Here is a 72089-nt window from a genome sequence, read left to right as displayed (position 1 = left end):
TTACTTGCGGGAGTTCATTGGCATTTTCCCGCATGTGAGTTCTGACCAATAGATAAGTAGTTTAGGAACTATGTCCAACAACATCTGGCCAATAAGTGATGTGGATTTTGTCACATGACTGCATTTTGGCTCTTTTCAACTGGTTCAGACAAAGCAATCAGTGTGGTGTGAAAACTACCAAAAGATGCAGAAAATACTACAATGTATCATATGTTGCCCTTGGTCCAGACCAAATGAAGCGAACTACAGATGTGAAAGCACCCATAAAAGGTCATATTTTGGTTTTTAGGGTCTCCAACAACAGGCTGATATGCATGCGATATGATATGCATGTCTTATAATATGTATTTATTGTTACCTAATTATACCAACAACTCCCATATGATTTGTTCAGCGATTCATTTGTTCCTAAATCTCTCCTTAGCACGATGCTAATCTGCAAGGATTGGCCAGTTGAGCTAGTCTGTTGTGATTAGTCGACTGGGTTCAATGAGATACAGAAAAAAATACCCACCACGACTATGAAGTAGCACACAGAGTATGTGAGAGCCCAATGTAGGGATGCTATAAAGCAATGCAGTTAAACACCAGCATATTCTCTATTCTTGACTCTATCCCCAAGTAATAACAATGACACACAATCAGTATTAATCTGAACAGTGGCAAAAGTTCAACTATTTTGAAAATTAACCACGCCGCACGGGTGTAGGAACACCTGATGGTGGTCATAGCAAAGGTAAATGGTAATGAGTTTAGAAACGTATTTAAATTGGTAAAGGAAGAAGCGCGCGTTACATTTTCAGCATGGTTTTAGACCCAATATGTGAATAGCCTCATAAAGATTTAACCTGAGAGATAGAGTACAAGCACTGATCTATAGTAGATACAAGATTACAAGCCGTGTGGAGCGATTACAAGATACATCACTCAAATAAACACATATTTTGCAAACTACAGAAAATTAAGTAACAATTTTAATTATACTCACATGTTATGATCCGGAGGAAGAAGAAACTGGTCTATTTGAACTGTAAAAGTTACTGACAAAGTTCTCTGTCAAAGTCTGACAAAGTCAGACAAAACTGACAGGAACAAAACAGCACATGGTTGCTATACTGTGGTATTGTTGTGAAAATGAACTTTAACCCTTTGTTCCCCATAGCGGAATCTCCATCTGTTGATGATCATCTTTGCGTCATGATCAGTCCAGTAATCCCCTGTGCTCTACTAGTGTTTCAAGGGAAAGTTGCGTTCACATTTTACAGATCTGGCAGTACATATTTGGTGATGAACTCACCAAGAAGAAACTCAATACAGAGGAACATAACATAGCCTACTGCCAGCTGCCAGTGTTTTTGCAGAGCAACACAAACAGCATGCAGAAGTATACATCCTTGGCTATGCACAAGGCATGAGCCGTGGGTCATGTTGATCGTTTAGTGCAGAAGTATAAACCAGCCTTAAGTGTGACAGCGTTTATGGTCATTGTCGTTACTCTGAACACGTTCAGCAGACAAACGTCAAGGTCACCAGTGTAGAAAGGGTCAATAAATCATCGCAGATGGTGCACTTTCTATTTGAGCACACAAATGCGTATCGTTGATTCCTGTTTTCTTTTTCTCCGCCAAAAACACCATGGCGTTCCATTGCAAACATCATTTCAGTGACCCAAAACAAAAACAACATCACAACTCTGGGGATCCTAAAGTGGCAAACAAATCTTCATCTAAACACTGAACAAACAAATGTGATTACAAAGACAATACAACCTAGTCAGGAAATACTGACAGCAAATGCTTTTTGAAAGAACCGTATAGAATGACATGTATAAACTGGTGAATTATGTACCAAAAGAAATTATGTATGTATAACTGTATGACCACAAATCATTAAAATCCAAATAGCTTTCTTAAATCAGAAACTAGCATTACAGTCAATGATGTCTTTTGTTGGTACATGTAGACATATTTTAGAGTATTTTAATGCCACCTAAACACCTTGTGAGAATATTATGTGTTTTTGAGTCGCCAACGCAGAAAAGTCATGTAAGGACTGCAACAGCTGTTGTGTAAACGCCGGGGGGAGCAGCAAACTGACTCACATGCCACAGAGGGTACTATCTGTCAGCTTTCATCTTTGTAGCATGAGTTCATTTCTCTGCCCACCTCTTACTGCGCACTCAGCAAAAAAAGTAACAGTGGCATTTATTGGCAAGTTTTCTTTCACTCCATTCCCCCAAAAGCTCTGGGGCAAATTGTTCACAGCATTTCAGTGCAAGATTGCAGCTTTGAAATGCATTCAAAACATATTTTGTGAGTACTGTATATTGCAGTTATTACTGGATTTGCATAATTCCTTTAGAGAATCAGGCGCTAAAACAATGCACGCACAGAGCTACATTTCTTGCATAGAAAAAACCCATGAAAAAACTGTACAACAGAACGTATATCACTTTAACTGGGTGCTCAGCCCAAAATGCAAAAAAAGTGCAAAAAAATATATTCAAAAGGTGGCAACACCAAAGCTCCAAAAATGCTAATGTATTAATTAATTTATTATTCTTTTTTTAAATACTACACCACATTGTTATTTTAAATGTGGGAATTTTTTACAATGCAAATTCACATACAAAACGTCAACTTTTAAACATCCTCATCCAGCTAAAAAGTTCAAAATTTGAGGCACTTTTTTGTGCAAGACGGCTAATGTAATCTATACTCTATGTTGCAGTGCCTGTATGGTTTATGTTATGTAGGTAAAATGAGTAGACCTTCAAAAATGTGCAATATTGAACAGATGCACTATTCGACATCATGATCCTATAAGTCTTATTGCGCAGCATTTCTCAGTTGTGAGACATTCTATCTCCACTCTAAAATACTTCAATCACAATCTCACGGAAATTCGTAACTTTTTGATTTAGTGGCTAATTCGTATGAATTCGTACGATCGAATTCATACAATTTGATACGATTTGCTCATCCCCCAATGACGGTTGGGGTTAGGGGTGGGGTTAGGTGCCACGCCTCCTTTTTTAAATCGTACATTTTCGTACGACTGAACTCGTACGAATTGGTACGAATTAGCCACTAAACTGACAAAACGTAAAATACTTAATTTCCTTGTGAGATCAGGCTGGAAGTGTTCATGTGGGGGGTTCGGGATCTTAACAAATTGCTTATACAACCTAAAGCTTTTTGAACTTTCACTCTAGGTACATTGTCCCCAAGGTTTTAAATGAGAAGTTTGACATTTGTCATTTTCTTTAATAATTCTTTAATGATTAATTAGGTGTTTGGGTAAAGTTTTTTTTTTGCTAAATATTTTGTTGTATATTTGGTTGTATTATTTTGTTGTATTTCCATGTTGTATTCTGTTTTTATTTGTGATGCAATATTAGGATTTCTTTTTGTGTTTTCGCTTTAAATATTTAAGTTGTATAATTTATAAATGTGTATTTTTTTGTTTTTTCTTGTCGTGAGACAGTAGGAGATCATGTTATCCGTAAGTGTATACAAAGGAGCACATTACTGTGATACTGTGTGAACACTGTCTGATGAAGAGCCGTGTGCTTGAAACGTTACGTCCTTTGTGTCAGCCTTTTTAATTTTAATCAATTTGCCTTTTTGGAGTTTTGGTGTTGCCGTATTTTGAAGTTATAGAAAAAAAAACATTAATTTTTATTTAATTAAGCTTTTAAATGTTTATATATGTTTTAGTTTTTGGTGGTGAGATAAGCATAAAAAGCACATAATATTGGCAATCAGAGATAAAGGTCAACATCATCCGCATAATGAGATTAAATGTCAAATCTGGTGTAGATAGATCATAAATTTTTACCAAAACCTACATAAAAATACATATGTCATCCAGCATGTGATTAAATTGTACACTTTGGTGACAACTTAGTCTCAGTCCACGAACTACATCTCACAACCAAACACATGTGAGAAATGATATGGAAACAACGCGAGGTCACGTTGTATATCTTTTGTTATTAACTACATAATGAGAAAGAAGCTTCAGGGGTAGAAAACGTACTTATTTTAGTCACCTGGGTTTAAAGGGAATTTCTTGTCAAACAGGTATGTGTGCTGCTGTCAAATTTCCACTTGTTTTTTCTCCATTTATTGGGTCCAAATAGACCAAAAAGAAGTTTTTAACTTCTCCCCAACCTCCTGCTGGCCTGTACTCATACTAATGGGTGCTGCTCTCTCATTGACTACAAGTAATCACCGATGTTATTCTCAATAAGAAAAAAATTTACACGGCATGATTTTGAATCGCCAACAGCTCTGGATATTTAGCATGCCAAATATCTTACAAGTGATGGCAACTCATCTGGGATTCTCTCAGATGGCGTCTTTGATAGGTCACACTATGTGATTGTTACTCATGTGAACGAGCACAGATTTGTCTGTGATTTCAGGCATTTGTCAGCGATTTCTCTGAGTCAAAATTGGGGCAAAAATCACGCAGTCTGAACTCGGCACCACTGAAATATTTATTGATCAGAGAAATCTCATAACCACCTGCCTAATCTGCTGCTGGTCCTCCACATGCTGCCAAGCAAAGCATAGACTGACCAAAGCATGAACTCTACTAGACCACTGAAGTTGCCTTTTGGTATCTGGCACAAAGAGGCCGTACAACTAAAAAAAGAACCAAACAATCTTAATAATATTTACAACAAATCCCCTCTAATCTAATCTAATAAACAAAAGAATTAAAAATAAATCTTTAACATTACCGACATCTTATCTAATCTACTAAGACTAACAAAAATAAATAAATAAATAAAAAAGTACAGGTTGGCACACAGCCTTATCTGGTGTATCTCTAGACAGTGTTTAACCTATGTGTTGAAATGTATGTCACGTGACATACCAGCCTTTCTAACAACAACGAGAAATCAGGAGGATAGAGAAGGAAGGGTAAGAACAGACAGTAACAACAATTACAAAGTGTAAATCAAATAAAGACAATACAATATCAAGCAATATCAGCAAACGGGAATATCAAGCTATCAAAATACTAACAAAGCACAAATGCAAACAATATACAGCAAGCTGAAATACTAACAACCAAAGACAGACTAAACAGAAACCAAAGCCTGACAAACTGCTGGATTGAAGGCCTTTTAAAGGATAGGTGGCATGCAGGGATTGGCTGGGACTTTAGCAGAGTTGTGAAGCAGAAACCAATCAGGAAGCAGCACTTATATTGGTGCAGGACAAGCGAAACAGCCGATCAGGAACAGCAATAAGCAGAGCAATGTTTTTTGGAAAAACCACTGGGGAAGTTGTGGTATAATGGTAGAAAGTCAAACTTATCCCAAATGTTGCAGGTATAATTCCAAGTAGCGACAGGAATTGTGGATTTGGAAGCGAACAATAAAAAGGACTCTCTTTCACATTCAGCACCCATGGTCCCCTGGCACAGCAGCAAATGGGTGTACCTGATTTGCCACATGTGAAAATATCCATCAGTGCATGCGGTTCATGGTTTCCCAGCAGATCATTGCCCAAAGCATCACACTCTCTCCGACAGCTTGTCGTTATCCCACAGTGCATCTTGGTGCCAACACTCACCCAGGTAAATGCTGCAGCACATCCGCAATGTAAAAGCAAAAATGACTCACCAAACAAAACAACTTTTTTCCCACTGCTCCTGTTCCAATACTTGGGTGCTTATTGTAAAGGTTTTCTAAAGTACACTCCAAAAAATTATGATGCTGCACTGAAAAAATGCTTTTCTTACTTAGATTTTTTGTCTGGTTTCTAGTCTAAATATTTCACAATTATTAAATCAGGAAGAATGTTCTAGACAATCAAAACATATTGTCTTGTTTTAAGAAATAATATGCCAAAATTAAGTGAGTTTTTCCTTAAAACTAGCAAAATAATCTGCCAATGGGGTAAGCGAAAGATTCTTATGTCAAAAGGAAAAACAAGATTATTTTGCTTACCCCATTGGCAGATTATTTTGCTTGTTTTTAAAAAAACTCACTTAATTTTGGCATTTTAATGCTGAAAACAAGACAATATGTTTTGCTTGTCTAGAAAATTCTTCTTGATTTAATAATTGTGAGATATTTAGACAAGAAACAAGACAAAACATCTAAGTAAGAAAAGCATTTTTTTGCAGTGTGTTTGTCTAAACTACATTTTAAAGAGCTGAGTTTTTCAACTTAATTGTTTTATGTTCAATCCACTTAAATTGGTTGTTAACTTAGGTCCCGTTTGTCTGACTGTTTATCAAGGATCTACCGCTGGATCTCTTCACACTATATTTGTTAAACGTGATATTTAATTAATCTTGTCTCTGTCTAAAGACATTTTCCCCGACTTTGGTCACTTAAATCTATTACTTGTTCTCAGGTAAAGTGTTTTTGCTGAGTGCAAAGATTAGTACATGTATTTATTATTATAACTGATTCTCCACACTTGACTGATTGCTTGCATTTATTTCCTATAATATATCAACACAATCTTACAGCAATTTGTAACTTTTTGATTTAGTGGCTAATTCTTATGAATTCGTACGATCTAATTCGTAAAATTTAGTACAACTTGCTCATCCCCCAATGACGGTTGGGTTTAGGGGTGGGGTTAGGTGCCACGCCTTCTTTTTAAAATCGTACAATGGTTATGGTTGCATTTAGAGGTAGGGAATAGGTATGAATTATATTTTCCAATAAAAATTATTCCAGGATCAACCTAGATGTAGACCTAGGTCCAGGATCGCGTCATACTTAGCAGTCCTCGGTCTCTTAGGTCCTCAAATAAAATTTTACTTCAAATTCCTCGGTCACGACTTAAATTGAAAGGGGATAGAGCCTTTGCAGTCGCTGCTCCTCGTTTGTGGAACCAGCTGCCACCGGATATTACAAGTGCTTCTTCGCTCTCTATTTTTAAGTCTAGACTTAAGACACATTTTTATTCTATTGCATTCCCAGGGTTTTAATATTTATTGTGGTTGTTGCTGTAATACTTCTATTCCTATTATTACTTTTATTGTTATTTTTTACTCTTTTAGAGTGTGTGCTATGGTTTTGTTCAGCACTTTGGTCAGTGCCAAACTGAAGTAAATGTGCTTTATAAATAAACTTGACTTATTTACTTAGCCAAATCATGACGTGCTTGACATCTAACAACAGCTTTTTTTCTGAGAGTGTATTTTTAATTATATTAAAACATATATTTAAACCACCCCTCACAATTTAAATGAAATTTTAAATCAGATTTGACAAATTCATTCAGATTTACTTGATCACATGAGACGTTTTTTTATTCAAATGTCTAGTCTGATTACAAATAGATTTTTGGGGGTCTCCGTTAAAACACTGCCAGTGTTTCTGCTTAATTCAAGTGTCTAAATTGTTAAAAGAAACACTTTGGCACAATCAATGGCAAAGGTCTTTCTCAAACTGCAATTGATTGTGACACGTGTTTTTTTCACCCCATAAATCTTGAGTGTTTGAAAATATGTTAAAGCGAGTGGCTCAGGGAAAAGACTCAGGGTTCACTACAGCCAAAGCAGGATGACTAGAATATTATTATAAGTTCATCATTTTTCTACCAACAGCTCTGATTTCTCTTGTGGGTTAGCACAATTGACCAAGACTTTTTAATTGAAGTTGATTATACAGCTTCTTTTTTACCTTTTGAATGCTTAACTATGGCTGGATGACAATAAAATGACCTCTCCGAGAGCTCACCTGTGCGAGGTGACGCGAGGCCGTCATCAGTATTCAAGACAGCACCTCGCTTAGAAACCATTAGCATCATCATGGATCTTCACTCTAATGAGGCTCCAGGTTTTCATGTCTTAATTGGATTGCTTCAACACAGTCCCCTATTGATGCCAGTCCCGCGCAGTTTATCATGGTAAGTAATGAGCGGATAATTCTCTGGCCATATCTAATCTTTGGCCTCATCGATGAATCGGGTGAAAAGTGCTTTTTCATTCCTGACCCCAGCCGGGCAGTGGACGAGCCCCTGTACAAAGACACAGATTGCACAGTTTGAGTACATTCCTGTATTTTTCATGGGATAAGACATTACATCTATTTTGAACATTAAAATATCTTTTAGCTTATTATACTGAGAGTATGTTTGAAGTCAGAATTATCAACCCTCCTGAATTAATCACCCCCTGTATATTTTTTCCCCAATTTCTGTGTAATTTCTAAACAAAATACTTTTAAAACTCATTTCTAATAATTAATTCTTTTATCTTTTCCCTGATGACAGTACATACTATTTTACTAGATATTTTTTAAGATACTAGTTTTCAGCTTAAATTGACATTTAAAGATTTAACTAGGTTATAGGCAAGTTAGGTAATTAGGCAAATCATTGCATAATGATGGTTTGCTCTATAGACAGTCAAAACAATATATTGCTTGAAGGAGCAAATAATATTGGCCTTAAAATTGTTTAAAAAAATCAATAAAAACTGCTTTTATTTCAGCTGAAATAAAACAAATATGACTTTTCAGAGAAAAAGAATATATAGAAAATACTATGAAAAAGTCCTTGCTCTGTTAACATCATTTGGTGAATATTTTTGAAAAAGAAAAAAATTCACAAGAGGGCAAATCATTTTAATTTTAACATTAAATACTGTTCACAGTTAAGCCACGGTCAGATCACACGTTTTTTTTTATTGTCGGTTACAAATGTCACTATGTCAGATAATTTTTTTCTTGATGAAATCTTGACTTGTGGGTAACAAATGTGCCAGACTACACGTTCCTTCTCGATCAGTCATCCTGTGATGTTTACGATTAGCGTTCTTTCACAAAGCAGTCACAAGTGTTGCTACATGTATTACAATATTTGTTATATCAACAACATTTTTTTTTTCCATACTGGTGTTTAGTAGCTGTGTGAAGGACACTGAGCACCTTCTATACACTGATACACTTTTCTGCTTGTGGGAAAAGTTCATTGTTCATTATGCAACTTTCTCATCACTACCTGCATATGGCTGTGTTAACGTGTATCTATGTAACAAAAGATCTGTAGATGTCGGTAAAATAAAATACAGACATATTAAATCCACAAATTAATGTAATACAGTAGTTTACTATGAAAACTTAATATAACTTTTACGGTTTGTACCGTATTTTTCAACCACAGAATGCCTTTTTTACCATACATTTTACAGATTTATTTATTACAGTGTAGAGAAGTATATAGTTATTGAGCAAATTCATCAAAAATATTAGTAAAAAAACTAATCCAAATGACAATTTTCTACCTCAATTAACTTACATTAAAGGGGGCCTATCATGCTCCTTTTCACAAGATTAGTCTGTGATGTCCCTTGTGTGTGTATATTAGAAGTTTCAGCTCAAAATATCCCGCAAGTAATGCTTTATTACTCCTTACATCTTCCCCTTTAGGCTTTGATCCTAATCGTGGCATTTTGGTGACTGTCACTTTAAATTCAAATGAGGTTGTGCCCTTTTTAAAAGAGGGCAGAGCTACAAATGCTTATGGCTGTTTCTCAATATGCGTTCTTCAGCGGTCTTGCGTCCTCGTGTTCTTGTGAAACGTCATCATCAGCTGCCTAAGTTCAGTTCCAATACTCATGACCGCAAGTACGGAGGACGGGTGAAACTTCCCGGATGTGTTCTTGATGAGACCATCAGGAAGAACGCAGCATCTCAATTCTCAAATGACGCGTTCTCTGCGCTCGCGGTCTCCTGAGTTCGTTCTTCCGAGGACACCTGGCAAGACCGGTCTCCACAAGAACACAAGTCCGTTCTCTGCGTTCTTGGAATTGAGAAACAGCCAATGTGTCAGCATAGTGGCAGATACAAAAACAAAACCAACGTCATATGCTAATGAGGGAGAGATCATCACCAATGGGCGGGGCTTTCCCAGCTTTGATGACATGTACAATAGGAGAATGTCCATCAAGGTGTTTTTATGACGTGTGATTCTAAAAAAAATATATATTAATTCATTTTTACCATTAAAAGCTGGTTATATTCACAGACTGCGGCCACACCTATGTTTAAATTAGATTTTTTGCATAATAGTTCCCATTTAATCAACATTACATTTGATCTGTAACATTAGATCTCTTAAAAAATATCATTTGATCACTATTTTTATCAACTACATTTATTTGTCTAGTTCTTAGACCACCTCTAACATCTCAATATTGCTTACTGAGAAAATTGTGTTTTATTAATTCATCAAGAAGAAACAGAATCAAATATTAGCCAAAGTTTTTAATTCCACGCAGCATTTTCTAGCATCACATTTCAATTTAAATTAATAATACAACCCATAAATAAAAAAGACCTAATCATTTATTCTTTCTCAAGTGGCTATAAATTGTTATGAACTTCTTTCTGTTGAACACACAAGAAGATATTTAGAAGAATGATTATTAAAGGCACCCATCGACTTCCATGGTAGAAAAAAAATACAATCAATAGATGTCAACAACCAGCATTATTCAAAATTTCTTCTATTGTGTTTAACAGAATAAAAAAAAAACATATTGACCTTATTCTCCGCAGACGAGCGGGCGCTGCCATTTGAACCTTTTTGGCACGAGACTTCCGGTCTCATTCACTTCCATTCATTTTTAGACATTAAAAACTGCTCGTTTTGCTGTTTGATGTTGCAAACTGATATTTCCTTCATATATTATTCTACTTGGTCTGTATAGTCATGCAAACATTTGTTTGTAGAGCAAGTAGTTTGACCGTTTTTTGCCGTTTATTATTCCTTGTCATTTCTCCCATAGGCAACTGAAACGGAAGTTCTAAGACAATCGCGAAAACAGGCGCACTTCCGCATTTTACAATAAGGTCAATAGGTTTTGAATAGATGAGAAGCAGAATTTTCACTTTTGGAAGAACTATTCCTTTAAAATTAAACTACATGCAGGCAAAAATTCATTGATATAAAAATTAGCTTGGTTTAAAATAGGTTAATACTACTATTTAGCTTAACCAGCAAGAAGATCTGCAAAAAATACTTGTCAACCAGTTTTATTTCGCTGGTTAACAGCATTACTGTGTTAGTCCACTATATAAAGCAGAACTATAACATTCATGCTGGTCTTGTCAGCAGGGTTGACTGTGAATCCGGGCAGTGTGTGTGCCACAATTTACTCGCGACGCAACAAATCACTGGCAAATAATCAGGAGAATAGAGCAATGCGAGGATACAGTGTTTTATCAGCGGAAGAGGAGATGATTGGCTTTTCGGAGGCCGAATAAGTGCAGCTGGGGCTCTTTCAGTTGTCTCTCTGATATCTCAGGCCTTGAAGGAAATTGATACTTACACTTGGAAACTAAACTGTCAAATATAATTTATCTATGGTCATTTGTTTTATTATCTCTAAAAAGGACACCGCTAAGTAAGTGAAGTCAGCCCAAACTGGAAGAGCAGCTGTGGAGAAGAGTCATGCGCTGAGAGGAGAAGCCTGGAATACTTATTATCTGCAAGAAAATGGAAGGAAAAAAAAGAGCAGTTTTACAAGGTAATCTGGTTTTGAAAGAAAAGAAAAGCTTCCATGTTCATTTATAAACCAAGCAACACTATTTTAATGATCTGTAGTCAGCCCCAAAGACACAAACTGCTCATCCCATTTACCTAAACCCATATATTTCTTTAACACATGCTTTGTATGCTTAACAGGAAATCAATTGTTCCATTTAAAACATTTGATCACTGGATTTTTAAGAGTTCTGGAATTACATTACACACCCTTCTAAGTAAACAATAAAGGATTTTCCCCAAAGCAATGCTTTTATGTCTGGAACACAATAGATTTAAAGATAAATTTGTGCTTAATAGAGATATTAAGATTGTATTTTAAGGTTGAAATTAATAATGTGTTTTAATGCAGGTTGTGATTAAAATTTTTGCATAATTTAGCAAAAACAATTAGCAGAATAATGCACATCAATCACTTTTCTGATGCACATTATTGTGTTTTCACTGCAGTTTGTGCATTGTTTTACATTGGTTGTTATAGTTATTACACTAATACCAAAGCCATAAACCCAAACCCATTTGTTGCTTGGCAAAAACTAAGCCTAATTTGTCTTCCACATCATCACACATTTGCATAATAAGCTGATATTTAATACTGAAGCAGTTTTAACTTGTGCATAACTTATGCAGAATTTAATGTATGCAAAAAAAAAAAAAAGCATGAAGACAATCAATCACTTTGCTGATCGCACATTAGTGCACATTTTCTGTTTGCACTGCAATTTATACACGTTGTTTTACATGGTTAAATATGGTAAACAAAAACTAATACCAAAGTTATAATAATAATAATGAAACCATAATTTTACAATTCAATCACTATATAAGACTAAAACTATTACAAAATGACAAAAACACAACAAACCGACAAAGAAAATTAAAACTGAACATGTAAATGTAAAAATAAAAACATATGTAAACGATTCATAAAAACAGTATCTTAATGATGTTAAACTATTTTTTATAAATGTTTTTAGAATATCTAAATATTTTATACAATTCTTCAAATGTTGGTTCAAATAATGAATTTTGATAATGAATTTTCAAGTAATGATTTTTCTAAATAAATGTTCCATTAACAATCCAGATAATTGCACATATCCCCACAATATATAAAAAACAAAATCAATGTACTTATTTGATTAATTAAATAATTTTTTTATATACAAAAATTATTTTATATAAATGTTTTCTGATAATGTGCATTCATAATGTATTTTGTCTTTCTGGCAGATTTGAGTAAAATCTAGCTAAAATTAGAGAAAGTAATAAAGGTAAAGTATTACAAAATGTTTTAATATATCATCCTAGATATCTGTGCATATATATATGAACAGCTAAACAGCTAAAAGTCCCCAATAGTACCCAGGTTAGTAAAGTCCAATAAAGGAGGTTAAGCTTTTTCATGTATGTCTCCTAAACTCTAGAATAGCCATCCTGATAATGTCACAGCCACACTCTCTTAGTTAAGAAACTAGATTAAAAACATATTGTTTTAGTAAAGCATACACACAATGCATTACATGCAGGTGAGTGGGTTTGACTAATCACCTCTAGAACACGCTCCTCCTGCCTTAATGCAGCAGGCATTTTGTTAGAAATATTTAAATGCTTTATATGGTTGTTTCTATGCTTGTTTATATAACTGCTATATTTTGATTCATAGCATTCATTTTTACATTGATATTAAACATCTCTTGTTCAAATAAATTATGAACAGCAGCTTTGCTAATTATTTTCTTTGTTCTCTATTTCCATTTGGGAATACTCATCCGAGGTCTCTAGGGATCCAAGACCTGTGAAGAGATGATGATGCCAAGCATCAAGGACCTCAAGGACAACACAAATGAAGAGATGATGCCAACCATAGAGGATTTTGAGGACAACACATACAATACAAAGAGATGATGTTAACCATTAAGGACCACAAGGACAACACACAAAAAGATGATGCCAACCATCAATGACTTCGAGGACAACACATACACTTAATACACATCATTAAACATGTAAACATACACTACCTCACAAATATCTTGTCGTCAATCCCAGCCGTAAGAGCAACAATAATAACTTCTAGTTGATCATTTGGAAAAGAGGCAAAAGGTAGATTTTTCCAACGAATCATCTGTTGAACTGCATCCCAGTCATCACAAATAATGCAGAAGACCTATTGGAACCCACATGGACCCACGATTCTTAAAGAAATCAGTCAAGTTTGGTGAAGTAAAAGTGGATGGGGACATCAAGACATTTGTGCTGCCCATTACATTAAAAACTAGAGGAGAGGGCAAATTCTTCAGAAGGACAGATATCCTTCTCATACTTTAGCCTCCACATCAAAGTTCCTGAAAGCAAAGAAGGTCAAGATGCTTCAGGATTGACCAGCTCAGTCACCAGACATAAACATTATTGAGCATGTCTGGGGTAAGATAAAGGAGGAAGCATTGAAGATGAATCCAAAGAATCTTGTTGAATTCTGAGAGCATATATGCATTTCTCAAAAATAATTTGCGTTTCATAATAAAAGTGCAGAGGATTGTTACTCAGACCTTTTCCTCAAACAAGAAAATGACTTGACTTTGTCTACCAAGAAAAAGTCCCTAAAAGATTTGAAGGAAAACCCAGATAACTGAACACACTGTATCAAAATAATGCTAGATGGATAAGAGCTTCAAAAACGTTCAGCTCAGAGGAAGTGAAATCATTAAAAGAGCATATACTGTATGCATTTTTTTCAAAAAATAATCCCAGCTTTACATTTTTTAGCGATAAGCAGTTTGTGCTGCACATTAAAAGTGCAGAGCAGCTGGTAGGAACGGCTCTGTCTTTGTTCTTGCCAACCACGATGCTAAAGCACAGCTCCCCTCTGAGCTGCTGAGGAGCTGCTCTGAGAGACAAAGGCCCCAGGCAGTGGATGACACTTCACTGCATCTCATTAACAAGGACTTGGCAATGCAGAAAGAAAAAGTTCTCAGTCATGCACCATCTCAGCCACTTAAAGGTGTGTGGGACATTTTCGTACCTCCTCAGAAAGCGAGAGGTGTGACGTCAGAATGGGCCACCGTGTGAATTATCCAGTGACTCACCGCAGAGAGTCTGAATTCAAGCAACATCCATAAATCTTTTCAACTAATCGGTGATTAATTGATGTCTAGAGGGAAAACATGCGGCTTGAAAATCTAACAAGGATTCTTTAATCAGTGGAAAACCATCAAACACAAACTTTGGTCAGCATAAATATTTAAAGGTAATTTGGTGCTGGCAAAGATCAGCTGGTTGAACACAGAGGTCTTCCTGCTTAAGCTAATGATAATAACAACAATAATAATAATATTAATAATAATAATAATGCATACCTTAAATTATGCTTACATTATAAAAAAAAACATTTTTGAAACAAGGCTTGATTGAGAATTTATTGGATCGTTAAATTGTCTTTGCTATTTTTTTACTACAGTGTGAGTGCTTTGAGAATTATTATTATTATTATGAGTGATCGGAACGAAACTCACTGGGCATGTTCGACTCATGGTCCTAGAGGTCTGTAAGAATTTTGAAAGAAATCGACCACTAGGGGGCGATTTTGTGTTTTTTGAGGGTGTAATTGATTGGTTATTACACACAGTTTTGCGCAACCACACAATATACATATCATATAATAGGCCTGCTCATACCAAACAGTTTGACACTAAAACCACTGCTGTCACTCACACCGTTCGTTAAATATGCATCAATTAATGAAAAACCTACTTTTGCAAACTATTCCCTTGTTTTTCACTCAATCGCAACGAAACAAGTGTTGTTAGAATCTCTGGACTGAGTAGATCAATAATTATTAAAAAAAGTTAAATTTTTCACTTCTGATAGCTGTAACAGGCTCACAGGCTCAAGGGGCGTGCCTACGTGAACCTACATGCCTGTAAACCAATAAGGAAAAACCCAAACATCACAGAAATTGGTAAGCACATGTGACATATGAATGTGAAGAAACATGCAAAATTTTGTGGAGATTGGGCAATAGGTGGCGCTATAATAGTGGAAATGGTCCTAAAAACATGCTAAATTGGCTTAAAAATGCAGTAAATGTGCTTCATTTACACACTTTAACAATTTTAGTCTAAGCTTTCCACTGAAATGATTTACATGTTAAACTTTTTGTCCATCTTGGATGTTTTAAAGGTCTCAAAAATACATATTTTCAATATTCTATCATTTTAGCCACTATAACACAGACTTTTAACTGTCATCTACCATTTCTAACCACTAGATGTCACCACAAGACCACTTATTTATTGTTCATAACATTTGCATACCTTTGTTTTTAACATTTTTTTTTAGTTTAAAGTCAGGGAAATTGCATTTAGGATCTCTCTGAATCACATTTTGACATGATGTAAACAGTGTTGTGCATTAAAAATCTAATTTAGTCCCATTTAACCTCTTCATAATAATTCTAATTGGCAAAACTGGTTCTATGATAAAACACCTTGTTTTAAAACATATCTAAAGAAAATCACAACTGTGTCCACTAGATGGCAGTAACACACCACTGAAAGTTTATAGTTTATTTTACTGCTCTGTAGCAAAGAATGTAAAGTAATAGGCCATAGCATGAAACTCGTAGACATTGGCCTCATGGTGGCGCTATACATTGTAAATTCACAGGCTTCCTGACTGCTATATAACCTTACCGTGCTAAACTGCTTGACCCCCGTCAATCGCCGCTTGCGGCTATATTTATTATTATTATTATTATTATTCTTATTATTATTATTATTATTATTATTATTATTATTATTATTATTATTGCTATTCTTTTTCTTCTTAATATTATTGTAAATTTTATTATTGAGTAGATTTTTGGACAGTCTACATTTTAACATTTGTCACATTTAAACCACTGCAGAAATGTTCTAACCAACAGGCTCATGTCATATACAGTGGGCTACAGATACATTTCTTAATAAATATATCCTACTGTAAATTAAAAGGATCATATTTTAAATTAATATGCTCAAAGTTCAATGCAAAGGGAAATGTTGGCTTTTACAGAGTTAGCTTAGCAAAGCCTACAGCAAACAAACTTTGGGAACTACAAAAAAATTCATCCGGGCTGATGAGATCACAAGGGTCTCTGATTATGTGCATTCACCTCACACACCCTGCGCAGTGAAGGGGTGTCGCCAGAAACACTGTAATGTTAAAGCAGAGAAAGCTAAAATGCTACAAATTTTTAAAATTGTGGACCCTGGACAGAATGTTTAAAGTCATAATATTGACATAACTGAGTACTAATTAACCATTTTTTAATTTTCCAATAAATCCCTCATATGCTTCTGTATCTCTTAAAGTTGTTTGTAAAATATTCAATTCTTGTGCCACTTTATGGAAAATGAGAACTGATTAACCTTCCTACGTCTAAGTGTCTGTTCTCAATGCACCTCTTGTAGAATGAAAAACAGTTGATCTAATACTGACTAATTGATTAAGACTGGGATGTTGCTCTTCTGAAGTCACATGAAATGTTTTGACATATTTTAGTACATTTTCTAGACTTGGAACATCTCAGGACTCTTACTGTTAATGAAAAAACAAGCGAGTTCTGGGATGTCACCTAAAATATCTATAATTTGTCTCAGATGATTGGAATGACAAGGGTGAGTAATTAAAAATATCATTTTATTTTTGGGGGAACTAACCCCAAAATATAATATATACATATACATATATTGTATATGTATATATTGATGGAATGATCTGCAGTGTGGCTGGGTATATGAATAAGCTTTTTTTCTGATCTTTTGAACGCTCCAGGTCCCATTTGCTATTCTACAGTTTATGTACCAGAAGTAAATTGGTCTCTTTAGTCTTCACAAAGTATTTGAAAACAAATGCTAAATATTTTAAAAGTCCCTCCTGCACAGAATATCAAAAAAAGAATAGTTAATATATTTTGAGCATAGCAGAACCGCTCAGGTGCAGTCTTTCAGGTGCTGCCCTTTTTTTTCTTTCTCTCTGTATACTGCCATGCTTTTGAATGACAGTCTTCATTAGCAGCATTTGGAGCTTCATGGGACCTCATGTGTTGAAGAGCTCTTTTGGCACTGTGTGCTTTTCCCCAGTTGGTCCCCTATGGTTTATCTAATCACGCAGACGCAGACAGACTGGTGGAGGCGATGCCCCCTGTGCCACTCTCGCTGCGGGCAAGGTCAGGCAGGAGGAGGCGCTGCCAGGCAGCCTGCAATTTCCCCAAGACTTTAATCTTGGCACTGATTCAATTGCCCATCCTCCTTGTTTTTTTCCACCCATTAACAGGTTTATTTGGATGTTCCCTTTTTGTAGGCTTTGTAAAATGAATGTGGACATTATTATTCATTATCCAACATTATTTGCCCATTGAGTGATGAAATTAAACTCTCCCAATAGCTTTTTTTTAGATTTCACTCGTTGGGCGTTTGCTTTTATCTTGAATTCCCATCCTTACATCAGGCTTTTTCTCAACAAATAAAAAGTTGCCTCAGGAAACGTCACTGTGGGAATTGTCAGCCAATTTACATTTAATTTGATTGGAATCTTGATCAATAGAACAACCCATATAGTCTCTTTGTTTTGTTTTGTTTTTTTTAAATCTCAAAGGCAACAATTCAGACCAATGTTAAAGCTGGAGCTAATCTCTGTTTTTCAGTGATTCTTCCAGCAAGTTACATCATTAAACCAATAGATGACGGTAAGTGAATGCTTTTATAAATCAGTTACTGATTGTTGATTATATCAACTGATTCATTCAAAAATATTGATTCATTCAGTCATCTGTCTTTTTGGCCTTGTTTAAACCTGGTATCCAGATGCATTATGGTCAATCATATCGCTATCATTCAACACTATATCCAGTTGTAAGCAGGGACGTTTTGAGCTTCTCCACTTTTATAGGTAGGTATGCATTCAAATAGCCACATACTGACTTGATGCTTAAACACTATGGCATGTGTTGATAAAACAAGCTAGATAGACAGTAGGCAAAAACTATAAAGGCAAAAATATGAATCCACAATGTCCTTCTACCATTTATTTTATTTAGTTGTAATAGAACTCACAGCACTTAACATAATTTAGATTTATCAGAGCAGAAAGAAAAGCTGTTGCTCTTCATTTAGTTTTCCATGACCTCCTTTCACATTCATAAATAAATGCCACAAGCATAATTTGCATTATTAGATGTTTGTTTTTTTTGCGTTATAATTAGGAAAAAAAAAATACATACACCTAATTATAGACCCTTAATACAAATGGAAAGTTGTCAAAATCACAGAACAGAAATTAATAGAAATGTGTCTCCATTGCCGACTTGCTGTACTATTAATGAAAAGCAGTGTTTGGACACCATTTTAGCTTTCTCTGCTATAACATAACAGCGCCTCTGACCACGCCGCTTCACTGCGCAGGGTGTGTGCTTGTTTGTAAATATGCTTAACCTAAAGTGTTTGTGATCTCACTAGCCCAAATGTTTATTTTTATAGTTCCCAAACTTCGTTTCCTGTAGGCTTTGCTAAGCTAAATCTGTAAAAGCCAGCGTCTCCCTTTACATTGAACTTTGAGCATATTACATTCAGAGATGTTGTTTATGTTCACACAGCTACAATACACATCAACTAAAAAAAAAAAAAAAATGATATTGTTGTGTAACATCCCTTTAAACTCTGAATGTGTTGTTGAAATGTATTTACCAAACATGATTTTAATTTTACCAATTGAAATCTTAAATTTGGAATGAATATGGAAAAAACCCCTCTCATTTCACATGAAAATTTTTGCAATATAAAAAAAAATTCAGTTCAAAAACACACACATTAGCTTTAACTAACAATCCAAATTTAAAATAAATTCACCATAGTGATGCTTCTTTATGAATGTGTGTTGGCTTTAGGATGGTTACCGCTCTTTATCCTCATCCCACCTCTCTCTCTCTCTCACTGTCTCTCTCTCTCATTCTCTTTCTCTAATTTGTCACAGGCAGAAATCAAAGTGCTGGGGGCTTTTATACAGTCTGTCTTTCATCTGACAATTGGCAATGTCTAGAGGTAGGCACGTGTGGACAAAAATGCAAAGCCTCAAAATGAGCGATCCTGCTGTTTTTCCCTCATCTGCTGCCCTAAACACCACCAAATTTCACTATCTCTGTCTCCCCGCAGTATTGTACTCACTTCTTGCTGTTTCTCAAGTGTTTCACTTATCACACCTATTCCAGACTTTCTGTTTCCTGGCTGAATGTTGGGAGATAATATGAATTGCTAAAATGGTAAGCAAAGGAAATTGTAGCAGCATACAGTAATTTAGAGTGAGATACACAGTATACCTGAGAAAATTCATTATTGCAGGTCTACTATTTTTGCTGCTTTTATACAGTATTTTTACTTATAGAGCAGTAGATTTAATTATTGTTATCCTTATAGATAACAATGTACTGCATGTATTCACATACTGCTTAATAACAAACAAGCAACACATATTGCTTAATGTGACCACTTAAAGGTGCTGTGTGTAAGTTTTTTAATGCATAAAAATGCCATGATATGTTTGCAGATATTTAAGAAACGTGCTAAGTGAACATTCTTGCTTATCTGAAAAACAATGGTAGTCAGATATTCTGCTTTGAAAATGTGCATTACGTGCCGGAACGTCTGTCTTTGTTTGGTCATTTAGCCTTCTCAATGCTAGTATAGCTAATTAAATTTCAGCACCCTAGGTTGCCGTGGTGGAAAATCGCGTATTTCATTAATTTATTTTTCAGAAAGGCTCTTAAAGTATGCGTCCACGACTGAAATGCGACCTCTGGTGGACAGTAGCAGACTCTGAAATGAGACGCATATTCAGAGTTCTACATGAGATTGTTAATTATGGAATAATATAAATACTACGAACGTAAACATGAGGTGAGCAGGTTACATTGTCCTAGCAACATGCTATGTCCTAGCAACATGCTATGTGACAAGATTTGCATTGATATGCAATGTGGCTGTTTGCGACATACAAAACATGTCAGAAATTTAAATACAGCCATTCAGAAACACAAAATAGTGCACTTACTGCACTCCAACAAAATGGTATGGTTTATAATCAAATCAATACATATTAAACATTATCAAATGTGCCGAATCACTGATATATGTTGGCTTGCACTGAAGTTCCATTTCAAATAGTCGATTTTGTTTTCAAGGTCTGAGGTGAACTATCTACTGCTGCATTTAGTATTATGGCAATAAATTTAATTTAAAATGACATTCAAACTCACATTATTAGCATTTAACACTGAATAAAGCACATGAGGTGTACCTGAGGTGATCATTGTCAAATATTTCTGTTGTTCAGCTTTAAGAAATAGAAGCCGTTTCTGAAATAGAAACTTCAGGTCTTGGTTAGGACAAAAACTCTTTTTAATATGGAAAAGATTCCTTCTATCGTGTGCTGTTGCTTTTATTTAGAACATGACTTAAATAAGCCTTTAAGCTCGACAGTCAGGCACACTGGTGTTGGTGTTTTGTCAATCCGGCAACCTGCATTTGCATTTGTTTTTAACAAGGTGTACAATCTCTAGTTAACAACCACTGGGTGTTGAACTTACATATACTGCACCTCTTATGTGATTCATCTCTGTTTCTTCCAATAAATGAAAATGGATTGTTATGCTTTAGTGAAAGCCGTTTTGATGGCCGTTCTCATGGCAAAGCCTCAAAGGAAAAGAAAACTTCTTTCATTGTGTTGTTTCAAACCTAATGACCAACTTTCTTCTGTAAATCACAAAAGGAGATGTTGTGTGTATCCTTTTCTGTTACTTTGAATAAAAAATGGACAGAGTGTCAAGTGTTAAAAAGGTGCATGAAAAAAGTATTTAAAACTATTGATTTTCAAATTATTAGCCCCTTTAAGCTAATATTTTCCCGGTAGTCAACAGAACAAACCATCACTACAATAACTTGCCTAATTACCCTAAACTGCCTAGTTATCTTAATTAACTTATTAAAGACTTAAAATGTCACTTTAATCTGTATAGAAGTGTTTAAAAATATCTAGTAAAATATTATTTACTGTCATCATGGCAAAGATAAAATAAATCAGTTATTAGAAATGAGTTATTTAAAACTATTATGTTTAGAAATGTGTTGAAAAAAATCTTCTCTCCGTTAAACAGAAATTGGGGAAAAAATAAACAATGGGGCTAATAATTCAGCGGGTTTAATAATTCTAACTTCAATTGTATATTTAGGTTTAATGTATTATTCTAATATGATCTTAAAGAGATATGACCTCAAAATACAATAAATAAATTGCTGTTTATTTACTCAGGCCAGTCAAGATCGGATGTTTTTCCTTCAGCAAAAAATATGGAAGATTTTTTTGCAGAAACTGATCCTTGATGATTCAAGTGAATTGCAAGCATGCAAGTGTACAGCTATCACCACGTTGAGAGTAAAAAAAAAACATATTGGATAAACTAAATGAATACATGTGGCTACTGATGATACATTGATTAAAGTCAATATGAGGTCTGTATGAAAAAGTATGATTATGTTTGATTCCCAATGTTTGATGTACAGTCATTAGATATCTCATGCACCAGATGTTGTAAATTAGGTTAATTAAGTTAATAATGTTCAGTTTTTGAACTCCCTGATCATTTTGCTTCATAAAACCTCAAAATATTTGGTCTAAAACCAAAACAGTCTACAACAGGTAGACCTAGAATTCATCTAGAATACCCCCGCACCATTTATTTATATTTTTGAGTTGCAATATGGGATCTTTATCTTTCCTCCAACAATGTTTGATGCTAAAAAAAAGATTGAAAAAGTGACTTTTATTGAATTTAAAGTGATATTTTGCCTGGGTTGGTGTTGCAATTATGGTACAAAAACCTGGAAATAAACTGCCAGTACTATTTCTGTTGCTTTACTGACTTAACTCTCTCTAGATTATTTCTAATGCAATTATGCAAATATTTAGACACCCCTCTGTGGCTGCATAGTTATGTGATCTTTTTTTTTATAAGAGAAGATCAGAGTGAAATGCCATTTGGTTTCTAGTGAAAGCTAGATAATGTCATGTTTTTTAGTCAGAAATACGTAGTGTAGCAGTATTGAGAAGTGTGAAATTAAATTTAAACTGAAAAATAAGCTATGCAAAAGTTTGGGCACCATCTCTTCTGTGTGCATTTCAAAACCTGTAGTCACATAATGCTAATTGATTACAACACAAAATTGATTTAATTGAGTCAGTAAACCTTAACAATCCTAACACAGGTTTAACCAACCATGAAAGATGATATTTAAGATAGCTGATTGCTAGTTTTGCTTCTCCTTTTTGTCAACCAGAAAAAAGCAACATGGGAACCTCAAACGGACTTTCTAATGACCTAAAAACTAGAATAATTCACCAACATGAATTAGAGGAAGGATGCATAAAAGCTTTTAAAAAGGTTTAAAGTCTTTATCTTCACAGTCAGAAATATAGTATGAAAATGGAAGGCCACAGTTCTTGTGAAGGAAAGATGTGCTAGACCAAGAAAAATATCTGAAAGGCAAAGATGAAGAATGGAAAACAGACAAGCAACAGGCCACCTCCAAAGAGCTCCAGGAACTTCTTGCTGCTAATAATGTCATTATAGATCATGTCACAATCCAGCAAACTCTTCACAAAGAACAGCTCAATAGAAGGTGATGCAGAAGAAGACTTTTCTGCATTCTGTAAACAAGAAGAGTCATTTGAGGTAAGCAAATGCTAAGCTAGACAAGCCTGAATAATTTTAGAAAAATATCCTGTGGAGAACCATAGGCACTTTGCATGATGGGAAAAAGAACATTCCAGGAGAAGTATCTGCTCCCTACTGTAAAATATGGTGAAGGGTCCATCATGCTATGCAGATGTGTGGAAAGCACAGGTACTGGAAACCTTGTCAGAGTTAAAGGTCGCATGGATTGGACATAGTATCAGCAGATTGTAAAGAACAATGTTCAGGAATCATTCAAGAGGCAGAAGTTATGGCAGGGTTGGATGTTTCAGCAGGACAGTGGCGCAAAGCACAGTTCTAGATCTACCAAGAAATTCATGCTCAGATACGATACACAGTGATCTAGAATGGTCATCTCAGCCCCTAGACTTGAACATCATCGAAAATCTATGGATTGATTTGAAAAGGGCTGTTCACGATCGGCTCCCATTAAACATAACAAGATAAATTTTGCTAGGAAAAACTGCCCAAAATGCCTCCAGCAAGAATTCAGAGACTTATCGTTGACTATATGAAGCGTCTGCAGGTTGTTATTTTAGCAAGAAATGGCTGCACAAAAGACTGATGTCATTATTCTATTGGGGTGCCCAAATTTTTCGTTCTGACTTAAATTGTATTGCATCTGTTGATTAAATAAATGTCATATCAGAACTAAAATGTTGCTTTATCCTTAGGGTATACAATATATCCAAATGAAATTGCCGATTTGAAAGGTCAGCAGGATATGGCTTGCAATTATGAAAATTATCAGGGGTGCCCAAACTTGCATAAAACTGTATATTTGTTATACTACAGTTGAATTTTCAAAGTCAATCTGTTCTGTTGTGCCTGATAATCAATGTATAATTAGCACATCAACTGTCAGGAAACATGGTTATTAAATTGGTTACTTGTAACAAAGGTGTAGATTCGAACTTGACATTGGTGGGGACATACATAGTGTGCATGCATTGAACAGCACAAATTCTGTTTCACACTTTTAAAAACATGATTAAATTACTGAATAATATAAAATAAACACTTAATAATACAAATATCAATCCCGTCCCATGCTGCAAAAGTCAATTTATATGGTTTTACTGCAGTCGGTCTTTGAGGAATGAATGTAGAGAAATTTAGAGAGGTGTGTGGCACATGGAGGCCAAAATCAAAACTGAGTTTTAATTAATTGCACTGCCTTGGTTAATAGTATTATGGTGAACTAGTAGCAAACTTTTCTTGGTGCACTTGTAAGTTAAGAGTTGACGAGGATAATTTAAAGTCGATTAAATTATTGATAGGGACATTTCAGTAATTGCTGGATATTGGTGGGGACACGTCCCCTCCATCCATGCCAATTCTACACCCTTGACCTGTAAATGTTAATGTTATTTTAAAGGGTCACGAAACACCAAAACACATTTTTTGAGCTGTTGACAGTAGTATATGTGTCCCACACTGCTAAAAACACTATTAGGACACCTATATTTCACTAAAAAGTGTAAATTGGTTGTTTTTGCGTTATTTCAAGCAAATTCGTACTTCCGGTTTGAAACGAATTTTTGAAGCTGCGTCACGGTCATGACATAATAGCGTTGTATTCCAGCGTGCAGACTGGGCATCTGTGCCAGAGTGTGTCTTATTACGTCTTACAGTGTGATGCATTAATGCATGAGTAAGGCTTGGTTCAAACCAATCAGTGCGCTCTATTGTGCAACTTCATTAATATTCATTAGTGTCACCGTGTTTACACGACAGAGACGTCACGTTGTGTTGGCAAAACAAGCGTGAAGTGTTGCTTTTATAGTTTGCTGCCGTTAAGTTTTGTTTTCATTTTCTCTCTGTGAGAGCTCATCTGGAGTCACGTGTGGATTAACAGTGTATGGAACGCTCGACAACAATAACTTACGTGTCTAAGGAGGATTATTGTTTACCTGAGAGCTGTTCTCATCTGCAAACGCTGAGATCCGGATTCGCTTGTAGTCTTCTCTTCAGACGCGGCTCTAGTTGCTGGTGATTGTGCTGTCTCTACAGATTTGGTAAGTGAGCGACTAGTGCTCTTTGTTTATTCAGTTTGTTCGTATCGAACTAAGTTAACCATTGCACCGACTGTAAACATGTTAGCACCACAACCAAACTTTAACCTCGTGTAGGGTTTTTACTGCATTTTGTGACCGGAATAACACACGCGGCTTTCTGACGCTACCTGCCGTGTGCGTCTAAGTTTCCGGGAAATGCAGAGTTTTTTTTCTCTCATTTGCCGTGCGGTATCAAACATTGCATGAAAAATACACGCTTAGAGCAGATCCTCGAATCAAATAACTTGTTTGTCGCGAGAGACATGATTGAATTCCCTGAATCAAAGAGCCAAACTGCAGTTACAATCCAACATTTAATAATTTGGCAAATAATTCGACTACAGATGTCCATGTAGGTTAAACACCATCACTTTTTCCTATGCGTGTATTTTGACTCTGAAACTCGTGCATTCCCAAATAGACACTCCCACACCCTCCCACTTTAGTTACTCCGACACTCCCCCCTAAACAGAGCTGGACACGCCCACTTTTCTTCTGACTTTTTCCAAAGTAGAGGTGTGAAAACACCCTGCTGAAACGAGGGGGTTTCATGGCCCTTTAACTATCAAAATTTATCGTTGGCATTGACTTACAATCTATGATTCCCCAAGGTCAATGAATCGTCATATTTTAATAATCAGCTCAATGAAATGTTAGAGATTTTATAGCTAGAGTGATTCTTGTCAGTGACTTGCTGTGAGTTTGTGCATTGTTTAAGTGGTTAACCTTTTGTTTTAAATAAAGACATAAAACTTTACCTTTAAGTTTGCTGGTGGTTCAAGACTACAACTTCTTTAAAGTCAATTGTGCTAACTCAGGCTGTAAAAAGAGACGTTTGATGGTGAAAGAGCGAAAAAATGAGCTAGAGATAGAGGGAGAAACAGCGTAGGGCTCCTCTAATAAGTTTTGTGATACTCCCAAGTGCTTTTATCTTTGATGTTGCACCAGGGCAAGATTTGGCAGGAGTTAAGCGTAATCCATGAGACTACAGGAGATGTACTCACAGACAGGGTGGAGCTCCGCGTTTGACAACTTTCTTTATTGGGTAGCGGGAAAAAAAAAAAAAAACAGAAACCTTTTGGTACTGAGGAGACTTATGCAAGACTTCCATGAGGCATATTAACAACGAACAATAATACAGCTTTGGTAAAAAAATGAAGAGAGCACCAGGAAGTTATTGTCAATTATGTGAATTTGCTATTAATAGGTACATGTTTTGAGTAAACTGACTGACTACTGATAACTTGACACCCTATATATGTATTATATAATAATGATCATGTTATTTTTTTAATGCTGGATTGCTAGAAGAGATTCAGCTGTGATCGGAAGTTATTGATATGTATTTGTATTATTTATTAAATTCCGCATTAATTGTTTTTTATTAGCTAGATGGTACACAGCTGAGGACACTCACATCAATAAAGCATAATCTAATAAAATTTTATTTTGACTTTACCCTCTCCTGCAGTGCGGTGAAGTCTAGATTGTATACAGCTGAGGATACAAGGACACTGTACAAGAAATAAAATTTTCACATTATCGTAAGGGTTGGGGTTAGGGTTAAGGTAGGGATAGATTCTAATAAAATGCAATTAATGCATCATTTAATAAATAATACAAATACTTCTCTTTCCGATCGCAGCTGTATCCCTTCTAGCAACAACCAAAGGAGATATCTGAGCTGCTGGATTTACGTCATGTTTGATAATAATCATCAACCAGTATTTTTAGAAAATATTAACATTGCCATCTCCATAGACGTCAGCATGTTTTTCTAGAAACTGTAAATGGTATGTCTTATGGTACTTTAAATGGTATGTTTTTCTAGTAGTTATGTGTATTTGAATGTCTGAAACTTAAAATAAACGTTATGTGCTCAAGGGCATGGATAAATTGTGATTTGTGACAAGCACTGCACACCTCTTTCTGTGCCTCAGCGTGAGCCATCAGATTTAGAATTTTAGCAGAGGATGACGTGCGCTCTGAACATTCTAATCACACCGGTGTGATCGCTTCAGGGACCAGTCAAGGCTGGTAACACTGGTGTGATCTACTATTAAAATAATTTTAAAAATAGTTTATTGTTTATTTGCTGATACAAATGTCTGAGCATTTTAGTGACTTTTCCATATATAACGTTAACTATTGTAGAACCAATAATGACAATACTACCGTTTTTTTTGTGTTCAACAGAAAAAAAAGAAACTCATGAGTTTGTAACCACTTAAGGGTGAAAACAAAGTGATAATTATTTTTGGGTGATCTGTCCTCTTTAATGCCAGGAGTAAGCAGTTTTAGAAGATTGCAAAATTATTTGCCAGAGAATTTGTAAAAATACACATTTTATGATGCACTCTTATTTACTCGCACAACAAACAGTTTCATATCTATACTTCAGATTGTGCTGCACCAGAGAGTTTTATTGACATATATCGAGTATAAACAAGAGCAGGCTGCTTAGAAAAGAAAGGACTTTCAGCAGAGGCATGATGACAATTAATTTCGCTCACATATAATCCATACGTCTGCCAAGTGGCATGAGGATGGATTTTCTCTGTGCTCCACATTTTCCAGATTCTCAACTTCAAGTTGCCTTCCAATAATCTAGGATTACACCTGCAAGATAAAGTCAAAAAGGCGATCCATCTTCTTTAAGGGGTTTAATCTTTTATGGAAGAGACTGGATTATTTCCTCGGGTAAGGCTTTATGACCGGACCTAATTCCCAAAGAAGTTTCTGTGCCGGTCCACGCTTCTTCCCAACCCACCGTATCTCCATCTCACCCACTCGCTTTCATTGCACCTGGGATGTTTGATTAATGGCCACCACTTGACCCGTTATGGCAACACTCTGCCAAAAAGGTAAGATTAAGTGGCAATGTCGGACCTGACGGGGCCCCTGCTGCTAATTTTATGTGATGTATGGAGGTAATACTGCTGGAAGATCTAGACTGGGGAAATAGGAATCCCGGCCACCCTGTTTGACCGTCATGCACTTACTGACTATGCGAAAACTTTTCAGGCTTTCTGGTTATACCACATATGTGTGCACACAGTACATGCATACATCTCTGTCTCAGTGTGGTATTGTATTAAAGGACTTTACTGCTGTCAGTGCTGAGGATGCAAGTTTTTCTATTTTCCCCTAAAGCTATAGAGAAGGCTCGCCTCACAGCAAGAAGGTTGCTGGTTCGAGTCCCGGCTAGATCAGTTGGCATTTCTGTGTGGAGTTTGCATGTTGTCCCTGTGTTGGCGTGGGTTTTCTCCGGGTGCTCCAGTTCCCCCCACAGTCCAAAAACTTGCACTATAGGTGAAGTGGATGAACTAAATTGGCCGTAGTATATAAGTGTGTGAATGTAAGAGTGTATGGGCATTTTCCAGTACTGGGTTGCAGTTGAAAGGGCATCTGCTGTATAAAACATATGCTGGATATTTTGTTGGTTCGTTCCACAGTGGTGACCTCTGATTAAATAAAGGGCAAAGCTGAAGGAAAATGAATGAATGAGCTAAATGTTTTTTTTTTTTCAACTACAGGTGAATTTTATGCACCGTGAGGTTGTTTTTTTTAATTAAAACTAACAATTACCTTTGGTTATATGAAGGTCAGAACTGCCTTGTGTTTTCAATAATTATACCAATAAATTGGATGTCATTGACAAAGGTAAAATAATTTCATTTTCAACATTCAATTTGAAGGAAAAACTCATTTAAATGTGTATTCAGTAATAATAATGTATTATTTTGTAGGACATGACCGACAATTATGTCTCTTACACACTAGTCAAATGTTGTGTGTTTTGTGTAAAAGCATGCATATTTAATATTCAGTGTGTAAAATTTTCTACTTTAGTGGTTATTTAATGCATCATGCAAAATGGCTAGCTATAAGGTTTACAGTACTGTACTTTTGAGATAATATTTAATGCCCCAAAAATCATATCTCATCCAGTTTTAGGCTGTTACTATAGTAGATTACAAGACCTAAATCTGCCTATCAAAGAAAAACATATAGAAAAATAAAAAAATGGTCACACTTTACAATAAGGTTCATTAGTTAATGTTAATTATTGCATTTACTAACATGAACAAACAGTGAACAATACATTTACTGCTGCATTTGTTCATGTTAGTTAACGTTAGTTAATTAAAATACAGTTGTTCATTGTTAGTTCATGTTAACTCATGATGCATTAACTAATGTTAACAAGCATGGACTTGGATGTTAACAATGCATTAGTAAATGTTCAATTATGATTTATAAATGCTGTACATGTGTTGTTCATGATTAGTTCATGTTAGTAAACGCATTAACTAATGAACCTTATTGTAAAGTGTTACCGAAAAAATAACACTAACCACAAAACTGGAACCAGATCTAAGCGTAAGAATATAAATAATAAATTAAAATAATGATAGAATTGTAATAAATAATAATCTAAATAAGGAAGCAATACATGAAATCAACAGTTTTATCATGTTCAAAGCACAGATTCATGCTTGCAGTTTAGTACATAAAAGCCTTCAGGCCACAGTCTGATTTGAAGTTTTGTGCTGTGTCTTTATTTAACTGATGCACTCAGAAAACACAGAAAAATCAAATAGGCTTACATTGAGGGGGTGAAAACGTTTAACATTTTATCTACAGTACAACTGCTCAGATTCAGACATTTGTATGTCTGTCCAGCTACCACTAGAAAAACCTACAGTAACCATTGTAGTCTAGAACAGTGGTTCACAAGTCAGTCGTAGGACAATAAAGGGGTGTCACTTGGTGATTTCCAAGTATCTAATTAATTTTATTAAACCATTACCATTACCATATTTTATCCATAAACTACTGAAGATAAATATGGTTTATAGCTACAGCCTTGATTTTTTTTTTTTTCTATTGGATAACAACCCTTGGGGTGATTATTATATTAAAGACAACATTAGCGTCAAATGCAGCAGATTGATTTATTGGCACCAGGTTAATCTCTCTGACACCTTTACAGCACTCACGTACAATTAAAATGATTGAATAAATAAATAAATAAATAAATAAATAAATAAATAAGGAATAGACTTGGGCCTATTGGTGTGTGTGCACCGTTGCATGCAAGGTTTCTATATGTATAACTACCTCAAAAGATGGTGAGGATCGTAAGCCACTGGCATTGTTATTTTGGGGTTGAGGGCTTTTTAAATGAATGAATGAATGAATGAATGAATGAATGAATGAATGAATGAATGAATGGATGGATGGATGGATGAATGAATACACGAACGAATGAATGGTTACACTTTACAATAAATTCTTATTAATTAATGTTAGATATTAACTAACATAAACTTATAATGACAACCCAGGCTTATTCTGATTATGTACCCCTATATACATTTCTGGAGAGCGCCAAATACTTCATAGCAGGTATGCAGGTTTTTTTTTTTTGCAGGTTTTATTTTTTCATTAATGCATCAGAGGCCGCTATGTACTCTTTTAGAGCGCCATTCATGCCTGTTCTTCTCACTTAAATCCACCAGAGGCCGCTGTTGACTGTCTGACTGACTGACCAACCTTTAACCCGACTGTTATGCATTTCTTTTATTTATACAACAGAAAAGTTATTTTTTTTGAAGTAGTGAGTTTTTCTTTGTGTTGTTGCATATGTCTCTTTTTGCTGTGGTTGTCTTTTCTCCGCCTCTATCCACTGTCTTTCTGACAGGTTTCATTATAAGAACACCGGTGTGGTGAATCAGGTGTCGACACGTGGAAGCTTGCCAACGTGTTAGTGAAGTCTATTTAAACCACACTGTAAGATTGTTTGGATAATCTCCTCTCTCCCGGCTTGTTCTTTTTATTTGTGAAAAACATGTGTTGTATTTACTCAGTGATATTGTCAAAATTTAACTCTGAGTGTTGACTATTACTGAGATCAATTTATGAAGACACATGTGATGTGGTGCCTTTTTGTTTTAATAAGTTTTCTCTTGTTTTGTGGTTAGTAGGCAGGCAGATGTTGTTTAATTTGTTGTAATTTATGTGCAGGTAAGAGGGTTTAAAACTGTAGTTGTTTTCTTGTTAGTTATTTTGGCTTTACCTCCACAAGATTTATATGTCTCCTTTAAAGTTAAATGCAAATAAATTTGACTTTACGATATTTCTTCGTCAATTGTCTTTTTTGTTGTTTTTCTTTTGAACAGGAAATGAGACTCCGGACACCTCATTAATTTTAGAGGTGTCCAATTTAATTTAATTTAATTTAATTTAATTTAATTTAATTTAATTTAATTTAATTTAATTTAATTTAATTTAATTTAATTTAATTTAATTTAATTTAATTTAATTTAATTTAATTTAGCGGGTCTGGCTTGCTTTGTGCAAAGTTAGAAAACATAACACCCACCCATCCCCTTCTCTAAACCCAACCAATAATGTTTTTTCAAAAGCACAGATTTACCAGCACCAACTCACCTCACTAAACTCAACCGACAGTGTTTTCAAAAGCAATCCAGACAAAGAATAGCCTTCGCCTGATTTTTACCATGGTTTAAAATTTTACCACATTCTCAGCTTTTTGTTTTTGTTTTACCCGCCTTCTGGAACCGCATCATACACTTTAAAGATGAAATGCAGCCATACGTTCCTCTTAGGCCCGGATTAAGAATTTAAAGGCCCCTAGACACATTGTCTTGTAGGTCCCCTGCCCAGCCGCACCCCTATAGTTGAATTAAAAAAAATTAAATAAGAATAATATAATATTTTTTAATAAAATGAATCTATAATGCATTTCTATAATGCATTTCCCACATTTTTAAATAAATGATATATAGTACATATATTTACAGAGATTTAATTTATTTTAAAGAGATTTAAAGCACACTTTGATAAAAAAACGAATAAAATTAGTGAAAAGTGAAAGTTTTTAGTACAGCCTACTTGTTAAGCAGAACTAAAAATATATATTTTAAAGGGTATTCATTGTAACTACAAACTAGTTATATTAACAGTTATAAATAACAGTTTATAGAATATTTAAAATAACTATTTAGATGCTGTTTACATATGTACATATGAAATAAGCCAAATAAGGCACTTGTGTTTTTTATCACATTTTCATTATTTTCATTTTTAAACAAAACTATTTCCCTCCTAATAAAAACATAAGTATTTCCAATCTGATATGTAATGGGGGGAAAAAAAGAATGAGTTCATCAGACGCTGGATTCGAACTGATTGATGACCAAAACATGTCTCCATGCGCTTTTTACGAGCTACGCCACTCACTCTGCTTTCAATTGCGCTCTTTAGTTATGTTGTTTCTGTTAATCAAATGATGATGGGCGGAAATCGCTTTAATAGCTTAATCCGATGAGGTGAGCTTTTACCACTTAGCCTAAATTAACACTCCAAAATCTGCATTTTTCCCCCTTGCATGTGGCCCAAGTGCACATGGGCCCCTGAGCCTGTGCTCAAAGCCCATTGGTTAATCCGGCCCTGGTTCCTCTGGCTACATAATTCCCTATCTCCAGAAATGTATATAGGGCTACGTTTTCAGAACAAGCGTATGTTCAATAATGGACAGTTCAGGATTTACTATCCAGAGTTTAACATTTACCTTATAAAATCCAAATTTATGCTTGCTAATATTAGTTATCAGTTATCAGTTTGGTCATGTTACGAATACCATCTTATTGTAAAATGTTACCAAAAAAAAAAAAAAAAAAAACAATAAACAAAATTGTGATGAATAAGTAATAATCTAATAAAAAATTAATACATACAGACATGATTTTTAACATGTTCAAAGCTCAGATTCATGATTGCCGTTCGGTAAATAAAAGCCTTCAGGCAACAGTCAGTATTGATATGCCCAATAAAAGTTTGCCCTTGGAGGACTGCGGGCTGCTTAAGCACAGAGCTTTGAAGCATCGAGCAGGATGTTCTCCGCTGGTTCCTCAGAGGCGTGTTATGCTATAGCGTGATTAGCGAGCAACGCTCATTACAAATGCATCCATAGTCTCCTTTGAACTCTCCCACAAAAACATGATCGGAATACGGCTGTGGAGAGGAGTGTCTAAAGGAGAAAATGTGACAAATTTGGACGATGAGTTAAAGGTGGAGTTGAAAGGAGAATGAAAACGGAAGAGCGCTAATATTCCAAAACCATTATGCGCTCAAAGGTCAGAGAAATGAGATTGGAGGTAAATTAAAAACTGTCAGCGACACTGTTAACAGGCGTGAAAGTGAAAAGCTAATCTCTGTGTTTAAAATCAATTTTTTTTTTTTTTACAGCAGGTGACCTCTATGACAATGTAGGGAGTGTAAAAAAAACTAACAATGACACCTTTGGAGGCAGACGATAAGGTAGGAATGTGTGCGCGTGCCTTCATTATCTTCCTCAGAAACTCACATGAAGCGAAATGTAATTGCTTGCTACTATGGGCTTGCTCTGATCCAATCATTTGCATGATAATGAATTTCAAACAACTGTGTATCGCAGCATGCAGTGCATTGCATTAAGGAGGAGGTAATCAGATATTAAATTAAGAGCCATGCGCATGCTACAACATCATAACGCTAAATCAGACGCATTTCGCCGCACTCATATTTACTGGTAATAATAATTAGACTTCTTCTGATCCGGGGGGTGTTCGTTAGCCAAAGGAACAAAGAAATCTTGTTGCTGTTGAATAATTTCCATTGAGAGAAATGAGACAAACCTTCGCCAATCTGCAGTGTTACCTGGGTAGTCAGATCCCTAATGAGCATGCTGATTAACTTTAGTTTTATCAAATGAGCGCGCTCTCGGGAGGAGAACAGGGAGAGCAGGAACTGACAGAGCATTCTCCATAGGTTGCATTTGATTTATGAACACATGCACTAGGTGTCAGAGTAATATAATTCCCCTTGAGGGGTGTCTACGGGGGTTTGAGGACCACCGAGATTGCGCATTATGCTGTTCATTCTGAACGTTTCCATTAAAGCTTAGCTCATGACAGATTAGTGGATATTACCGCACGCCTACCTTCACATAATAACACAAGGAGCATTGCTTTCATTCTGATTTAAATGCTCGGGAAGTTTGGAAAGCGTCCCTGTGGCTGTGTTAAACACTGGAGATGCTAATGTGGGAATCTCGCTAAACCCATTAATACTACTGTACTGTCATATTGCATCTTAAAATCAGCAAAGGCATGAGGAAGGTTAATGTGCTTATTTTATTTATTGCATATTTACGTTGGCTTGTCATAGAAAGCTTCTGCATCTTCTTTTTATTTTGAGACCAGATCCCAAGGAGAGCATCAAATCTACAGCCAACAAAACTCCCTTCTGTCCATCAGGCTAATCTGAAGCTTTCTGCTAGGTATTTTTTTACTGATTCACTCAGAAAACTCCTCAGTTTACATTTATATCATTCAGTCATTGGAGAGGCATCCGGTGATTCAACAAGAAAAGGCAATACACACAATAACCTGTTTTCCACTCCTATTTTTGGCATGCTCTCCCTTGAGAGATCCCCGAGCTCATAAGATCCTCGAGCCCAGGGCTCTCTCCCGTTTGCAGTGCGAGAGGGGAGTTTGAGCTCAGGTAGATCTCGAGAACTCCCCTGCTTATTTATGACTAATGACAAATTAGGGATTGCTATGGAGAGATATACTGCTGACTAAGAGCTAGTCTATGGTGTCAATTTTGGTTTGATGATTTCGCTTATGTTGTATGTCTTTGGACTGTGGGAGGAAACCGGGGAACCCGGAGGAAACCCACACAAGCACAGGGAGATTGGCCTGGTAAGGGCTTAAACAGCAAGGATAGAGCAAGCTAACCATTAGGCCGCCGTTCCACGCCATCAAGGAAAAAGGGAGGAGCAGGGGTGGAAGTTATAATAAAATTGTTACTAGTCAACTGTAATAATGAAGACACTGAGGTCTATATATCAGATATCTAATGAATAAATACAAAGGGAGAAGAAGTAGGGGTGGAAGGAGGATTCTTCAAGATAAAGATATTTGAGGCAAGAAACTTTGGTAATTTATGATGAGTTAGGTCTGTTTAGTGAGAGAAGAGTGTTTTTACAGGTGGTTTGTCAAGCCCACTCACCTGTCTGAGGCAAATTCAGAAGTAATAAGGTTTTAGGGTTGTCTTGTCCTGAGGATGGGGAGAGAAGACAGGCTCTTGGGTTTTAGTTGTCATTTTAATAATGCAAGGGGGTGAAAACTTATAAACAGTAAATCTCAAGAAACATTTAACCCTTAAACAACCAAGTTTACAACCTGCAGACCTTAATATGCCTATGTAGCTACCACTAGAAAAACATAGCTACTAGCTTAGAACATGCTAGAACTCTTGCTAGTAATAAGCTAAACATGAAACATGAAAATAAACATGAATTTTATAACAGGATCTTTAATATTAATAATTTTATTTTTTATGTGAAATTCAATTTTAATGACAAAATTAATTTTGTTCTAATGAAAAAAACCTGATCAGAAAAATATTCATGAAACAACTGTAATGGCCTTATAACTATCATGTTTATGACAGATTTATCTCTCTTTTTTTCTTGGTAATGTCAGAGTCAAAGGCAGGTTGTGATGTATTTGTTTACGTCTAGTTGGCATAAGAAAGGCATCTCAAACATTAACTGTCATCAATTAAAATGACATAACTGAACTAATGACTTGTCATAAGCATGCATAAAATTACCTTAATATACATGAGATTTGTCATGCCATGACTATAAACAACATAGGCTCATTGTGAAAATGTACCCCCTTATACATTTCTGGAGAGCAAAAATTATGTAACCAGAGCCAGAGTTTCTTTTCGCGCTACCAGCTGAACGCTTACCTCTGTGTGGACAACTTTTCCGCTGTCACCAGTTTGCCCAGTAGCTCGCCATGTACGTCTGGGGGCTTGAGTCGCAGAGAGGAGTTGACTGCAACAACGGGCGTCAAGTCTGGTGAAGAACTGTTCCAGAAAGCAGGTAAAACAAAAGGCAAAAAAATTAAATAAACAAGTAAATAAAAGGATGAGAATGTGGTAAAATCTGAAAATGTGGTAAAAGTCAGGCTGCCACAAGGGCATTTCTTTTTCTGGATTGCTTTTCAAAACACTGTCGATTGGGTTTAGGGAAGGGTGTAATCAGTTCAATTGGTGCTTTTGAATACACTATCAGTTGGGTTTAGGGAAGGAGGTGGGTCAGTCAGTCAGTCTGTCATCACCGGCCTTTTAGAATAATATTATTCTATAATATTATATTATTAAGTAACGAGTACATTAACAAAAAACTTTTAAAAAATATTAATATTTGAGTTACTTTTAAAAAAAGCAATGTTAGTTACTTTTTAGTTTAGTTAGTTTGCTATTTAAAAAGAAATTGCTGAGTTAATTGAACGTTGAATCCTGCACGCTATGAGAGAATGCAAGAACATGCAGAAAATGGTAGAGTCTTAGATTTCTGCGATAGAAATATTCTCTTTATTTTAGTAGCAAAGGCATTGCTTTAAACTTTCATTAATCTGTAAGACATGTCCCAGCAAACATTTTGTGTTTAATAGATGTCTAATAGACATCTAAACGTAGACAGCTTGGCTAAAACAAGGCTAAACTTGGGCTGTCAGTTAAAATCTAATAGACATCAATAGCCCAAAACTAGACTAGTCATCGAATAGACAGATTAGGCAGACTTTATATGTGTAGTCATTCATTTCTGTTTATTTGATGACTAGTCTAGTTTTGGCCTATTTTTAGAAATCTATTATATTTTCACTGACAGTCCAAATTTAAACCTTGTGTTAGCCAACCTGCCTACATTTAAATGTCTATAACAGGGTGAGAATGTGGTAAAATCTGAATAAGTGGTGAAAATCAGGCTGCAAAGAAGCCTTCTCTTTTTCTGGATTGCTTTTGAAAACAATGTCGACTTGGTTTAGGGAAGGGGGTGATCGCGTCAATTGGTGCTTTTGAAAACACTATCGGTTGGGTTTAGGGAAGAAGGTGGGTGGGGGGGATCGGTCGGTCAGTCGGTCGTCACCGGCCTCTGGTGGATTTACACAAGAACAGCAGGTGGAAACGGCAGTCATGAAAAACTGCAAAAAACAAACCTCACAGGACATACGTTGCATTGTCTAGAATTGTATACAGGGTAACATATCAACAATGAGCCTGGGTTGACTATAAATGTGCATGACAGTCACACCTCCTTCAAGTAAAGTGTTAACATATTAATTGCAATATTAAAAGGATTCACCTATAGTTCACAGCAGAAGGCATTATAAATAAAACTTCAATTCAACTTCTAGAACCTGAAACAGCATATGCCGCTGAGATTTGTTCCTCATTTCAGAGAAAAAGTCAATGGCCTTTGGAGTTTCAGCATGCACCATGATCTGAATGAGTTCAGACCCTGCTGAGGATTACAGCTTAGCTCACATTGTATTGTTGTTGTATAGCATTGTGTTTTCAATGCAAGTAATTACACCTCATTCTCCAGGGCTCACTCAATCTCCCTGTGCACAAATTATAATGCCATTACTTGCAAAAATATTAGAAAATGGCTTCACATATTTTAACGATACAGTATGTTTATTAAGGTATAAGCAAACATAAATGTGATATGACGCTTACCCTATCTATTTTCGTTCAGTTAAATTGTAACGCAGCTAAACAGACATGAATCATATACTTTGATTTCTGTGTAATTAATTTTGCATGCAGATGCTACTAAACACACTGAATGAAGATGTCTGCAGAACAGATCACAAGCAGTCAATGGAGACACATTAAGATATTAAAATGTGTTCAAATGCATCTCTTATGATTATTTTGTATTCAGATTCCATCAAGATCCTTTGTTTATTTCATCATGAAGTTAGAACATATTTTGGTGCTTTTTTCACCTAGTAACTTAGAGTTGATGGTTGATTTTTGCTGTCTGAAGTTCTTCAACTGCATAAACACTAAAACCAACATTGTTTCACTGTAAAACATAATCAAGTTGAAATTACAGATTCATTTTGATATGACATTTGAAATGCTTGTTATTATTAGTGCTTATTTGATTAACAAAATAGTGAAAATGTTCATTGACAAGACTCTGAACCACAAAACTAGTCTTGCGCTGCACAGGTATATTCGTGGGAATAGAAAATAATAAATTCTCAAAACAAATCCAAACAATTGATCTTTTATTTAAGCCAAACTCATTGTGCGTAACCTCTGATAATATGCAGTGTTGGGGGTAACACTTTACAAGTAACATGAGTTATGTAATATTATTACTTTGTACCAAGTAATATTATTATATAACTAAGTAATAAGTAAACTAAGTAATGAGTAAAGTACTTAACATAAAGAGTTAAGAGTAAAGAGTTACTTTTTTGAAAAATTGAATGCGAGTTACTTTTTAGTTTAGCTCACTTTAAAAAAATAAATTAGTGAATTGAAATGAACATAGTCATGTTGAATTCTGCACACAATGAGAGACTGCAGGAACAGGCCGAAAAGAATATGGTAGAGCCTTAGATATCTGCAATAGAAATATTCCCTTTATTTTAGTAGCAAACGCATTGCTTTAAACTATCGATAATCTATATAGAAGACATGTCCCAGCAAACAGTTTTTGTGTTTAGTAGACATCTAACAGACATCTACACATAGACATCTGGGCTAAAACAAGGCTAAACTTGGGCTGTCAGTGAAAATCTAATAAGCTGCGTCCCAAATCGCATACTTATGCACTATTCTATGCCATTTTGTAGTATAAAGAGTGTAAGTAGTGTGTTCACACTGAAAACTCTAAAAAGAATAAGTGCACTTTAATTACCCGGATGATTCACTCATTCAGCCGCTAAAATGAAGTGTGGAATGATGGACACTTCACGCACTCATCAACCACATGTTTGCTCACGTAGCGGAAGGGGCGGAGCTATCGGACATACATGTTGGATAACTTTATTTATTTTGGATGGTGAAAGCAAAATTCTCCTACAAGAGTGATTATAGCGCCTCCCGATGGTGAATGCGGCAATACTCACGGCAGGTATTATTTGATAATTCGGTCGTTTATTTTACTGATTTGGCAACGGTCAAACATCATCAGAGAAACGGTTTGAATTTCCGTTTAGTAAAAAAAACATTAGTGTGCCATTTGGGACGCCACTACATACATATACTTTACTGTTGAGTGTGTCAGTGCATAAGTACATAGTGCATGAGTGCATAGTGTATAGTGTGCCATTTGGGACGCAGCTATAGACATCTAAGAATAGGCCAAAACTAGACTAGTCCTCAAATAGGCAGATTAGACAGACTTTATATGTGTAGTCATTCATTTCTGTTTATTTGATGACCTAAACATTTGTGCATTAGCATAAACCCAAAATGCCTATGCAAATCAATACACTTTAGAACAAAGGCCCATAAAACTTTCTATGGGAAAATAACTTTTTCATTGGTCAACTCAGCTCCTGAGGGTGGGTCCAAAACAACGCTTTTAAAAGTTGGTGACTGAGGCTGTCCCCCAGAAGAACGTCAGAGAAAGCCCAGAAAACTCCAGGGAGCAGGCATGAACCCTGGCAAAAATGGGTTAACCGCACAACTAAGACGTTACCATCTCCAACATCTTTCTTTCTTTCTTTTCCGTCAAGAGTCTAGTTAAGTTTAGTATGCCATGAAACCAGAAGTCAACACGACTAGTACTTTTGCTGCCTCAAAAACATATAACAACAGACTCCATCCCTCTCCAAGCCTCACAGGACAAAAAGCCAACCACCAGCTAACCATGTAGGAACATTACCTTAACAGATGGAGTTCTTCACATCACAAAGGGAACACAAGTAACACCTCTAGATTACCACTAAATTGGTGAAATGTAAATGTAACCCTAAAGAGACTATAGAAGAGTTAAATTGATTACTTTTGGTTTCGTCTTACAAAATCCAAGGTCTTTCCATCATTACTCTCTCTTAATCTCTTAATTATCTTTATTTACTCTTCTCTACAACATGTATGAATGTGTGTTTGTGCAACACAATCTCACGGCAACTCGTAACTTTTTCATTTAGTGGCTAATTCGTACGAATTCGTACGATCTAATTCGTACATTTTAATACGATTTGCTCATCCCCCAATGACGGTTGGGTTTAGGGGTGGGGTTAGGTGCCATGTCTCCTTTTTAAAATGGTACAATTTCCTAAGACTGAACTCGTACAAATTGGTACGAATTAGCCACTAAACTGCCAAAACTTAAAATACGTTTTAAATTACGTTTTCTCGTGAGATCAGGCTGGTTTGTGTTAGTTTTTGTTATATAGTCAATATAGTTTCATTTTGTATAAAGAAAAGGTGCCCGTGCATGTTTATTAATCTAATGCATTAAAATTCGATCTTGCTACCCTGATTTAACATAAATGGGTTTTTAATTTTGATAGCAATAACCGTAGTTAAAGTCAACCGTCCATTCAAACGATTGCTGGATGATTCGTTTGTTCCAATTTAAAGAATCGATTTATTTAAAGCCCCCTTCAAATTAATCTTCAATTCACTTTGAGCTTATTCTCTACAATGCCTTATGCTATTTTTGTCTGTCCCACCGTGTGTTTTTTAAAGATCAACTTGAAATTGTTTTTCACAGAAACTTCTGAGCTGATATTGAATGAAAAGGAAAAAACACAGGGCTGATGAAAGTTTAATGCTCATTACAGGTTTCTCTGCGAGTGAGACTCTGCGTCTCAGCAAAGCAGTGGGAGGAATTAAATATTGTTTTGGTTTAAACAGCAGCTAAAATAGCATTCAGATGAGACATTCTCAGTTGTTAAGAGCTCAAGGTATCACCTTAATGTCTGTGCTGTCTGCTCTTTAAAAAAAAAGCCTGTTAACATGCAAGCGCTAAAAGAAATCAAAGAAAATATTGGCCTCCAAAATGACTCTTTTGTCCGAAAGGTGATGCACACGGACAGTAAGAGATGAAAAGCACTTTATTAGAGGAATTATCCAGCTGACCTTAGTGCAATGAGAAGGATTACAGACGGTAAAGAGAGTAATCACGAACCCTTCTATCACCAGGGAAATAATTCACTCGCTCGTTCGCTCTCTCCCAGCCTAAAGAAGTATAAAGCTCCTTATTTCCGCCGTCTTAATTGCTCCTCACAAATATGGTGACCTAATGCTGGGTATTAAAGAGTAAAAACCATAATACCAGCACAGCAATCAGCCGGTAGGTGAAGGTGTACCGCTTATCCACCCCAACAAGTGGAGGGAATATGTGACCCGGCGATAAACCCATTTATAAAAGGGCCTATCCGAGCCCCCAGAGCACTGCGAGACACAGGGCTTGAGAAAAGGAAACAAGCTCCGCTGTTTATACACCGGCGAAGAGGCTATGCCAATCAAATGCTGGCGTCTTCAAACGGGGGAGCTGGGAAGAGTCAAAGGTTAATAAAAGGGCATCTGGATGGGAAGATGAAGACATGGCAGCCAGAGGGATTAACCAGCTCACATATCAAAGAGCTTCCCAAGCAAAGGGGCTCAACGCATGGATCAGCCAGGAAAATCTCTGCCTCCTTAACCTCAACTCGAGGTGAAAGGCCTCCGTCGCTCTTTTTTTTTTCTTTCTGACTGTTTAAGCATGGGTATAAGTCAGTGGTTCTGTTTTTTTTTCATCACGTCGCCTTTGAAAGTAAAAAAAAACTTTTTGCAATCTTATATGTCAGGAAGGTTTTATCACTTGATAATATGTTTTAAGCAGAGGAAAGTCGTCAAATAAAGTCATCTGGAATGGCAAATAAAGCGGTCTTGCAGGACTCCCAGAGTTCATCAAGATTCTTTGACTTCATCTTCAATCCCTCCTCCATCTTACACCTGACATGCTCAATAATGTTTATGTCTGGTAACTGAGCTAGCCAATCCTGAAGCACCTTGGCCTTCTTTACTTTCAGGAACTGGATGTGGAGGTTAAAGTATGAGAATTTGCCCTATCCTGTGGTTTGTAATGTAATGGGCCGCACAAATGTCTTAATACCTCAGGCTGTTGATGTTGCCATGCACTTTGTAGATCTATCACATGGCCTGATACTGAATGTAACCCCAAACCATGATTTTTTCCTTCACCAAATTTGACTGATTTCTGTTAGAATCTTGGGTCCATGTTGGTTCCAAAAGATCTTCTGCAGTATTTGTGATGATTGGAATGCAGTTCAACAGATGATTTACCGGAAATATTTACCTTCTGACACTTTTCCAAATTATCAACTAGAAGTCAAGTTATTATGTTGCTCTGGCAACTGGGATTGACAACAAGACTTTTGTCAGGTAGTGTATGGTGTGTTTAAATGGTTAGTTCACCCAAAAATCCCATTATTAATTACACAACTGTCATGTAGTTCCAATCCTCAGAGACCTCTATTCATCTCCTAAACACAAATTAAGATATTTTAGATGAAATTTCAGAGCTTCCTGATCCCCCATAGATCAAAATGACGTGAGGGAAAGTAACATTCTTCCTTGGGTGAACTATCCCTTTAAATGAGATGGTTTTGCTGTAGTAATGAGGAAATCAAACATAAAGGAGCCAATAAAAGTATTATGATATTAAACAGGCTACAGGTTATATAAAAACTCTTGTTTTTAACGCCAGCAATGGCTGTTATGTGAACTGCAGCCAGTAAATTGCACACGACTACTGTATATGCCTGTCCTTACTACATGCAACAATGTGACATGAATAAAACTTATATTTTTTAATGTTAATAGTAGTTTTTTATATAACCATCAGTAATGACATTGCTCCAAGTTTTTATTTTTGAAAAAAAAAAATTTCAGAAATCTGAATAACAATATAAACTATTATGACAGTGATCATCTCAGGTGCTGATTATGTGCTTTATTCTTTGATAAATATTACAACTGCGAGTTTGAATAAAATTTTATGTGACATTTATCACCATGCTGAATGTTCCCAGAGATAGTTTACCTAAAATCTAGAAAATAAAATACCTAACAAACATATAAACATGACGATTAGAACTGAAAAAGCAAAAACATTCATCACCCAGCATGTATATTCAATACTGTTATAATGTGTTTTAAATCAGTGGTCCTCAACCACAGAGCAGCACAATAAATCATTCATTATTTCTGTTTTATTAATTATAAAATAATAAAACAAGTCTAAACTATCTTTTATTTTCGAAAAAAAAAGTTATTTAAAAAAATGACTATTGTCTCGGTTACATCTTGGTCAATTGAGCGCTCAAATTTAATTCCACAAGAGCAGCAAAATGATTAAGAGACAGACATCTTTGGAAAGTTTCTTTGCTAAAAGGAAAAGACCCATCGAAGGACAAACAAACTGCAGATAAATGGTTCCGCAACCCATTTGTCAACAAATCAGGTGAATCTACTATATCAGTCGAGGAAGATCAACAGCTGGAGAATGCAAATGACGTCTGCCTTTTATGGCCCGTTCGCATATAACTTCTTTTCTAGAGTTTGCGCAAGTTTGTTATTTCCAATTGAGGTGTGTAGCTTGTGTGCACAATGTAACATCCACTTAGTGTGTAAATACCACATTTTGTATGTATCTTGGTCTTTAAGAGTTGCACCTCAACCCCCCAGCGTGTGCGCTGCAGGAGTCAGTCTGCATGTGTGAGGAGAGGGAGGAAGGAGTGTGTGTGCTGCTCTTCCCCTCAAATGCTATACTTTTACATATTGTTTACTTTTTTTGTGTGTTTTGTATTGTAATTCTTGTGACGCTGAAGGAGGCTGAATATAAAGGTTTGAGTCTGAAATGCTATTTTCGTCTTGAAGCTCTTTTTTCCATTGGCTGTCCAGTGCAAAGTATCACAGCATTGCACATGCGCTTGCACCTTCCAGACGCACCCAGTTGAATGAACGTCACGAGTGCATCGCGATCTGCTTCATACTTTATATTGAATATACACATTTTAGTAGACTATTTATCTCAGACAAACAGAGAACATCCAGACACTGCAGTTCTTTGTAGTTTTCTCCATAAATAAAACTTTTATTGGAGTGACAGCAATGTTTTGGTTTTGTCAGCTTGTCATCCTCTGAGAAAACAGTTGATGGTCGCCTAGCAGTCTATAAACCACCACCACCCTCCAACCCGACATCCACCACCCCCCAACCCCCAGTCCATGGTAAAACTGCCATGCATTGAGTGGTCTGTGGTGATAAAAATGTTGGGGACCATTGGTTTAAATCTTATTAGATGATAATCCTAACCATTTTAGTTTGAGCAAAGTGCACTTTTCTGAGCTTCTGAATATCTGCGGTATTTAATTGTTTCTGTCATGTCACGTCTGGTGTGGATGTATTTCGGTACCAAAATATAAAATTGGAAACTCTTTTACAGTGATAAGGCATGTTTACCCTGAGACTGATATTGATTGCTACAACCTAGAACACCCTAGCAACCATGGAGACAAAACATAGATAATGTATCTTATAATTAGCAGCCTTTTATGCATAAGCACGAGGAAATCCAATGCAATGTTACAACAAATATATAAATACTGACTCATGTTAACATTTCTGATCAGATTCATGATTTCGCCTTCAAATAGCAACAACCCACAACACCTTATTAATTCGAATAGATCTTTAAGCACAGACTGGCTGTGATACAAAGCAAAAAATGATCTGCATCTTGTTGTTGATCTTTAGCTTTTGATTATATTTATAGCACACACACAAACTCAGAGCATTTATAATAATTCTGAATATGTATTTCTCCTGTAAAGGAGGAAAAAGGTGGAGAACTCGAGACGCTTTCAAGGTGCATCTCACACGTCAGACATCTCTCCCTCCTACTGAGACAAATTCAGGAATATTTCATAACCTTGACACGTTTTTCATGTTATTGTTTTTCAGACGCTGCATCAATTATTCACGCCGATGACAAAAAGAGAAACAAACCATGGCCCTGCAGGTCGCTCAGTTGAAACATTTCAAGTTATTGCTACTCAACCAGTCAAACATTACATTACGTTCCTCTGCAGATCATTGGCACCAGGAAGTCCTCGGTGTCGCGTTTACCGACACGCGCTTTTGATAGCACCCACAGGAGAAATCGATTTTGATCATAATGCCGTGCCTCATCTCTCAAATGCGGATATTCACATATTATTACAAGCTGCGCATTTGAGACAGACGTGTAATCTGGAAACAAAATAAGGATTTGCGTCTGCGTCTCCCCCCTCACCCCTTTCGGTGAATGATTGTTTTCCCTGCTTTCGCTCCCCATATCAGTCAAACAAATGCAATAACACTGCGCTGCGCAGAGGGTCTTGCTTGGGCGAGACTGAGCTCATAACATTTCATTTATCAGATGTTGGGAAACGCACAATGTACTGCATATTGGCTCACGCTGACCCGGTCTAGCATATGACAAAAGCGCATTTCCAAAGTAATAAAGAAAAATGACCATTAGAGTTTGGCATTAGCCGGCCGCAGTGACCAATATGTCCATGGATCATTTAGTGCGGCTCCTTTGTGAATGGTAATTCGAGACAGACCGCCATGGCTAGTGGCCACTAGTGCTTTGCAGATGAACAAACATTCCCAGCGTATTTGTCATTGGTGTCTCATTAAAATAGTTGTTTGGTGTGCTCGCTTCAAAGACTCCAGTGCTCTGTTTCTCAATGCATTAGGCGTTCTGTGATACAATGAGCAGGCTGTGCGACTGCCTGTCTGCCGTGCATAAATAACCCATCTTAAAAAGATGCATTCTCCGGTAAAACTGCATTCTTCAAACACACCATATGTCTCACACATGAAACTGCGTTGCATACTGCATACAGTAAAGAGGTATGTATTTTATATTCTGCTCTGAAATCAATTCCCTACAAAGACTGCATTCCAATGCATACTAAACATGCTAGCATTTTAAAGCACCCCTAATATGGATTATAAAATTGTTCGAGAGTCCCTTAGAACAGGCTGACATGCAAGATTGATAAAAAAAAAATAATAAATTTAAAAAATCACACTTTCATTGTTTTGTAATATGCATTTATTTTTATCTAATTAACCGAACAAATTCCATATAATTTGTTTAGCGATCCATTATCAAAACTCCATCCTGTGTGATGCTAACTTACAGTGATAGGTGTGATGAAATAAATAAATAAAAATAAATAAATAACAATTTTGACTGCAGCTTGCCCATCGAAGGTGTGCTCTGCTGCACACGAGCTTTGGTCAGCACAGCAATAAATACATGAATAGATATTTAGGTAGGTAGGGAGGTAGGGAGGTAGGTAGGTAGGTAGGTAGGTAGGTAGGTAGGTAGGTAGATAGATAGATAGATAGATAGATAGATAGATAGGTAGGTAGGTAGGTAGGTAGGTAGGTAGGTAGGTAGGTAGGTAGGTAGGTAGGTAGGTAGGTAGGTAGGTAGGTAGGTAGGTAGGTAGATAGATAGATAGATAGATAGATAGATAGATAGATAGATAGATAGATAGATAGATAGATAGATAGATAGATAGATAGATAGATAGATAGATAGATAAAAAACTTTGAGTGGCTCAAGCCATTGAAACGAATGGGTTTCAAAGAGCGGTGCAGCGCTTTCCGTGTCCCCTGTGAAAGCCACTTTAGCCTGTTATACAGAGTAAACAAAATACGCAACAAAATAAGTATTTAGTTTAGTTCCTCTAATTAACTTAGAGGAAGACGATGATCAAGAGTTTTGGTACTGATTTGAATTGCACTGGTACTGAACCTGCAAATCCTGAATTGTACGGTAGGTCTACAGTAGTAGCATTTATCAGTAAAATTGCAAGGACACTGTATAAAGTTGGACTATTATGTTGTGGTAATGCTGTAAAAATGAACTTTTACCACTGACAACTGTGAGTCAACTCTTTCTGAGCAACTTGGGCAAATCATTGAGATCAGATTTTTTAACTGTCCTATTATCCTTGTGGACAATTTGACCACATTCAATGTTAAACGTAGGCACATATATACTTGGCATTGTTTTTTTTTTTTTTTTGCTTCAGATTGCATAACTTTTCCTAATTTAATGGGGAAAACTTGGTAAACATAAAATTAATATAATATTATTATTATTTCAATGCCATGTACACATTTGTCACATCAGTGTTCTTTAAGCTGTATAAAACAAAAGAAATATAAAAAATGTAAAAAGATTTTTAGGGGTCATATTGAGGTCACTATAACATGCTATGATTTCATAATATGCACTACATTTTTATGTTAAGTATATTAATATAACATAATAAAAAACTAACACATTATACTTGTAGCATTGTGAGAACCACTGACAGTTCACGTGACACGGAAGAGAAAACCTAATTTTTGAGAGAACTTTGATATTTCCCATGTTTTTTTTTTTTTGTTTTGTTTTGTGGTGGGGAAAACAGTTACATGGTAAGTGCAAAGCTATAAAAGCTTCCACAGAATCTCCTAAACTATTTCTCTTTGTGCTCTGTGGGCTCTCTCTTTAAGCTTTCTCAATTGAAACGGCCTCTAAGCAAAGGATTTTTGTCAGTAAGATTTTGTCTCAGGTTTTTGACAGTGAAAGTGACAGAAAGGAGAATGTATCTGAGACAGGATAATCTTGAGGAGGACCCTGAAAATGAGGCATCCTCCTCAGGTGAGAACGAGAGTCCTAGTGTTGACCCTCCTGTTGCCTCTCAACCACCAGCAGAAACATTTCCTTCCAAAAATTGAAAATTATTGTGTTCCTGCTCCCCCTTGAAAGACAGGGTAGACTTAGTGCTGCTTATGTCATCTAAATGGTCAGTCATGTTCAAGACAAACAAAATCAGCATTTCAGCTTTTCATTACACTGTATGTATAAAGGCAGGAAGTAGGAGGTTGGAAATGGGGGGTGGGGAGGGGGTGCATTTCAGAGTGTTGTTAAGTAGTCAACAAAGACATCAACTACCTGACACTAACCTTTTGGCAAAATAAATAAATAAATAAATAAATAAAAATAAAATAGCAATAAAAATCATATTCTGGAGGTTTTTAATCAAATTGATTCCAGTGGAAAAATGGTCTTAGCAGATTTTAGGGTAACAGGAGGGGGTTAAAATATGCAATTATATGAGTCCATGAATGGTTCTTTCTTTATTGCAGTGATTAGTTTCTAGATTGTTATGGTTCGCAGCAATGTTTTTGCAATAGCTTTTGTTTCTAAACAAGAAATGCTGGACGATGTCTCCCATGGCCATTTCCCAGGATGACAATGCCAAGATTCATTGGGCTTCATTTTCACACATGAATTGGCCATCAACTGACCTGAACCCCACTGAACGTCTTTGAGATTTGCTGGAGTAGACTCTACAGAGTGATTCAACTAGAACTGGCCAAAAATTTATTAAAACTCCTGATGCGAATTAACTTTGTGACACTGCATATGATTGCTGAATCAATGCCATGATTGATGCACACTATACTTAAAACTAAAGATGATTCTAAATAGTCATTAGATTATGCTGAGATTTATTATGAAATGAAAACCGGTTTGAGTTCACAAAAACGTTTGCAAAATATATAATGTGCCGGAAACATAGTTATCACTTCGGACTTATGTATTTTCTGGCATAAATCTCAACAGAAAGTTGTATACAGCATTAGAACCAGTGGTGTAGTCTAAAGAAAAAGGAGGTGTACTATTACTCACCCAATCCAAATTTTGAAAGTAGGCAAAGAAATGACAAAAGTCAATGTGTCTTTGATTTTATTTGATATACTAAACATCAGTTCCCTCTAACTATTGACTTCCACAGAAGAAAAAGCAAATACTATGGAAGTCAATGGTTACAGGTGTTTACTTTTATTCAAAATATCTTCTTTTGCGTTCAACAGAATAAAAAAGACAAACCGGTTAGGATGACAATTTACATTTTTTCGAGTGAACTATCCATTTAAAAAAAGAAAAATATTTAAACAAATTTTAATGATTTATGCTTAGCTGATGAGTGGGATTCTGCCGCCATTTTTATTTAAATTTAAAGGGGACTGAGGCAATCATTTAGTAGAGTACATTACATAAGGTAATCGCAAAAGTTTTTTGGTCGAGGGGGCCCATGATGTTTTATAATTTTACTTGAACGTTTCAGCGAGATATCATTAAGCTGATTTGTTGTGATCTTCAAAAAACTCAAATACTCAAACTCAATACACAAAAATTAGGTAAGTCTAATAACCAAAACAAGTGAGTATATCGAGGGTATGATCGTCAGAAGTAGTAATACCCAAAAAGCTCATGGAAAAAAGTAGGCATACTGAATATACGTGCGCATAGCAAGGACTACACCACTGATCAGAGTCATTACATTACATTAAATGCAATCCCAAAATACAAAGAAGAAAAATCACAGATGAAAGCCAAAACAAATGAAAGAACTTACTTTCCTTTGACTTATTCTTTGCTTCATCAGGGTTGGCACAGCAGAATGAATCAATTTCTCATATATGTTTTATATAGGTAAATTGAATAAGCTAATTTTTTTCTGTAGTGTATGTGTGTGAATGAGAGTGTATTGATGTTTCCCAGTGATGGGTTGCAGCCGGAAGGGCATCCGCTGTGTAAAACATATGCTGGATAAGTTGGCGGTTCATTCCACTGTGACGACCTCAGATTAATAAAGAGACTAAGCTGAAAAGAAAACAAATGAATGACTGATAAACGGTCAGGGTGCAAATTACATAACGAAACTATAAAACAAATCAATTTTTTAAAATTATTTTTTTTAATTGATTTTGACATTGTTGTTCAGTCAATAAATATTGATAACGATTTTATCGGCCAGCCCTATTATATACTCTTATAACTACTCTTTATAAATTCACAGATTATTTTTTACTAACTTCTGTGTAGAAATAGCAAAAAATGTCCACAGATTCTGCCTGGCCTTGGTTATTACTCACCATATGTGGGTTAAATCCCTATCACCTCCCCCCAAATGCCCCAAAGAGCACAACATAATTAATTAACTTATTAAATGCAACCAATCATTTGCCCGTTGGTATCTTAGCAACTCTACTGGAAACAGTGCATTTAGAGCACCCAAATGCATTGCTTATGCATCTCCTTGAGGGTTATGGATGCGCATAAGCAGTAGGAGATAGTTTGCAGTCAGAGCTTCCTCAGAAGGGTTGCACTTTATGCCAAAGACACTGCATTAGTTTAAGGGGGTGGATTGGGCAGGTCTGTTAGAAGGGCTCATTAGAGATTCAACCTTCAGCATTACAGATTCTTTAGACCGTTTGCTTGCTGTGGGAGGATTCGTGCTCACTTGACCTTATCAGCTTCAAACGCATTCAAAACTGTAGATTAGGGTAACAGCGTTGAAAGAGATACAGTGAATAATCCAGTACAACAGCAAGATTTACATAAGACCATGCAGAAAGAAGATCAATTACCCAATGGCAGGAAAACGAAAATATACTGCAGAGAGCGAGGCCAGAGCATGAAGAGTAATGATGCAATAATGTAATAATGAGAAAGCAGCTATCTAAAATATGAATAAACAGAACGATAGCACACGTACGCTGCTTGCGAATGAAGTGAGCACATGATGCTAGTCTGCCTTATTAACATATCATTTGCATACCGACGCACTTGAAGAAGGATTGGATACTCTTGCTACTGAAACAGATGTTTATTTTAAAGGTGTGCACATGCTTGTTGCTCCCTTGTCTGCTATTTATGGTTTCGAAAGTGTGATTATACAACATGTTTATGTACTAACAAGACTTTAGGGGCTGTTTTTTTAATGTTGCTTTTTAACTGATGCTTTTTATCTTAATATTTTAGTTTGTCATAACAAGTTTAAAAATTTGTCATTCCGTGCAAAAAATTTTTTTAATTTGTACTAGGGATGCTCCAATCAGGGTTTTTGAAACCAATATTGAGTACCAATACTTCGTCATCCAGTGTTAATTTTGACAGCAAATTTTGATTTAGTTTTAGTCTTAGTCTTTCGACAAAAAATTTTTAGTTTTAGAAGTATCCCAGCAGGCATGCAACATCATAAGACATTATTACTAGGTATGATTTAGGTCGGGACGTCAGGTGACCAAAATTCAATGTCTATTCAGCGTCTAAGCGTCGACAACCTTATTTTGACGTCCAATAACGATTTCAAATGACAATGATATTTGGTTGATTTTAGGTTGTGTTATAACATCTGATAGATGTCATAATGGTAACGTCCATACAACGTCAAGGTGTAACATGATTAGACGTTGATATCTAGTTGATTTTAGGTTGGATGTTGGACATTGACGTTGGCCTGACTTTGAGTTCTGACGTCACCCTGATTTTTATTCCTAAACAAAGTCCAACGTCCCCACAACGTTGGGGTACAAATTTCAATATGATGTCATGTTGACATCTTGTGCCTGCAGGTAGTCTTCTAACTTATTTTAGTTTTAGTCTAGTTTTAGCCGACTAAATTTCATAGGATTTAAGCTGACTAAATATACTCTAGATTCAGTTAACTAAAATATATTTGATTTAATTTAATTTATGCAATATATGTTAAACATGTAATTTAATAAAATATTGTATTTATTTATACAATATATACTAATTAAAAAGGAAATAAAACAGTCTCATTAAAATTCAAAATATAGATTTTCCGTTAAAGAACAAAAATTAGAAATTTATTTTTTAGTTGTATATCTTAAGTAATATGTAAAATTATGTGTCGGCAAGAAAATGCAGGATTTAGCAAATATTTAGCAAACCCTTTATTTTAACATGGTAAACTACCAGTCTTTTTGACCAGTCTGTTGAACAGTTTCAAGCCATTAAATCCTTGAAAAGGCTTAAAACTCCACTTTGCAATGTGTAGCAACTAGCAAGCTTTACTGTTGTAGTTGCTGTTACAGTACATGGTGCTTAGCTGTATAGCCCAGAGTAAATAAGTAGCGTAATGACTTATGACTGGTAAATGATAATGTGTTATCTTGCAAAATGTGCACTCAGTCCCATGGCTCTGTTAACTCAAGAATTATAAAGGGAAATTGTACGTCAAAAATAAAAGTGCACTTCCCTTCAAGGCAGTTTCCTTAGTATGCAACTCCCTGATAAGCGGAGATTACAGCACTACAGTAACATTACAGCCTTACAGTAAAAAATAATCACACCACAGAATGACGTCCTGAATAAAGCAGTTTTTTGTTTCGTGGTAGAGGTACACTGTAAATGGCAGTTATCATGGCGATCACAGCAGACCCAGACAGTGTGCATGAACCAAGCACGAGTTAGATCAGAGTTAACGTTAGCTAAACTGTTGCAGCAGCTAAAATGAAAAAAAAAATGAAGTAACAAATCCTCAGGAAAATCAATGCCATGATCATATGTTACAGATGTAATAATTTTTATTATACAATCTACCGCTTCAGTTAAGCAAAAGCACACAAACAGTTAAATAAAAAAGATTTTGGGCTGATTTGGCATGCTGATGTCGCTTTAGATTTGTTGCTTTTATCAACTTTTTCCTCCCCATACGGTTACGGTCTTTTTGTCTTGACATCAAGCATGAATCTTGTTATTCTCCTAGCTGTTGCCATCTTATTATACCTAGTTTATTATTATTTAGCCTTTGATGAGCAAATCAAGTCAAAGGCAGGTTCTGCTTGACCTGTGTATTCAGTTTTGAACTCCACTGTGTTATAAATGTAATTGTTTAGGTTTTTTATTGCGATAAGTTATAATTTAAAAAGTTATACTGCATTAGTTATATATAATATTTAAAATATTATTTTCTATTTATTTTGAAATATTATGAAATAAATTAGGAAATTACACATGGCAAATTTAATGTAAAATAGTTTGGTATATTTACCTTTGGCCCACGGCTCTCAATGATATTTGTTTTTTGGCCCTTCATAGGAAAAAGTTTGGGCACCCCTGATTTAGATATACACTGAAAATACAATTGGGAACACATTGATCACTCACGCCGCCAAGCATCATTTGTCTTCTCACATATTGTAGCACTGCCAGGTGTGCACATGCATCTCCTCTGCCTGTTAATCGTTGTAAAATCGTAAACAAACAGTTGCGATTGGTTCAACAGATCAGCCAGATTGGCGAGTACCAATCAAATCATAAAATGTGATTATCGGCCGACACCGATCTCTAGCTGTTGTTTGAAGGCTAGATTTCAAGCATCTGTAAAACTGTATTTTTCCATCTTAAAAAATGTTGCCAAACTTCAAAAATCTTATCAATGTCTGATGCAAAAAAGCTTATTCATGCTTTCATGACCTCTCGGTTAGACTATTGTAATGCGTTAGGCGGTTGCCCTATAGGCCTGATTAACAAACTTCAGCTAGTTAAAAATGCAGCCACTAGAGTGCTTTCTAGAACAAAGAAATATGATCATTTTACTCCAGTCCTTTCATCATTGCATTGGCTCCTTATTAAATATAGCATAAATTAGAAAAAATTATTGACTACCTACAAAGCCCTAAACGGCTTAGCTCCACAGTATTTGTGTAATATAGCCCCTCACGTCCACTACGCTCAGATCTTCCTCATATCTTGCACCTAAACTCTGGAACAGCCTATCTGGCACAGTTTGGGAGGCAGACACTCTCTGTCAGTTTAAAACTAGATTAAAGACACATCTCTTTGCATTAGCATACAAATAAAACTCAAATGCTTTTGAAATCCAAATCCTCTAAGGAATTGTTAGTCTGTATTATTTAGGGCAACCAGAGCCGGGAACACTTCCCAAAAGACTTTATAATTTGAATGGCATCTGCGCTTATCTTAGTTTGTTTTCATTTTTCTAGAGGTTTGCATAATCCTGGACCAGGCTGTATCCTGAGCAGCTGCTGTGGTGGGACTGATGAGACTCCTGTAAGACCCCAGTGACAGATGAGTCTTCGCATTGATCCTGAAGAGCCAGCCTCTATACCAGCCGGTGAACTCTTCCACCTACAGCGTTCTCCAGTCTCCGGCACCTAGACTGTGGCTCTGCTCAAAAGTTTGGCCAGAAGAGAAATGGTCATGCCCAACTGAGCCTTGTTTCTTTCTAGGTATTTTTTTCCCCTCACTTTCATCAATTCGTGAAGTTTGTTTCTTGCTGCTGTCACCACTGGCTTGCATAGTTAAAGACTTGTGGAGCTGCACATCGATGGATTTGCTCTTCAGTGTTTGGACTTTCAGCAGTGAAAATTAAACCACACTGAACTGAGCTGAAATTAACTTCAACTCTGAAAACTGGACTGACAGATTCAATGTAATATTCTATGTTAAGATGTTTTGACATCTTCAACATTGTAAAAGTGCTGGGTGAGTGTAAGTTGATATGTACTTGCAAAGTTTCTTATAGTCAGATAAAAGTCTGCTGAAAGAACAGTAGCAGCATATATTAAGCAGACAGTCTACTAATACTCAAATAGACCAACAAAATAAAGTTTTACCCTGTTTTAAGTTGAGTCAAAGTGTTTTTATTTTTTAAATTCAAACCTTTGCAATACCGCCATTTTGTCTTAGAATTCACTATTTATTTATAACAGACCAACTTTCTTTGGAGTTTGCACAATTTTCATGAAAATATGAATTTACATTTCACAATTCTCTGTTTTTCTTTTGTACATCTCTTCATTTTTACTTTTTCAGAATTCTGTTTACATCTACCAAGGTTGCATTTCACAGTTTATTTTCATAGAGTTTTGAACTAACATTTAAAAAAAAAAAAAAAAAAAAAAAAAAAAAACAAGAAACGAACAAACAAACAAAAATAATTTAGAATTTTTCTTAAATCTTTAAGATTACATTTTATAATTCTCAATTTTATTTAAGAATTCAAGTTTAAATCTACATTTTAAAAAAATTATTTTTATCTGCTTATTTTGCAAAACTGACTCTTATTGGAAGTCTGACTTTACATGTAACAATTCCTCTTTTTTTAAATATTCAATTCAATTTAATTCAATTCAGCCTTATTTGTATAGCGCTTTTACAATGTAGATTGTGTCAAAGCAGCTTCACATAAATGGTCATAGTAACTGGAACAATGTTGTTCAGTTTTTAGTGTTTAAGTTCAGTTCAGTTCAGTTTAGCTCAGTTCAGTGTGATTTAATCATTACTGAGAGTTCAAACACTGAAGAGCAAATTCATCGATGCGCAGCTCTACCAATCCTGAACCATGCGAGCCAGTGGCGACAGCGGAGAGGGAAAAAAAACTTCACCTGATGGGAGTTGAGAGAACCTTGAGAGAACCAGACTCAGTTCGGCACGACCATTTTAATTTCTCCGCTGGCCAAAAGTCTTGTGCAGAGCTTCAGTCACCGCATTGGAGGCTGGAAGATGGCCTCAGCGAAGACTTGTCTGTCCCTGGAGCGTTGCTGGAATCAGACACGTTCTCCAACTCCCCACGACCATCAGCGCAGCAGCAGCTCAGGATATGGCCTGGTCCCGGATATGGAAACCTTGGGATCATCTCGTCGCTGGTCTTGGATTCAATCAGTGACTCCGCATAATCTGAGGACCTCGGGATGAGTATCCCCAGGTGAAAATAGAGAATAAAGAGAATAATTAGCGTAGCTGCTGTTCATAGTGTATATAAACAAGATGCAGAAGCCTGTGTGGAACCCGCTAGGTGATGCATTGAGTGTATGCCTTACTAAACAGATAGGTCTTTAATCTAGTTTTGAACTGGGAGAGTGTGTCTGAGCCTCGGACGTTATCAGGAAGGCTATTCCAGAGTGTAGGAGCCATGAAAGAGAAGGCTCGACCTCCTTTACTTGATTTTGCTATTCTAGGTACTACCAGAAGCCCTGAGTTTTGAGATCTTAAAGAGCGAGTTGGATTGTAGCGAGACAGAAGGTTGGTTAGATAAACAGGAGCTAGATTATTTAGAGCTTTATAGGTGAGAAGTAATATTTTAAATTCAATACGAAACTTAACAGGCAGCCAGTGTAAGGAGGATAAAATTGGGGTGATATGATCATATTTTCTTGACCCGGTACATATAAATACTTAATCACATTAAGCGTCTGGTCTTTTTCTTGGATAAAAAGATTTCAATATTGTGTTGCTGGAGAAAGCAATCAGGCTTCAGTTCATGAAATACACTAATTAGTGCATTAGTCTTTTATAGACTTCCATCATTTTCTGCTTCTCATCACATGGCTTGAACTCTTATGTAAGAAGTATTAATAAACTCAGTCTCACAATGACACCTTCAGAATGACACGTCTGTAGTGGAGAAGTGAAGCGTGCTGTATTTTTATCATGTTGAGCAGCTTGGATCTCAGTTTCAAACTCCGGAAGAATGCTGGATGACCCTTTCCACTTGGAATTCTGAGTTTACATCTTACTGATCTGGCTTTTTTTATTTCTAGATATTTTGAGTTTTTCTTGCAATGCCAAGATATCAGGCCCTATCATACACCTGTTTGGTGCGATTTGATGCTATTGTCAGATTAGCGCAACCTTAATTTTCACACTTTGTGCCACATTGTTTAAATAGCATTTGTGCCACTTTGTGGACTCATGGTTGTGCCAGTCTAGAAAGGAGGTGTGTTAAGGCACATTGTTGGTGTGTTGTTATTTTGAGGAACTGAAATAACGCCATTGAGCAACTAAAAGTGTTAGTTATGCACCTATCTGGGTCCAAACGCTTACACATTGCTTAATACACACAGGATATACAACAATACACAAATATCTTTACATTTGAAAAAAAAAAAAGGATTAAAATGTTACAAAAAATTATTTTTTTCTATATAAATATAAAAACCACTGCCTCCATGCCTCATCTCGGGGGGCTTTTTCAGTTTATTCATGACAATTTGCTTTTGTATAATGTGATTATTATTAGCTGTATTATTAATATATGCATATTTATATTTGTTTAAAGAGCCCCTATTATACAATAAAAAGGGTCATATATTGGTTTTAAGGGTCTCCAACATCAGGCTGATATTTATGCAAGGTCAAAAAACACTTTCATTGTCATAAATTTTTACCTAGTTATCCCAGCGACTCTTGTATGATTCGTTCAGCGATTCATTTGTTCCCAAAACCCTCCTTAGTGTGAAGTTAATCTCCGCTGATTGGACCGATGACAGCCTGTTGCAATTGGTCGACAGCGTTCAGCGCAAGACAGAGTGAAATGGCCAGCACAGCATATCAACAATATTGAAGTAGTCAGAGTGCATAGTGTGTGTGTGAGCATACCTGCCAACACTCCTGTTTTTCCTGGAAGTCTCCCGTATTTCAGACCCATCTTCAGGCACCCACCCATTTTCTTATTTATCCCGGATTCCCCTCCCCAGTTTATAATTTTTATTTTATTCTTATTTTATTTTAATCTTATTTTCTGTATAGCTTACATTATATAATCACAACAATAATTGTTATTTATACATTCATTTATAAATTCATCCATTCATAAGAAAGAAAATAAACTCAAATTAAATAAATAAGAATAAAATTAAATATAGTAATAATAGTAATACTACTACTACTACTACTACTAATAATAATAACATTAATAAAAATAATAATGATAATAAGTAAAATAACAATTGTTATTATTATTCATTCATAAGTAAGAAATGATATTAAAATTAAATAATAATAATAATAATAATAATAATAATAATAATAATAATTATTATTATTATTATTATTATTATTATTATTATATTTTATTCTTATTTATTTAATATTATTTTCTGTATGGCTTTTTAAAATTATTATTATTATTATTATTATTATTATTATTATCATTATTATTATTATTATTATTATTGTTCCTGCTGCTGTTGTTCTTGTTGTTGTTGTAATTATAAAATATAGAAAATAACAGTAAAATAAATATGAAAAAAATAACTAAGAATAAAATAAAATATAATAATAATAAACAATTATTACTATTTTTATTACTATCAATATTATTATTAGACAAAATAAGATCAAAATAAATAAGAATAAAATAAAATAAAATAAAATAGAACAGAGTACAAGAAGATAATAACACTTGTTTTTATTATTATCATTATTGTTGTTGTTGTTATTATATAATGTAAGCTATACAGAAAATAACAAAAACGAATAATAATAATGATAATAATAATAATAATAATAATAATAATAATAATAATAATAATAATAGCAGTTATTATTATTATTATTATTATTATTATTATTATTATTATTATTATTATTTTATTATATGCAAGTTATACAGAAAATAAGATTAAAATGAAAAGAAGAATAAAAAATAAAAAATAATATAATAATAATTAATAGTTTTGGTATATCTGTGCTTATCGTACACTGAAGGAAACATTCAGATTTATGAACCATAATATACTTTAGCTGATAACATTCCATACTGCAATCCCCAAAGAGAGACCATGTGATAATGACTTCCATCATTCTCAGCTCAAACCCGCACATAGCACATATTAATAAACAGATCTCCACAAAGACACTTACAGAGCGACGCTTCTGAGACGTGAAAGCGTGATGTATTTTAATGCTGCTGAGCCTCCAGCTTCAGGCTCCAAGCCCCGAATGGCCCTCTCCATTGTCTCTGCTTCACTGAGTCATGTGATGGGCGACGGTCCCTCCGCGGTCCCACAAGTCTCTGCAGATGACAGTCCAGAGAAGCACTTTTATGATGATTTATTTGAGCCAGTCAGCGCTCAGTAATGGAAATTCATTTGCCGGAGTTTCCTGATGCTCCGCGGGGGAAGAACTCATCTGTAGGCTGAGAGCAGACTGTTTGAAAGACCTGCGGAAAACAAAACAATGCTTCAACAATGAAGTTGAGGAGAAGCTGAGGGTCAGATGAACTGGACATCTCGGACCCCAATGGTGGATCACCGATAATCGATAAATAATAATTGCTACTTCTAAAAAGCATTAGGATTTATGATCATTGATGCTTTTTAGGGTTCTTAGGTTATTAACAAGAGTTTTTCACTCATGCGTTGTTTTTAGAAGAAGACAACAACATCAATAACAAAATTATTATTATTATTATTATTATTATTATTAAAAATAATGATAATAACAACAACAACAACAACAAAAATAATGATAGTAATAATAATAATAACAACAACAACGACAATAATAATAATAATAATAATAATAATAATAATAATAATAATAACAATTATTATTATTATTATTATTATTATTATTATTATTATTATTATTATTACTAGTATAGGACCAGCACTGTAAATATAGCAGAAACATGCTGTGGACTACAAACCTCCAGCTATTGCCGAGATTTCAAAATGCAGAAATAGTGTAAACATGACTTTGATATCATTTAGTAAGTTTAATTTAAACAACTAAAAGCATATAAGGCATCTCAAGGCAGTTTAAGTGTCCTCCTAGGCCTCAGTTCATGTCACCAGGTAAACATCGTAACAATGCATTCCTGCTTCAGGCTTTGTAACCTTGTGAGTAATAAAACAATGCAGTCCTCTGTAGCACACCCTCGTGTTGTCTGTAATAGTGTTGTCCCGGTACTGAAGTTTTAAAAACGTCCAGTTCCCGCTAACATTCAAGCACAGCTGAGCGCGTCCATAACCACAGCTGCTTTACCATAGTGTTCATCAGTGCTCATCAGTTTACCTCTCTTCACCCAGTGCAAACACAGATACACTGACACTGGAGAGCAAAGCAGCAGCGAAGATCAGTTGAGTCATCAAGCGGTTTGCTCATCTGTGTTTGTACTCGGTAAACAGTGGTGGGTGAACTGATGACCTATTTGGCCAATCACACTCATTTCTGTTGAGCATGTGATCACAATGGCAAATTAGCACTGTTTAAGAATGCCATCAACATTGCCTTAAATGTTAACGGGAAATTTACGTTTTTTTTTTTTTATTTCAGCACCGAAATTAGTATCGTGACAAGTCTAATATAGTGAAAGAATCAGTTCATTAACTTGAGTTTGATAAATGCCATCTAAACCGTGTGTTTGGGAAAGAAAATGTCAGCTAACTAGTGCCATTTCCCTTACCTTAGCTGAAAATGAGGTCTGACATCCTTTTTTTTATTTTCTCCATTCATTCAGAACAGACCTTCGAGTCACTCAAAGGGTGGTGAAATGATAAATTTGTATCAGTTTCTCGTCGCTGATAAGATATATAACCAGGTACACAAAGTTCCTATGTAACTCTAGGCTATACTTCCGGGTTTCTTCCCACCGCAGCCTCGTTTTTGCTTTTAATAGGGGGGGGGGGGGGGGTGATATCAGATATCAGTCTAGTCCCCACATAGCGCTATTTACTAATGTTTTGTTATTAAATAAAAATCAACATTATCGATACTGTAAAAGGCCCCTTATGAAACAGAAAATAGTCACATCAATCTATTGCCGGAAGATTTCAGTAGCTGAACCACACTTCTGTGCATATAACCTATTCATGATACAACACAATGTACATAGGCTTTGCATTACTAAAATAGTTTTATAATAGAACATTACCTGTCTAAAAGAAATAGCCATTGTGTCATCCTTCCTCCAGCGTGCAAAAGTGACTCCAGTATTGATTCAGGATTTTAAAAAGTTTTGATTTAGCATTTGTTTTTACCGCTGTCACTGTCTTGTGTGCACATGAATGGCGGACCTGCGTGAACGGCTGCAGATGTACAAATCTGCATTTGTTGACAGACAGTTTGGGCTACTTATCAGAATTATGGGAATTGTCGGCCTGACAATGTTTAATTGGATACACATTTTTTAGTGTTGCGCCTTATACAGAATATAAAAAATATATATAAATAAATTTAGATAATTTACTTTAAACATTACTATTGTAATATGAAGAGACTTTCAACCTGCACAACAACAAATGTTTCTGAATACAATCACCTACTGCATCTTTAATAAATGCATTTTGATTCATTATATGTTTTTTGCATTTTGTTGCTGCGTTTAAGGTTTTATGTTCACAAGCATTAATTAGCAAAATCTATTTTTGCATCCAGTGTCATGTTTGTCTCAGTTATGTGTTAAATGAATATGGAAATCTGCATATGTCTGCACTTGAGATGGATGTGTGAAAAGAGAGTGAACAGTTTTCGTCTGGCATCTGCCAAGGCATCTCCTACATTTATGACCGAGTCCAAACAGTGTTTTTTTTCCGATGTAAAAGTGGCATTGGAATCCCATTTAATTTTCTTCATCCATAAAAAATTCATGTATGACTTTCCATGGTCTACAGAGATTTCCCGGATGGTTCTAATGGCTCTTTTTGACTACAGACCATATTCTCTGTACATTCTACCCTCAGCAGTAATTCATAGCTGTTGTCCATTAGACAAACAGAGCAGCACGTCTAAGCTAGTTTTTTCTTTCCCTGGGTGCTGTGCTGCATGTAAACACACAACAAAATCACAAAGAAACAAATGAGTCTGCTGCCTTCTATAAAATACAATGCAAACCTTGACTTTATTATTTTTGTCCTCGGTGCATTTGCAAGCTGCATGCTCCAATGAGCTTTCCAGGGTGTCTTCACGGTGAGATAAACATTCTCTGCCAAACTCCCTGTTGAAGCCATTCAGAGCCACAAACCAAAATCCACGTCTCGAACCACCTTTCTGTCAGACAGCTTGATGTTTTAGCTTGCTTTCCTATTTCCAGCTGTGAAATATATATAGTAAATATATCAATTATTAAATAACAAAAATTAGTTTTTATATAATAACTGTGCTGTTGTTTTACTTTAAACTTCATAAAATATCAGTAAAATCAGGAAAGTTGTTGTATGACACAAACCAAATTCTAAAAATATTCAGAGTTTTGTGATGTACACCAAGAAATCTAAAAAGAAAGTCTAAAAATTCCAAAAGAAAGTCTCAATTACGTAAGTCAAGAACTGTAAAAGTTTTAATTGGGTTATCCAATAATTCTAAAGGAAAGTCTGAGTTATGTAAACCAAGAACTCTAAATAAAAAGTCTGAATTATGTAAACCAAGAACTATAAATGAATCTCTGAATTATGCGTGCCACAAATTCTACAAGAATGTATGAATTATGTAAAAAGAACATTCTAAAAAAGTCTGAGTTATGTAAACCAAGAAATCTAACAAAGTCTGAATTATGTAAGCCAAGAATTCTAAAAGAAAGTCTGAATTATTTAAATCAAGAATTCTAAAGGAAAGTCTGAATAATGTAAGAAAAGAATTCTGAAAGAGAGTCTGAATTGCAAAAGCCAAGAATTCTAAAAGAAAGTCTAAATTATGTACGCCAATAATTCTAAAAGAAAGTCTGAATTGTGTAAGCAAAGCATTCTAAAGGAAAGTCTGAATTACATAAGCCAGGAAATCTGAAAGTCTGAATTAAGTGAGCCAAAAAATTTGAAAGTCTGAATGGCATAAGCCAAGAATTCTAAAAAAAAAGTCTAAATTATGTAAACTAAGAAATTTAAAAGGAAGTCTGAATTACGTAAGCCAAAAAATCTTAAACGAAAGTCTGAATTACATAAACCAAGAAATCTGAAGAAAGTCTGAATTATTTAAGCCCGAGTTCTAAAAAAAGTATGAATTATGTAAGACAAATATAAAAGAAAGTCTGCATTACATAAGCCAATAATTCTAAAAGAAAGTCTGAATGTTTATTGAATGGCTAAATCTGCCTATTAAAACTAATCTCAGAACTATGAGTTATAATTCACAATTCTAAGAAAATAAGTCATAACTAATATAGATACAAGTTGCTATTACTTTTTACTTGTTTTATTCTGTAGCAGAAACAAGAAACTTTTATAGAAAAAAGGTAAAACTAATTCTCTAAAACACATCTTATCAAATGCCTCTCATTTTAAAGATGCTTCTGTTTTTATTAGAAAAGAATTGCGATAATGAAAATGATTTCATTGCAGTGTAGTGACTTCTACAAGACCCATCAAGGGCATGTACTGTACATAAATCAGTCTTTAAACTAATGGATGTGACCCTGACATAAAACATATCCAAAGAGCTTATATGAACCAGTCATAAGCATGCTGCCTGTGAGGCTCATAAATCTTTCGCCAACATTAACATGGAAATCAGCAGTGTAATTTACTGAGAGACATCCTTCTTGTAACTCATGATTGTAAACCATAGGTTACGCTTGCTTCTTTATTCTAGGGTTAAAAAAAATCTATACAATTACATTGTCACCCTTTAATCTTTACTTGAGCACTTTATGAGTCTTCTTATCGAGAACTAGGAAATTAAAGTTGATTAAGCGTGTCACCTGTTTATTCTCATGTTTTATGCACTCTCAGGGTTTCATTTGATTGCAATCAAGTAGCAGTTTAGATGTAATGCTTCACTTTATAAGTGGGTGGTATGACAGGATATGTCTCTTTCTGTGTGTGTGTGTGTGTGTGTGTGTGTGTATGTATATATATATATATATATATATATATATATATATATATATATATATATATATATATATATATATATATATATATATATATATATATAATTACATATACATGTAGGTTGTTCTGCAAAATTCTTGAAGAAAGTCTGAATTACATAATTCGGATGCAAAATTCTTGCAGAACAACCAACAATTTGCCACATTTTGAGATGACTTCTTTATCATATTTTAAGTTATACAAACATGAATAAATGAGAAGTTTTATCCATATTTAAAGAGTTACCTATTTTCCCATATTTATAAGAATGTAAAACTTAAATGACAGAAAACTATTGGTGTTAATCTGGCTGGACAATGGATCCAGATGAAAAAAAAAGATGAACCCGTTAAGCCATACTGTGCCAAGAGAAGTCATTCAAAATCTGATATTTCTTGAATATTACACTAACAAAGAGCCCGGACCACATTGTGCAATTTCAGTCATGATTTGTTCATCTTATAAATTGAAAAATCTTACAGGTTCCCATAATAGACTACAATCTGTGGACTCGGATCATTCAAAGTTTTCAGACAACCAATTAATTGCTGTTGCAATCACATATTCTCTTTGATAAAATTCTGTTAGTGTTAGGGTTCAGATATTTTTCTGCAATGAGACTTTAACCCTTGTGCACTGTTCAACTACCCTTTTGTTATGTACGGGATGAAAACATCCACTGAATTAAACTGCTGTAAAAATACATCAGATAAATATTTTTTTTCAATTTTTTGTTTTTGTTTTTGCATGAGCCAGTAAATCAACCTCAGTCCTGACTTCTAAATGTTAAAAATGACAGAACTCTTTAAGTGTCAAATTCACAAAGGAGGTCACCAATTCATATCTTGCTGCATTTTATCTGAAATGAAACAATGCCAGTAAACTTCAAAAACTCATCTGTATGTCGAGGCTGAAATTAATTTCTTCCTGTGTTTTCATACATGTTAAAACTACAAAATTTAACTCTAAATACAACTCTATTTGCCCATTTTGTTTGGTAGGAATATAATTCAGCATGGATTTCATCCACAACACAACTCAGGAGAAAACTAGGTTGCTTTGGAGGCATTAACACATCTCACTCATTCCTTCTAGCTCAAATAAACTTCCTCACCACTTCAGTTGAAAAGGTTGACATTTGACAAGGACTCCACTCATGCTGTTATACTCTTTTTTTGACAACGAAGTCTGATTATTTTATATTTATTTTAAGAGTACATCATGTGTGTGTCAATCACTGACATGAGTTCATTAATATGCATGACCCTTCCAAATAGAGTCAAAACCAACCATATTACACTAGGGTCAATTTCTAGGGTTGCAAATAGACCTGTAAAAACGTTTCTGGAAAATTTGTCCCACTTCCTCAAGCCACATAACTTATATTTGGATATCAGATAATAATTTTACATATTGTATGCATTCTATGGCCCCTTTAAATAAGTATATGAAGTTTTACATTATTTGACAACTGAGTAAAACATAACTTAAAGAAATTGCTTCCCTGAAAAATACAATTGTCATACTTTGCTCACCATTATGTCATTCCATTGTTTCCTCTGTGGAAAAACAAAAGCATTATTCAGTCTGCCATGTCTTAAGGAATAAAAAACATCACACATAAGCACATTTTTTTGCATGCAAAAATGCCAAAAGTGACGCGGGAAATGCTAAATATATGGGAACTTGAGGGCTGCAGCAGAAGGCAGGATTTCCCGAGAATAATGACTTTTCGTTTGGGACTTTCGGGTATCACTCAGCTTATGTAAGGAGCATCAGGATTATTGATGCATAAGTCAATGTGCAGCTACAGGGACTGTTCGTGTATGCATGCATCTCTACGCCCCATTCTTGATAGATAGCATGCAGCTTACCCATCTTTTTAAGAAATATCACTTCCCATCAGGCCAGCAAATGCGCTCGAGGTACCAGATTTGAGGGTGTTTATGGTTTGCGGGCAGCCTGTGGGATATGCTGACAGGGCTTGAGGGATTTATAGTGCTGAAGGGCCAGATCCCAATGGAGCGCTATAAGTGCTTCCACTGGAAATGAGGGTCACCTTCGTAATCTCTCATACATAGAGGGAAGCCTTAAAACCTCTGAACGATTGATTTTGGCCGCTCTGAATAGGGATATACTGTACTAACTCATCCATATGGAAAATTAAAGAAAAAATCCTCCCCTCCAGCATAGCCGTCAAATCGTATTTGTGCTTGTTGATTCTCGCGTGTCTCGCAATCATGATGCAAGGTGTTTGAGATTATAAACGCTGAGACTGAACACATAAAGCTATCACATGGCTTTAGAAGACTTTGATTTGGTATTTTTGGCATGTTTTTGATGTCATATTATAGGCTACCTTATTGTTAAAAAAACAGCTTCACATTTAACTACACTGTTAATAATTTTTTTTTTTCGTAAATTAACTGTAATATAAACTGTATTTTACCGTAGTACAGTTTTGCAGTATTTTACTGTATTTTAAAGTTGCATAGTGACTGAAACAGAAAAGATATACAGTACAATACTGTAAATACACTTCTTGTAGAAATATTTCCTGTAGAATCTACGTTAAGTTGCTGGCAAACTGCTGCCAGTAAGTTACTGTAGATTCTACAGGACATTGTTAACAGTTTGGCTCTGTCAAATTTGGTATACAAACACACAGTGTGATTTAAGTTTGGTGTCAGAAAGTTTTTATTTTATTTTAAAAGACATTATTATTCGACAACGATTCATCATTCAGTTGCTTAAAAGACAACTGCTGATCTACATTAAATTGCTACAAATTATAACTTGTTTGAAATTTGTGCATCTTTTAAAAAATGTAAATACAATTTCTGAGTAAAGATCAACAAAAAATCACTATTGCAGGTATTCAGCAGACTACTTCTTCATAAGAAAAAAACAAGCTTTTAGATGGCTTCAAAGGAAAACTTTGTCTTTTATTGGAGAGTTAAAGGTCATTGCACACTAAAGGTCATTCCACAATGAATCAGAAATTTTATATTAATTAATACGCATCACAATGACTGTGCAGTTTCTCAGAGAGGGATATAAAAATGCAAATGCAAATTTTCAGATTTTATTGTGCAAAGACCTTAACAATAATGAAAAAAAGAAAGAAAAATGAATGCGGAGTCTTGGATCTTGACCAACTCTAACCAATACAAATAATACGGCAAAGAATGGCAGTATTGGATCAGATACAGCTATTAAATATTGACTACTGAGTTAAACATAATTTAAAGGAATTGTTTATTCAAAAAATGCAATTGTCATAATTTACTCACCATAAGGTCACTGACTGTGCAGTTTCTCAGAAAAAAAAAAAGTATGCACAGTATTGGATCTCGATCAACTCTGTTGAACCAGTACAAATAATACGGCAAAGAATGGCAGTATTGGATCTGATACAGCTATTAAATATTGGACACATTTTATTTATTTATTTATTTATTTTTATTATTGAAAAGTACTTTTTTAAAAAAGTACCTTTCGATACAAGATAATGGGAACGGCATAATAAAAGGTAACAACTTACAATCAGGTATTATCAATGTAAAATCAAAGAACAACACAATTATTACAGCATCTATTATTCATTGTTAATGTTGTTTATTGATAATAAAGTTGTTCATTGTAACTAACAATGCATTAATTAATGTAAATGAAAAACAGGAAGATATGTTTTGATCTTTGTCTTGTTTACTGTAATTGTTGTTTTGCCTCCTGTCCTCCTTCTAAATGTTTTGTAAACATTTTTTTGTCTTTGTTTTATGTAATTTTTTAAATTGAACTATGTTTGTTTGTTCTGATAATGTATTATTTCTTAGTACCATTTTCCACAAGTTTTCTTTTTATTAACTCTACTTCAGACATTTTAGGTCTGTGCAACTGATGTTTTCAAAACTTCAGTACATGATTTTTCCAATAGTGTAGTGCAGAGGTGGACAAACTCTGTCCTAGAGGGCCGGTGTCCTGCACAGTTTAGCTCCAACACTAATCAACCACACCTGAACATGCTAATCAGTGTCTTTAAGAGCACTAGGCTGCGTCCGAAGCCGCCTATTACTCAGTAGGTACTGCATTTGAATTTTAACGTACTACTCAGCCGTTAGAAAAGTACTTTCTATACAGTATGATTGTAAAAAGTATGAATGGAATTCGAACGTACTACATCCGCAATTTTGTCATGGTCACGTGACCTACCTGCGTCAATTGCGTCGCTTTACTTCCATTCATGAATTCACTTGCGGGGCATCATGGGATAGCGCAGCAGGCATGGGATGCGCACTCTAGAATCTCGCCAGAAGTAGTAAGTCATCCGGGTACTTCTCGCATACTGTTTTTCGAATTCTATGAATTCGGACATACTACTCGGCTCGCATACTGATTTTAGCGTACTATATAGTATGGAAGTATGCGGTTTCGGACGCAGCGCTAAAAATCTATAATCAGGTGTGTTTGATTAGAGTTGGAGCTAAACTGTGCAGGACACCGGCCCTCTGGGACCGAGTTTGCCCACCCCTGGTGTAGTGGTTTGTGCATCGGCGACCTTATTTTGATTTTCGCCTTGAGGTCCTATGTGGATCCTTTCCCTCTCCCCTCTCTTTCCACTCTATGCTCTCTACTTGTGAATAAAATAATTGTAAAAAATTTTGAGTACATGAGAAAAACTAATTTTTTTTTTGTTTACTCAACTTCAGGCATTCCAGTTCTGCAGATAAAAAAATGTTTAGTTGGCACGACTCAAAAGGTTTTGTTGCAGAGTAGTTCACCTTTTCAGAAAACTAATAAATAATGTTATGTTAACCCAACTAAATGTTTTTCGTATTACTGACAAATATTTTTAGGTCAGTGAGGCTGATGTTTTCAAAGGTTGAGTGAACAAGAAAAAACAAAAGGAAATAAGGATCATGTTTTTTTTTTGTTTTGTTGTTGTTGTAATGGTAAAACAATTTTAGTGTAGAAATATGGTCCTGCTTCCTTAAATAAATTGCATTTCTGATAGCATCATTTACCAAAATTAACTAAAAACCCAAATGATGCAATTTTAAAAAAGTAAAAGCAAAGCGTAAAAGTAAACTCCTCAGGTAAAATTCACAGCACATATCAATGACAGGAGTAAAGACACTGTCGCTGAGATTTTAATGAGTATCTGTGTCTGATGTAATGTTTTCACTGAGAGCGATCTATCCGACAAAGACGCAGTTTCATTGTTGATTTTAGCTTGTCACACTTCCATTCCTGCATCTTGCTCTCCGCTTGCAGAGAAAACACAGAGAACACCACTGACCTGAGGCAGAGACCTGTCAGTCATCTTGAGTGACAGCTCTCATTGTAGTGCCATCTTTTAGGCTGCTGCTTGCCAATTTGTAGCAAGTCTTACACATGTAGCATGCGCATAAAACATTTTTAATACAGCCTACAAAAAATAAATAAATAAAAATGTGGGATGTGTGCAAAAACAAAATTCTATCCTCCAATGGTGCCTTTAGGCTCTGAGCCACAAACTCAGCAGCGGTGAATAGACCCAAACACGCTTCTTGGGGAATTTGCATCGGAGGGCGGTTTGTCAAAACGCTTCTTCTCAATTGATCTGGACACATTTTGTTTTTTATATAGCTGTTTTTGGGTATCTGTGTTATTTTCTCTGGATGCTGGGACTTAATTTGGTACATGCAAAGCCAGAGGTTTTTTTCCCCTCTAAACAAGCAGATGTAAGATGGTAATGGAAGAGGCAAGGTCCATCTGGTGCTCGCTCTTCTGGTCTGTGTGACAAATAATCACCTTCTTGGCCTCGTGGGATTGACTGAAGCTCATCCAGGTGACCAACTGACTGCCCTTGGTTTAGTATCTTCCTATGCCAGACTTCTAGGGGTACAACAAGAGAAAATGCAATGTAATAAAATGACTGGTGAAACACTGAGATGTCAAAGAATTGTGGTAGGGAGCCAATTATTTATATCTTTTCTTTTCAAGGGCAGAAAGGTTATGCATTAATATAATTTTTTTAAAAATCAGTTCACCTGGAAATTGAAATTGCATTGAAAATAGGCAGTGAGTTGATAAAATAAGTGTGTATGAGGAAGAACTACTGCATTTGCTAAAGTTTGTCAGGTTATCAAAAGATAAGAATCCACAAGCAGAATTTTAAATGTTTCTGAAAGGAGTCTTTTATCCTAAGCAAGTCTGCATTTATTCGTTCATTGTCCTTCAGCTTAGTCCCTTATTTATCAGGGGTCGTCACAGCGGAATGAACCGACAACTGTTCCGGTATATGTTTTATGCAGCGGATACCTTTCCAGCCCTAACCCAGTACTGGTAAACACCCATGCACTCCTACATTCACACTCATACACTACGATCAATTTTGTTGACCCAATCCCCCTATAGCACATGTCTTTAGACTGTTGGGGTAACTGGAGCACCCGGAGGAAACCCATGCCAACATGGGGAGAACATGCAAACTCCAAATGCCAATTGGCCCAACCAGGACTTGAACCAGTGACCTTCTTGCTGTGAGGTGACAGAGTTTACCACTGAGCCACAGGCAGCATTTATTTGATTAAAAAATAATAATAATACAAACTATCCGACTAAACTTTTTTTGCAATTGTTAATTGTTCCATTATTTATGTTATTATATTTTATTATAAATATAATATTATATATTATATTTATGTGATGGTAAAGCTGATTTTTTTTAGAAACAATTACTCCATTTTCAGTGTCTAATACAGCATACTGGTTTGGAAACACTAACTAACATAAGCTCTCACAATATCCGCAATATCAACACGATCTCATGGCAATTCGTAACATTGATTAAGTGGCTAGTTCCATAAATTCGTACAATCTCATTTGTACAATTTAGGACAAGTTGCTTACTTATTTATTAATTATTTATTACTTATTTATGTTAAAGTATTGTATGTTCACAATAAGTTTTTAAATATCATGATCATCGCCAATACTGGTACTGTTCATGGTGACCAAATTAACATGATAGAAATATAGAAAGTTGAACAGTGAAGCATGGTGGTGGCAGCATCATGCTGTGGGGTTGTTTTTCAGCTAGAGGGACAGGACAACTGGTTGCAATCAAGGGAAAGATGAATGCAGCCAAGTACATGGATATCCTGGACTAAAACCTTACAAGACAATGACCCTACTCTAAAAAATAGTTGGTTTAAAAAAGCCAACAAATACCTAAGTATAGGTTATTATAGCATCTTCCCAACTAAGGATTATTTTAACCCAAATGCATTGGGGTATTTTAATAAAAAAAAAAATTTTCCATTCTGGTATTACTATTGCTACTATTACTATACATTTTTACGATTCTCCATTTCTTAGGAAAAACCAGCAACTTCCTAAATAAAGCTAGCATATTTATGTGTCTTAGTATTTAAATGCTACGATATAGTTTTTAGCGAAAGGAAATGTGTTTTTTTTTTATAAAAAGACATCCCTTCATCAAGACTGGACAGGACACCAGGTTGATATCTCCTAAAGAGAGCACCAAATATTTTAAATTCAACCATTGGGTTAAATAATTAACTATAAATAAATAAATAAATAAATAAATAAATAAATAAATAAATAAATAAATAAATAAATAAATAATAAAGCACACAACTAAACAACAAAAGAGTGGCTTCACAACAACTCCGTGCCTGTTATTGAATGGCCCAGCCAGTGCCCTGACTTAAAACCCAATTGAGCATTTTGGGAGAGATCTAAACATGGCTGTCTACCAACATCTACCATCCAACCTGACAGAACTGGAAAGGATCTACAGGGAGGAATGGCAGAGGATCCTTAAATCCAGGTGCCAAAAAGTTGTTGCAACTTTCCCAAAAAGACTCATGACTGCATGAGATCAAAATGGTGTTTTACAAAATACTGAGCGAAGGGTCTGAATACTTAGGACCATGTGATATTTCAGTTTTTTTTTTTTTTTTTATAAATCAGAAAAAAAAGTCAATTTAATTGTCTACAATGTCAACAATTCAGTGGGTTTCTGTCAATATTGGGTGCTGTGTGTACATCAGGCGTGACCAACGAAGGTTGATCTACAGGAACAGGGTTGAGCACCACTAGTGTACATTAATAAGGAAAAAAAAAAAAAACTAATGCAGAGTTCAGACTGCATGATTTTCAAAGTAGTCGTGTCACAGATGTTTTCACACTGCATGACTATCTGGGCCATCGTTTTGTCGCTGATTTGTTTACACTGCAAGATGGATCGGCGACAGGGGCTTACACATTGCATGACTTTACAATAGGAAGAATCGCCAACTACTTCGT

The sequence above is a fragment of the Danio rerio genome, chromosome 6 (assembly GCF_049306965.1).
Source record: "Danio rerio strain Tuebingen ecotype United States chromosome 6, GRCz12tu, whole genome shotgun sequence".
Taxonomy (NCBI): domain Eukaryota; kingdom Metazoa; phylum Chordata; class Actinopteri; order Cypriniformes; family Danionidae; genus Danio; species Danio rerio.
The sequence above is the reverse complement of the archived record's forward strand: the minus strand, read 5'-3'. Positions refer to the sequence as shown.